Genomic DNA, 70,906 nt, shown 5'->3' on the forward strand with positions numbered 1-70,906 from the left:
ATGTTGGATATTTGACTTCTCTGATGAAACCGGCTTCTAGGAGCGCATGCACTTGCTCTTCTACTATTAGGGCTCACTCGGGGCCGAGCTTGCGTCTTCTTTGTTGCACAGGTCGGGACCCTGAGTAGATCGAGAGCTTGTGAGACATGAGTTCGGGATCTATCCCAGGCATGTCGGAGGCTTTCCAGGCGAAGAGATCTGAGTTATCTCTTAGGAGTTTAATCAACCCTTGTCTTAGGGTTTCCCCTAGGTGGGCTCCTATATGAGTGTTTTTTCCTTCCTCTTCGCCGACCTGAATCTCCTCGGTTTTTCCCCCGGGCTGTGGTCGCAGTTCTTCTTTAACCCTTGCTCCCCCGAGTTCTATTGTGTGAACTTCTTTGCCTTTTCCTCTCAGGTTTAGGCTTTCATTGTAGCACTTCCTTGCCAGCTTCTGATCTCCCCTCACCGTTGCTATCCCCGATGAGGTCGGGAACTTCATGCAGAGGTGGGGTGTCGATACCACTGCTCCGAGTCGATTAAGGGTAGCTCTGCCGATTAAAGCATTATAGGCCGATCCCACGTCGATGACTATGAAGTCTATACTCAGAGTCTTTGATTTTTCCCCTTTTCCAAAGGTGGTGTGGAGGGGCAAAAATCCTAGCGGCTTTATTGGCGTGTCACCTAATCCGTACAAGGTGTCGGGGTAGGCTCTTAACTCTTTCTCGTCTAAACCTAGTTTGTCGAAAGCGGGCTTAAAGAGGATGTCCGCCGAGCTTCCTTGGTCTACTAGTGTTCTGTGTAGATGGGCATTTGCCAGGATCATGGTGATTACCACTGGGTCGTCGTGCCCAGGGATTATTCCTCGCCCATCTTCCTTTGTGAATGAAATGGTTGGGAGGTCAGAGGACCCCTCTTCAACCTGGTAAACTCTCTTGAGGTGTCTCTTACGAGAGGATTTCGTGAGTCCCCCTCCCGCAAACCCTCCTGAGATCATATGGATATGTCTCTCCGGAGTTTGTGGTGGTGGGTCTCTTTTGTCCATATCATCTCGCTTTCTTTTTCCATGACTGTCCGACCTTTCTATGAGATATCTGTCAAGCCGACCTTCTCTAGCCAGCTTTTCTATCACATTTTTAAGGTCGTAACAGTCGTTTGTAGAGTGCCCATATATCTTATGGTACTCACAGTAATCACCGCGGCTCCCCCCTTTTTTATTTTTAATGGGTCTGGGGGGAGGCAGCCTTTCAGTATTACAAATTTCTCTGTATACGTCCACTACGGGAACTTTCAATGGAGTATAAGAGTGATATTTCCTTGGCCTGTCGAGGCCGAGCTCTTCCTTCTTCTTCGCTTCCCTCTCCCTCTCTTTTGTCGAGGGAGGGTGCCCGAGTCGCAAACTCGGGTCTCTTAGCTTAGCGTTTTCTTCCATATTGATGTACTTTTCAGCTCTTTCCTGTACATCATTTAAAGAGGCGGGGTGTCTTTTTGATATGGACTGTGAGAAGGGACCTTCTCTAAGACCATTGACTAGCCCCATGATGACTGCTTCGGTGGGCAGGTCTTGAATCTCCAAACATGCTTTGTTGAATCTTTCCATATAGGCCCGTAAGGACTCCCCGACCTCCTGTTTTATTCCCAGGAGACTTGGTGCATGCTTTACTTTATCCTTCTGGATGGAGAACCTCATCAAGAATTTTCTTGAGAGGTCTTCAAAACTGGTAATTGACCTCGGAGGGAGGCTGTCGAACCACTTCATCGCTGCTTTTGACAAGGTTGTCGGGAAAGCTTTACATCGCGTAGCGTCAGAAGCGTCGGTCAGATACATCCGACTTTTAAAGTTGCTCAGATGATGCTTGGGATCGGTAGTTCCATCGTAGAGGTCCATATCGGGGCTTCTAAAGTTCCTCGGAACTTTTGCCCTCATTATGTCCTCGCTAAACGGATCTTTCTCTCCTAAGGGAGAATGTTCTCTATCGTCGTGGGAATTCCGTCCTTTGAGGGAGGATTCTAACTTTAAGAGTTTTCTTTCTAACTCTTTTCGTCGCTCCATCTCCTCTTTTAGGTTCTTTTCAGCTTCCCTTTGTCGTTCCCGCTCCTGTTCTAGCTGCTCGAGGCGGCTATGGATTAATCCCATAAGCTCACTAGCGTGGGAGGGTTCTTCTTTTTCTGATTCGCGCCCCTCCGAGGAGTTCACCTTCGGATTTTTGATTCCGGAGGTGCCTTCCCTATGTTGATCATTGGCTTCCTGGTGGAGGGTCTGATCTGCCTCATTGTTTCCAGTGTTCAAATTCTCTTGTTCGGAATCTGTCTCCACATGACCCTCTTCAGGGGATCTTTCCGCCATCACTGGTTGATCTCTCGGGTCCCCGGCAACGGCGCCAATGTTACGGTGGGTAACCGGAGATTGATGGGCCGGATGGCGTTGGTTGGCCCAAACGTATGAAGGAGGTGGCTTTCGAGTGGATCTGTTACTCGGTGTTCCTCCGTCCGACTTGTACGTGTGAGAGAATCGGGGGTGGTACCTGCAAAGACACTCCGATGCCTAAGTTAGCAAGAGTGTGAGCAGGTTAGAGAGTCTTGGAACTTAGAGATACCTGAAGGGTGTCAGTGTATTTATAGTGGTGATCCAATAACCACCGCTGAAGTAGTGCCACCTTTTTAGGTGGATAACCGTCCCCATATCTTAGGGAGGTTAAGATATGGCTCTATGAAGTGGTTAGAGAGCTTCTAGGGGCAGTTACTCATTCGAATGAGAGTTATCTGCCAGCTAACCCTTGTGTCCGACTTCTTTGGAGCAAGTCGTGTTTAGTACCGACTTCTGGGACGAAGGCTGATGCTGGATGGAGGGCCAACCTTCTGGGTTGGGCGCCTTTGCTTGGATCCTGGGCCCTATTTATTGGGTCAGGGTATGAACAGAATTTCTTTAAATTTAACCTCAAAATTCAAAAATCAAATTGAATATTAAATTTTTGTTAGTTGAAGAACACGAAAATACAAAAAATCCTATAATGTCTCAGACCTTCGCTCTCAAGGCCTCAACAACGACAACTTTATCGATATGAATATGATCCATACGAGTGAATGAAAATATGTGGTTTTTCTAATTTCGGAACAAAGTTCTTTTTATAGTCATATTTTGAGCTTTAAGAAACAAAGAAAAATATTAAATTGCTGCACGAATTACAAGGTCCAATAGGGTATTGACCCAATACATGAAGGGCTTGAAAAATGGCATGAGCAGTGTGAGCAGAAGAAACATTACTCAAAGACTTGTTGTGTTTGCTTCACACCTCCCTTCGTCTTCGTCTTCGTCTTCCGATTCCACTTCCATGGCTTCGGAGAAACAAGCTGCTCTTGCTACCGCACCCTCCGACGCTGATGCTCCCACCATGTAAAACTTTCTCCCTTTCTCTTTTCTGATGTTTCTCCTTCACTTGAATTTCATGTTCTGATTGTCTGTTAGGGAAAAATAAATGCAATGTTCAGCTCCTGTAATATTTGATGTAAGGTTTTCGGTTTCTAATTTTCTTCTTATGCTATGAAGTTGTATGTTCGATGGAATCCATTTCTTTGTTTCAAGTTGGTGTTTGCTTGTATATGTTCTAGCTTTTGCATTTTTCTCAGTGTTCATTTTAATGTCTAAGCTGGATTTTGTCCAGCTTCATTCCCAAATTTATTTGAACAATTAATTAGAGGTTTTTCCTCCAGAATTCTGGCATTTGTCTAAGTACCTATCTTTCATGTTCTTATGGTTGTATTCTATGATTATCAGATTTGACAAGATAATCAACAAGGAGATCCCTTCAAATGTGGTTTATGAGGATGATAAGGTACTCCCTGATTTGTTTTGTGCACACATATATATGTAGTCCTGTTGTGGTGTTTATCTTTCATTATTCAGTTTCATTGGAAGAAGTCTCAGAAGTATTCTAATTGAAGGTTCTTTACCATCTAGCTTGTAATACATTAATAATGTGAATAGTAACACGGTTCAATGGATTTCAATGTAACAATAATTTTTTGATGCTAGGTTAAACTCTCTGGAAATACTGTAGTCGTGCTCAAATGTGGAAATAATGGTTACTGATTTTGTTTCATGTGTATGAGTATCCCTAAATAGATATTTCAAATTCTTTATCATGATCTTCCTCAGAGTTATGTGCTCCACTTTTATTCTCGAGTGGGTTACCCCGTGGCCATTTTCTTTTATATAAGGAGCATTCCACTGTTAATTTATACTTAAAGTTTGGAAATATTATGCTTTACAAATTTATTCTTGAGAATTAGTTATTTAGTGTAAAGGAAATCTACTTGGCTTGATTGGTCATGGCTTCTTATTTGATCTAACAACCCATAGCAATTAATCATTGGGATGCTTTTCCCCCTTTTGACAGGTCTTTGCTTTTAGGGACATAAATCCCCAAGCTCCTACTCACATTCTAATCATTCCTAAAGTAAAAGATGGGTTAACTGGTCTATCCAAGGTATTTATTCTCTCTTTGTCCATAAACACATCACAGTCGCACTATACCAACTTTCATTCAGGAACAGATCGCACAAATGAATATGCTCAGTGGAATTACTTTTTTCCTCGACCTCATTGGTATAAGTATTCATCTAACTTAGACTAGTCCTTTCTAGTATAAGAAGAGAAAGATAAAATCCACAAGGATTTAATGTTGCTGGGTAAAGATATGTTGGTCAGCTTGTCTGTCGAGCAATATTTGTATGGTGCTTCTTTAAAGTGTGTTGGCTACTTTGAAATTAAATTTTCAGACTGATTGTGGGAAGGCTGCCTTCGGTTTTGGTCTGTGGTTGATACTACATATAAGATAATTAACATGAAAATGTTACAGTGTCTTGATAATTTTTCAATGAATTATTTTGAATTCTTATTTGCTCTATACTTTTTCTTGACAATTTTTTGGAATTGGGTCTACCACCTGACCGGAGGGCTCAAAACCTTACTCAATTTATGCCGACCTTTCTTACTCTCTACCATTTCTTTCTATTACTTACCAATGCTCCAAAAAGCTTAAGATATTAGGTGGAGGCTGATCTTCACACATGAGACCTTTGAGCTTGAAGTGCGATAATGCACTCTGCCTGTCTACCTTCCACTGAATTTCAACTTTTTAATTAGATGATGGAAGACCGTAATAAACTGGTATCAATATCTATGAACTGATATAGGATTCAAATCCCACTAGTGTAGCATTACTCTCATCCTTGTGTGTAACCTTTGTGTATTTTCTGTATGAGTGAATGAAGAAAAGGCTGAGTATTACCCTTTTACCCCCTTCTTCAATAAAGGATGCCCCTACCTTCCTCTCTATAGTCTCCTATTGTCATCAGGTGTACTAGCAGTCAAGCAGGAAATTCCTCATTGCCAGGGACTCTTACAAATGCACTTATAGCTATTATGGTCAACTGTGGTTTTTGGCTATTACTAGACAAAGTTATTATCAGTCCTTGTTGGAAAATTCGAGCAGAGCATGTGACTCCATGCTGAGTTATGGATTGACTATTTGTTAGCATTTCCCCCCTATATAATAACTTATGTCTATCAAACTTATGGTCGTGAAACCCATTCAATTTGTATCACCAGTTACATGAACAGAACTTGCTGAACCCCCCTCCCCCCTTTTCTCTCTCTTTTTTCCATCTTTTCTCCTATTTAGCATTCTGGATTTACAATGTTATTCCTATGCCTGGATCTCCAATTAAGTTGCTAGTTGGTCAAGGAGAAATGAAGAAACAACGACCACCACCTACATCTTTCCTGTAATTTGCTTCATTCTTATGTTGAAGCATTATTTTTCTAGGCTGAGGAGAGGCACTTTGAAATTCTTGGCCGCCTTCTTTACACTGCGAAGTTGATTGCAAAGCAAGAAGGTCTTGATGATGGCTTCAGGGTTGTAATTAATGATGGTCCAAAGGGATGTAAGTGTTCTATCTCCATGCATGCCGACACGTTAACTTAAATATTTCATCTCTATTATTCTTGATTATTGAAAGATTATGGTGATTAGGAATAGTTAGAGGGTTATAATAGTTAGTTAGGAGAATACAGTGATTAGCTATCTTCCTCCTACTATATAAGTCAAATTGTAATCACTTTTTCTATCAACCAATGTGAGGTTGGCCTGAGTGGTTAGCGGTTCGATATCGCACAAGTAAAGTCTCGGTTCGAGACCTTGTTGTTATCTCTATTGGGAGACTCCCCCACCATATCCAGGTGGATGATGGGGCAAAGCCTCCGATACCAGGCAGGCCACCCAAAATTAAACTAGCTTTTCATTTCACTCTTCTTACATTTTCTTTGGTCCTTTTCTCTCTACAATGGATTTCAACATTGAGTGATTGTTTGAATTAATTTTTAACAGGTCAATCAGTTTACCACATTCATGTTCACCTCCTCGGCGGACGACAGATGAACTGGCCTCCTGGCTAAATTGGGACAAAGAATAGGGAGTGAGCTATGGACTTGATTTCTCCTCCATCAATATCACTTTAGTTGTGCCATCTTACGATAATGGTTTGAGAATAATTTTGTGTAGCTACACTTGTATTGAATGATGCTGCTGATTCCAAAGTCATCTCTTGTAGAACCTAATGGTTGGTATAGTTGTTAAACTTTCGAATTAACTACTAAATTGTTACAACTTTGCAATTGGGCGATGAAAAAGAGGATTAGCAGTTATTATTATTTATTTTAACTACTATTACTATTTTTTTGGGTGATTCTTATAATCTGTTTCTAGAAAGTAGTAATATGAGAGAAGCAAATATTAACTCCTACCATGAAAAGGGAAATATTAGACACCAAAATGTTTTATGTTAAGGAATAAGGCCCAACAACCGGTGTATTTCATTAGCAAGGTGCTCTAGGGGACGGAGATGAGATACATCAAGTTGGAGAAACTGGCGTACGCTTTGTTAGTCTCATCTCGGAGATAAAAGCAGTACTTCCAAGGGGACTTAATCACCTTAAGAACCGACCAAGCCATCCGCCAAATTTTGCAAAAACCCGATTTAGTGGGCCGCATGATGACTTGGGCGATAGAGTTATCTCAATACGACATACAATATGAGCCCAGACGCGCAATCAAGGCCTAGGCAATGACGGACTTTCTGGTAAAAGTGACAGGGGACTCTCTCGAAAACTCGAAAATATGGTCGAAGCTCCATGTGGACGGAGCCTCCAACCAGACGTTTGGGGGAGCAGGAGTAATCCTTGAGAGCTCGGAGGATATGATATATGGGCAGTCAATCAAGTTTGAGTTTCCGGTCTCCAACAACCAAGAAAAGTATGAAGCTTTGACAGGGGGCTTGACCTTAGCTAAAGAGATCGGAGCATCAATGGTTGAAGTCAACAGCGATTCTCAAATTGTGACTTCCCAAATCAACGAAACTTACCAGGCCAGGAACCCTTTATTGCAAAAGTACATGGAGAAAGTGAAAAAGGTGTGTGAGGGTTTTGAAGTAATGTTCCAACATGTACCCAGGGAAAGGAACGCCAGAGCCGACCTCCTATCAAAGCTAGCAAGCACAAAATCCGACACAGGAAACCGACCCCTAATTCAGGGTTTGGTAAAAGAGCCGTCGGTGACTCTTTGTGTGACCCAATTGCTGAGTCCTCCTTTATGGATGGACCCAATCAACCGTTTCTTGGAAGGTGGTGAACTCCCTGGAGACGAGAAAGAAGCTAAAGCGCTAAGAAGGGAAGGTGCTAAGTATGTGGTAGTATAGGGGCAGCTGTACAAACGGAGAATCAATCAACCTCTGTTAAAATGCATACGTCTCGACCAAACGGACTACGTCCTAAGCGAAGTCCATGAGGGATGCTGCGGCCATCACATTGGAGGAAAAGCGTTAGCAAGGTAGCTAGTGAGAGCTGGGTATTATTGGCCCTCCATGATGACGCAAGAGTTCGTGAAACAGTGTAAAAAATGTCAAAAGAATGCAGATTTTTACAAAGCCCCAGCTGAAGAGTTATGTTCAGTACTGGCCTCCCGGCCTTTCTCGCAATGGGGCTTGATCTTTTGGGCTTGTTTCCAGTAGGCCCCAGGCAAGTCAAGTACCTGATAGTGGCCATTGACTATTACACCAAACGGGTGGAGGCAGAACTGATGGCTAGCATCTCGTCAGCAAGTTGTTGGAAATTCTTGTGGAGACAAGTAATCTCAAGATTCAGAATCCCAGAAATCGTGATCTCGAACAATGGGACATAATTTGCAGATAAGAAGTTCCGAGAGTTCTTGTCCGGTTTAGGGATTAGGCAAAAGTTCTCCTCGGTAGAACACCTGCAGAGCAACGGTCAGGTAGAAGCAGTAAACAAGATCATCCTCAAGGGATTAAAGAAGCGGCTTGACTAGAAAAAGGGCTCCTAGGCTGACGAGTTGACGTCGGTCTTATGGTCTTATAGGACAACGCCACAATCCTCCACCGGAAAAACGCCTTTCAAGCTTACCTACGGGGTCGACGCGGTGATTCCCGTGGAGATCGGGGAACCAAGTCCCAGGCTGCCCCTCGGCGGCAGTGAAAAAGCAGTTGATAAGGATTTGATCGATGAGATGACGGAAAAAGCCCATTTGTTGGAAACCCCTTTGAAACAGAGAATAGCGTTGCGGTACAATGAAAAAGTGCTCGGCAGAAGTTTCAAAGAAGGTGACCTTGTACTACGACGCAACGATATCGGGTTACTGACCCCGGGAGAAGGTAAATTAGCGGCAAATTAGGAAGGTCCGTACAGAATAAGAGAAGTTCTCGAAAAGGGCGCCTACAAGTTAGAGAGGCTAGATGGGAGCGATATCCCGAGAACGTAGAACATAGAAAATCGAAGAAGGTTCTACTCTTGAGAGGTGACCTCCCGATATCGCAGTCTTCCCTTCCCATACTTCGTATTTTATTTTATTGTTCCTGTTTTTAATATCTTGTTTCCCTTACGTTTAGTTCAATTGTCATTTTCTTCTTTATTCTATCATTCCTGTTATTGAATACCTCTTTGTCCGAGCACATACGTACTGGTTCACTTACAAAATTTCTTTTGGAGAAGCCCCTTTTGGGACCCTTACCCTCGATGCCAGTTTACAGTGAAGGGTTCTAGCAAGGTCTACGCATGATAATTTTGGAAAAATCGTGACAGACCTAACGGCACCCGGGACTGATCACCCCGGAGGCCAACGATTTAGAACTAACGAGTACCCAAAGCATAACGGTCAAATTGAACAACAAATAAACAACCAACATTCCATGAATGAAAATGGTTTAAAACGGAAGGGCACCACGTTGGCCCACCAAGCAATCATTTATACAAGCAGTCATCACGCCGACAAAACGAGTAATGAAATTAAAAGTATTCAAAGTACAAAACGAGGCGCCGTATCGGCCCAACCAAAACATATACAAAGCAACAACAAAGTCAATATACAAAGGAAAAATCCAAGAACAGGCGAGGGACTTCACGGTTTTGGGATGTCCACGATCTTTCCATCCTGGCCATCTTGAAAGCCCCAACCTGCGAAGTATCAAGGTCGGGAGTGAGGATAGCGACTTGAGCTTTGATCCCCTCCTGAGTGGCCTTGACGACCTTCCGGGCATCCCTCACCAGATCTTTGTTCTTCTTCTTCAAGGAGGTGACCTCTTGCTGAGCAGCTTCAGCCAATTTCGCAGCCTCAGCTAGCTTCCCCTCTAAATCCTTAACTTTTGCCTCAGCAGAGACAACCTGCCCCTACACGGTGTTCATCTCCCTAGAAAGCGAGTGATCGCGCTCCACTAACTTGTTAATCTCCGCAGCATCTTCCTTCGCTTTCTTCTCCTTCTCGGCAAGCTGGGTCTTCAGGGACTCTTCTTGGATCTTCAAATCAGTAATGTCCTTCTGAGAAGCCCGAAGTTTCCCCTCCAAAACTTGACAGTGGGCCAGAACAGGCTCTACTTTTCCTGGCAATAGCTGCGTCCTGGAGGAGACTCGGTAAGTCCACCTCGCCTGGGCGGCAAGGTCCACCTCTCGGAAGAACTCCTTCGTGCCCAAGAGAACCTGGGAGTCGATGAAGTGCCCGACATCAAAGTTCTTCTCCATGACCGTCAAGATCTTGCTGGCAGGTCCCTTCCGCTTCTTGGGGTTGGTCACAGTGATCAGGTCGTGGTAGTCCTCGGGATCCCCCTCCTGTTCTTGAATAGGCTCATCGACAACCTAATTCACCGGAGGGTGCTCGGGCTGTGCATCACCAGAGGGATGGGACTGCCCTTGGTCCCAGCTGACGGCCCGACCACTACCCTCACCGACGACCTCAGGCCTAGGCCCCTCTGAGTGAGTCGCCGAGGAGTCATCATCGCTGTCGTCCGCAGAAAGGAAGTGAGACATCAGCTCAACCATGGTAGTCTTTCCATCAGCCATGGAAACTACAGAAGATAAACACAAGAGAAGAAATCAGGAAATCAAAAATTTGAAAGCTGAGAAAGCAAGCACCAAGAAAATGTGAGAAATACAACTTACCTACGTGGTCCCGACCAGTTTCCCGATCTTCCATTACCATATGGGGGTTAAGGTTCCTAGTGCCGAAGATCGCCAATAATATGTCGGCTATTCGGCGGTTCTCTTCGCCCAACCCCTTGTAGATCATTTTTATCATGTAATCGGAGCCAGCCTTGAAGCTCCAATAGGTCGGGATGCATCTTTCCCCTTCCAGGGTCAGCAAGAAAGGGTAATGACCCTGCACCGGCCTAACTTTAAAAAAGGTACTTTTAAAGTCATGAAAGGAGTCCTCATAAAGTTCGAAGATCCTACGGCCTTGCACGGCCCGAAAGGACATGTACCCCTTCTTTGTCTTACTCTCTCGAGAGGGGGTTTGTTAGTAAAAAAAGGTAGATGAACACGTTGACAGAGGCCGAGAGCTCCAAATATTCGTACACCAACTCGAAACAGCAGATGACGGCCCAACTATTGGGGTAAAGCTGTGAAGGGGCGACATCGCAACGATTTAACAAAGACATGACGATGGGAGAGAAGGGAAATCAGAAAGCTAGCGTGGTGAACATTGGTTTATACACCCACAGCCAGTCGACTACCCGAGGTGTCGCCATGTTTTTGTGGCAGACACGCTCCCGTTCGCGCCTGGGACGAAGACCTGGTGATTTGCTTCCTCTGGACCCCCTCTACACAGGGACTCGGAATCCCGAAGCGTTTGTAGATCTTCTCGGGTTATCCGGAACGCCGTATCTTTTACATCTGAGATGACCTAAATGTAGCGATCGACAATATTTGGCACTGCCGGTTGCTGAGCCATACCTACAGTGAGGGCACCACTAAAGTCAACTCGAGAGGTCGGAAACTTGGTGAAAATGAAAGAAGAAAATGGAACTACCATCTACGCCATTACTCTCTAATATTCGCACTAGTTTAAAGCCTAAATCCAAAATGCAAATGCCTAATGGTATCCCCCAACGATTATCTCATAGAAGCTACGCAAACATGCAAGCTACGTTAATCCAAGCAAACATGCAATGATTCACAAAGAAAGCGAGAGTAGCAGATACGAAAGACAATGAAAAATACTCACCAGGAGATGCAGGAAGTGTAGCGGAGAAGAGACAAATGGACATGTGCGCAGCTAATCTCACAAAAAACCAAGAGCGTAGAGGAAAAGGATTCAGGCAGAAATGTGGGGAAGAGAATGTTGAAGGATGAAAAGAAATGAAAAAGAGGGAGTTTTGGAAATAAAAAAGAAAGAAACGTAGAATAGTAATTGTCAGGGGGAGCGCGAAAAGGCAGGGGCATAACGGTCTTTTTCTCTGACTTTCAAATCAATCATAATGGGCAATAAATGCTCGACGCAAAAACCAAAGCGACGCTCCCAACAGCGGACGGGGGGCAACTCACGCGTTAGGGGCACGAACTCCATCAACGGATTCTCGAGCCTAGGAGGATTCGATTGAGGTGAAGGTGAGTAAATCAAACGCGCCAACCACGAGTTTCTATTCTCACGGTTGGCACGTTGGGGCACTGTTCCGGCCCAGCCCACTAAGAACCTAGGTCCGGTCACGAGCCACCGATCCGGCAGTTCCTCCGACCCGAACCAGGAGGAGACCCGTGCGTCACCTCCTTTTCCCCCAGGAACCTGGACAACTGGCCGAAGCTTCCAAGCGAGTAGGCTTGCTCACAAAGTGCCCACCCGAGTATAGAATATAAATGGGAGGGCCCAGAGGTATGTCACTATTCCTACCCTAATTAGCCGCCTATGTATGGACGCTGACTTAAGTTTCGGAGTATCCTTGCAGGTGGCTCCCCCCCCCCCCCCCGTCGGTCCTGCCGACGTCATAGCCAAACTCCATCGTCCAAACTTGCATTCAGGTCCCGACTCCCTTTCGCACCTACTCCGCAACCACCTCAACCCAACTCGTGAAGAATCCGAGCAGACGAACACTCGTCAAGTTGGGTTGTGGATCGAGGTGATCGGTTATGACAAACAGTTTATGAGGGCCACTTGTAAAGACACTCTAATGTTAAAGTAAGCGTTCGTACGAAAAGGTGATTAATTAAGGTAAGAAGATGACATACCTCGGGGAGGGGTAGGTCCCTCCCCCTTTTATACCTTGTACTTCGAGTGGGCTCTTTTTGTTTGGGTCCAAGAGGCTGGAAGCTTCCGACAGTTGTTCAGGTCATTCCCAAAAGGTAGATATGGGTCGCCCTAACTTGTTTTTGAGTCGGGAACCTGTCAGGTCGGTGATCCGCCTAATGGACCTCCGACCCTTGTTGGGCTGCGCCAGAACAAAGGTAAGATTAAAATTAAAAAGGATATGTAAATATCAAATTAAAAAAATGATAATGACATTTTTATTTTATTTTTTGTCACTTTGCACATAATATTTTGTATTATATATTTGCATAAACTTGTAAAAAAAACTTCCTAAGCATACATTCTTTATAATAAAGAGAAAAGGACAAATAGGTCTCTGACTTTTTAATTCGAAGACAAATTCGTTCCTCAGGATTGAAAAATACAAAATCATCCCTTACCTTACAAAATGCGTGATATTTAGATCCTTCTGTGTAATTACCTGGTCAAAACGTAACGGAGTGAGCTGATGTGTCGTCCATATGTCCGTTACGGTATTTATGTGGTTCGTTGTAAAAAGGTTTGCAGACAGATAAGTTCCCAAACTTCAAAACGATGTCGTTTTGCGATGAATCCTCCTCCATTGGCTTCTTCATTCTCCCCTATCTGGAGCTTTTTTAAAGCCCCTTTGCTGAAGTTTTGTTCATAAATGAAGAAATTTATATCTCAAATTTTTCCATTAAAAAACAAATTGAATCAATGAGATCTTTTCTCTATATATATCTCAATTCCCATAAAAAAAATAAATTTTCAAAGAAAAAGAAAAGGCTCAAAAATCAAATTAAATCAAATAAACCTACCCACCATCAAAATTACCAGATACATAAGAATTAATTTGATTTAAGTAGTAAGAATTGGCAATGTGATTTGCTTACATTTAAAGTTGGTGATAGGTATTGATGGAGTTAAGCTGAGAGATGGGATTCTGGTGCTTGCTTATAATATCCGAGGATGATAGTGATTCATGGCATGAGTTGTTACATTGGAGGATACTTTGGGATGGAATTCTCATATCCTGCACTTATTCAAGCTAGTGATGGGAGAGTACACGTCACCTATACATATAATAGGACACAAATTAAGGTACATCCTTCAAAATTCAAATTGCATTGCACTTTGCTTCTTTCTATGGCATTAATGCAAAACTATTATGCCATGTCCTTGTGTGTCACTTTCCTTGTTTTTTTATCTGGACAGCATGTTGTTTTTAATCCAAGATGATGCAGATTAATTTCAAATTGGATTATTGGAAACAAGAGCAACCCACCCTTTATGAGTCTAATTAGTGTTTTTTTCTCGGTCAAAGAAAAACAATGAATCTTTGATTTGATTCTATTTGATTTAATTTGATTTTTTGAAATTTTTTTTTTATGAAAATTGAGATATGGAAAAAAAAATTCTATTGATTCAAGTTGTTCTTCAATAGAGAGAGATATGAAAATTTATCATTTTCTTCATTTATGAACAAAACTTTAACGGTAAGAGAGTTTTAAAAATGCTCCACACAGGAGAGAGAAAATGAAGAAGTTAAGCGAAAAAGACTCATCGCAAAACAACATCATTTTGAAGTCTAGGATTTATCCGTCCTCAAACCTCTTTACAATGGACCACATAAGCACCGTAACGGACATTTGGATGACAAAAATGTCACGCATTTTATAAGGTGAGGAATGATTTTATATTTGTCAATCCTGAAAGACGAATTTGTCTTCAAATAAAAAAATTAGGACCTATTTATCATTTTCTCTTATAATAAATATCGTTTTCATATTAATATTTTTTTAATAATCAAAAACATTTTTTTTGTTAATTAAAAAATAATTTAAATATATAATTAGTAAAAATTATATTTTTATATAAATATTAAAAGTATTAGATGTAATGAATAATATTTTTTAAAAGAAATTATTAAAATAGACTTGATAATATTCTATTTTTTTTTAATTATTCAATTTTTGGTTAAATCATAAAATATATAAAAACTCAGATACAGTTAAATGATAATTTAATTAAATTTATCAAAATATTTAATGTCTTAATTATTAACTTTAAATGTATCTCACCTTCAAAATACAAAAAATAGTAGACTTTCACATACCAATCATTAATTAAGGAAATTTCATAAAAAAAAAAACATTAATTAAATATTTTATTGTATTTAGTCTACTAATTAAATTTAGATAATGACAAGTGACAACATAAACATGGCCGTTACTCCAGCAGCAATTCCATTAACTTCCATGGCGGTTTCTTCTTCCTTCTTCTCTTCTGTGTTCTGAGTTCCCTTCCGCCCTTTACTATGCCGATGATTCATTTACTTATCTTTGTGTTTGCACTTGCTACATTATCCCCTTCCTCTGCGTACGATTGGCTTTCGAAACCTCTTGTTGGAGATGATGGAAGAATTTATGTTTGTTCCAATAAGAAACTTTTTGCATTTGAAAGCAATGGTAGCATCTCATGGACCATGCATATAGACTATAAATGCAATGTTGCTATGGCACCTGTTCATGGAGGTTTTGGCAAGGTGAGTCACTATCCAATCCGATTTCGTGCTTGTTTCTCGATCTCTCCTCTCACTGTTGTGTTGTTATTGTTGCTGCCATTGGCCTTCCCGATTCAGTTGTGCTCTTTTCGGTTTAATTTTGCTTGTTCTACTGAATATACTGTTGCTTGTTTTCAAGACTCTAAATTGTTTTTTTTTTTTTTTTTTCTAATTTTACTGAATATTATATACCGATTGTGTTATACTGTTATAGTGTTGTGAACTACAACTACTAAATTGGTTTATTTCATAGTTTTGTTTAATCATTAAATTATTGGATTGGTTGTTCTTGAATGATTGAATTGTTTTTGTTATTGTTGTGGTTTGTCGATCTGTTCTAGTTATGGAGATTTTATCGCAAATGAACCAGATGAAGAATATGAATATATGATAATCATCCCTTAAGTGATTTACTTTAGAGTTTAGACTTCAATTGTTTATTTCTAGTAATTTGGTTTATTCAAAATTTGCATTTCTTTTTTTATAATTAAATTTTGGTGTGTTTTATTATTTTGAGCTGCTTAACCGCTAAACAACCAAGTTGGGTCTGATGGATGGTTTCTGATTAACACAGTCTAACCATCTGGTTCGATTTGCCACTCTTCATGAATATTTTCTTGAAATTATGTTTCTGCATAAATGATGAGTTGGAATTACTTGCAGTAACCTATTATCATGGAATTTATCTGAGTTTTGGATCCATGTATTTTGGTGTAAAACTATTGTCTATTGTAGCAATTGAAAAGTGTCCAACAAACTATGTTTACCATTCTGAATTAGATTTCCTATTTCCTTGAGTTTCAAGTATTTTGGCTTCCCTAATTAGCTAATTTGTTTTTAAGGCGTGGGATTCCCAGAAAGGTGTAGATTGATACCGGTATCCCACATACTAAAATAGGCATCGTTTGATAGAAAAGGGAATGCAAGCTTATTCCAAATAGGCATTCAAACATTTGAATCATGTAGACTTATGGTGGAATATGAATACAAGGAGTTTGGATCCTCTAAAATGAGAAAATTATTCCATAATAATTTAATGGAATACCGAAAAAGATGATAATTTGTTGCCTACTGTTGTTATCATTGCTTGATGGAATATGAACACAAGGAGTTTGGATCCTCAATTCAAACTTGTATACAAGCTAATATCTATTACAATCAGTTATAATGACCAGAAAAGATAGGACCACTGAGAAAATTGGAGTAAGATGACACTATTAAGGAAGATGCATACAAACTTGACTGTAATGATTTTAACACCCCCCCCCCCCCCCCCCAAAAAAAAAAATGTAAATGTTTGTATGGAAACTTGACTTTTGATGGGATGCAATTGTCATTTGGTGACAAATCAACTTTGTGAGAAAAAGGCTCTTTTCTCTCTCTTTTTGTTATTTATTAATTTTTAGTTTTCTTTATAGTCGTGGTATTTATTAGTTCCTGGCACTTGCAGATATATTTGATAGCTGATAACAGAATATTAATGGTTAAACTGGAAATCAGTGGAACGTCTGAGCCTGTAGCAGAATTATTCTTTGGTCCAGGACCTGGTCAACAGGTAGAGACTGAAATTATTGGGCTTTCGGTAAGCACATTAACCTCAACAGTGTTTATAAACATCAAGAATCGAGGACTCTTTGCATATAAGTCACATGGACGTTTACTGTGGAGTATTGGACCTCTGCTTTATAAATTTGGCTACCATCAAGGATGCCGGAAAAACATTACAGATTGTTCCTTTGCATCGGTCCCGGTGCTTGATCAATGCGAGGGTAGTATATATGTAAGGCTTACCCATCTATTATTTATTGTAACATTTATTGAAAATCATGGCTCAAGTATGATATACATAATAACAGATGGTTTTCGAAATCATTGCTATGTTGATAAGTAAAGTTTTTATGTCTGCTTAATCTTGGATATAATAGACAGTGGCCAAAAAAACTATATGTAATACTCCCACATAGACTACTCTAACTATATCTAATATTCAAACTTATTTCTATTAATTGGGTCAAACCCAATTGTATTCATTACATTGATATCCCAGGATTAATGTGACTTCTTTGAAGTGTGTATGTTTTTAATATTTGCAGATCTCAAATACAGAAGGACAGCTCTATTGCTTGTCTATTCGCGGCCGTCACTTTAGATGGATACAGGATTTTAGTTATTTAGACAGAAATTTCACCATCACCGCCGGGAACAATGGTCGTTTGTATGTAACAATTCCTGTGAGGGCTCTTTTATTGGCTCTAGATGTCTTTTCAGGTAATGTCTTATGGCAGAGAAGTATTGGCCCATTAAGCAAAGCTGATTCCGTACCCGTAGTAGATTCTAATGGTAAGTTTTAACTTTTAACCTATAAGGCTTACTGATCGAAGATACTGTTTTATTGTCAATCATGGTTAGTTTATATGTGTCTCTCAATTAGTAAAGGATCAATGTTATGCAAACATATATGAAAATGTTACTAAGAGAAGTTAGGATCATTCTAATTGAACTGATGCTTTCCAAGATCTTACTCTCTTTACAATAGTCCTTTAATTTCACTTGTATCCATCAGAACATTTTCGGCATGATAATGCAGCATCCGTCTTCCCTTGCACTCGCCCCTAGTATCTTTAAACTTTTTCAAATGATCAGAAATATCACACAACCAATTATTTGCAGTTTATCAACTTACATCATTCAAGCACATTTGTCGCGACAAGATGGGTGTCTATTGGTTCATTGGATGGATTCCTTTATTCATTTTCACCAACTGGGGATCTTAAGAAATTTTCAAGAAGAAATACAGATAATTATGTGATTCAAGTTGGTTCTTTTCTTGATTGCTCTGGATTTTCTGTCTATACTTCACAGATAGAGATGGAAGGAAAAGTTAGCCACACTGCTGGTGAATTCACCACTGTTTCAGCAATTCGACCGAAAGTTGCATTGTTAACTAAGTTAGTTCCTGCAACTGGATCAATCTATTGGTCTGAAAATAATCCTGGTATATGTCCTCTTTGTTCCTTCATCATAACCCTTGGTATTGGAAATAAATTTGCATAGACTATGTAATTTTGAGTGGTTGATTCAAATAGGTCAACTTACAACTTCATTATCCAAAAGCGATCTGAGTCAGTTTGTAGTAGATGAGGAGATTCTTCTTGCTTTCCTTGCTGCCTCAAGTAAGAGTTCCCAAGCTTAACTAATAGTTGCATCTTTTGAGATCATTGAGTGAGTGATACACTGAAACTTAACATTCAACAATCGGAGCTGCTCATATTAAGATATCTTCACTTGAAGATGATAGCTAAGGTGTGAATACATGTTAAGTAGTTTAGTCAATCATGTGAAACTATTTAATGTTCTCAGCTATCATCTTCAGATGAAGACATCTTTCAAGTTGAGCTTGTTGGGTTTCACAAAAGTTTTCATTTAAGGGAGTAACTGGGAATTTTACTTCTTGTGGCTAGTGCAATTATTTGAATGTAAATGTACTGACGGCTTGGTCCCAATATATAATGCAGAGACTGGCAACCTACTGCAATGCCGTACTACAGGTCAACATCTTTTCTACACCTTCTCTTACATAAATAAGCAGTTTATTTTATGACTAATATAAATAACTTGTTTGAAATGTTGCTTTTATGATCGATCTTTGATCCTTAAATGTCTTGTTATCAACTCGCTAAGCATGTCAGCCAATTTTTTTTCTTGATTTCTGTATTATAATGTAATCACCAACCCTGGCTTGGTAGTCATAAAGAGTAAAAGATCCCTTTGAAGTGACACAAGTTCTGATTTTGAATCTAATGTGGTACATCTTGCTAGAGAGATACACACACTGGTGATTCTAATATGCAGTTGAGTTGCAAGAAATATGAACTCTATGGTACCAAGGCACTTTCAGAAACCTAAACTATTTTGTGTCTATAGATTAACCAAACTTAAATTTTTTGTAATTGATTTCTCCATTACAATCTATTAATATTCGGCATTAGGAGGTTTTTTTCTGAGTGAAATTCAAACACATTCTGAAATTTTCAGAGTCCTAAAACTGACTGACTTCACTGAAAGATGATTCTTAGTCCCCTCGGTTAATCTGACCATTTTTTCTTGTTAAACAATGATGCAATGGTTTCTCTAAACATTTTTTTATCATTTTCCAGGTCAGAAGCTTGCATCAAGCTGTTCACAAGCAAGAACCAAGCTTGTCAGCATCTACACAGGTGATGTTCAGCTATGCAAAATTAACAAGACTCTACAAAATTGCGAAAACTGAATACAGTCTTAATCATTCTTGCAGGAAATGAAAGGGTGATAGCATTGTTTCTGCTCTTTGAATCAACTGTTTTGGCAATACTTATTGGACTAGTAAGATTCTGCTGTTCATTCTGGGCGAAAAAGAAGCTTCAAGACCAAGGCCTTGGAAGTTTCCTTGCCAAGCGAGTAAGCTTTCTATCTTTGCCTTAAATAACCTATACATCCTTGGAACTTTCCTACTCTTAAATAATTTTATTTTCTCTTTTGATAGTAGAAAATTTACAAGTTTTGGTTTTGGTCTCTGTTGTTAATTTGCTTTGTTAAAGATTAACGTAGTCGACAACTCCTCCTTCCCTTACTCTTTCTTCACCTTTCAGTGCTCTCTTCAGCTCAAAAAGAAAGCATTGGACAGGACAATTACCGAGCTTGAGCGAAAAGCCACAGAGGAAGCAGCAGACAGAGAGGTTTTAGAGAAACTGGTTGATATGTCAAAAGAAAGGGAAGGCATTCAAAGGAAGCTATCAACCACCTACAGTTTGGGGAGGGATAAAAGTGATTCACATGCAAGATCTATTCTTCTTTTACAAACAGGAAAAACAAAAAGTTACTCGTTCCAAGGGACACGGGGCAAGAACATGACAATGTTCCACACAATGAGTGACACATCTTCCAGTGAAAGCAGCTATGAAGGTGAGACCAGCATGCTTGGCTATAAGGACTACTCAACTAAGGCAAAAACAAAGACACTGATGACGGAAGATAGTTCAAGTTCAGGTTCAAGTAGTGAGAAATTTCGAAGGAGAGGCCTTAGGAGAAACTATTAGAATTTAGAACTAACACGGGCAAGGAGAGTTTATGCAGAAAGCAGAGCAGCAAGCACATGTTTGAATGGAACATAAAGCTTGTTTTGCAATAGTACCAATTCTGGTTGTTTCACTATGAAATGTAATTCTGTAGATAACTTTCTGTGTAGTAATTTGTTTTAAAAAAATAATCATATGTATATATTTCTAAAGACAGTGAAAATAAAAATATGTTTCTAAAGAATGATATTTTGATAATGAATTTAAGAGAGAGTTGAGGATTAGAAATTTTAATCTCATAAACTACATCTTACCCTTTCAGTTTCTTATACAGCAATTCAGCCTTTTAAGGTGCAACTTGCAAGTGTATATTTTGTCCTTTCTCAAATGCCTTTCAAGCATGAATGATAAGTTGTTTGAAAGGATGAAAGATGAAGTAGAATTAAATAGATTGTATAATATATTAATATGAAATGAAAAGGATGAGATAAGATGAAGAATAAGATGTGATAGAGAAGGAAAAGGAGATTTGATAAAAATCTAAATGTCTAATGTAAAAAATATTTTATAAGATAAAGAGCTAATGAAATTGTGCTAACTTGACACAACTATAAGCATTCTCAATAGTAAAATATAAGGCAAATCAAATACTGGTTTCTAAAATATATACACTATATTGCCACTATATTATTAGATTAAAATCTTCTACAGCAATTCCGTTTTATAAGGTGCAACTTGCAAGTGGATATCCTGTCATTTCTCAAATGCCTCCCAAGCATGAACAATAAGTTGTTTTAAAGGATAAGAGATGAAGAAGGATAAATATATTGGATAATATGAAATGAAAGGATGAGATGAGATGAGATGAAGAATAAGATGAGATAAAGAAGGATAAGGAGATTTGATAAAAATTTAATTATCCAACATAAAAGGTATTTTATAAGATAAGGAACCATAAATACTAGTTTCTAAAGTATATACTATGCTACTATTCAGATATTTTGATATTGAATTTAAGAGTTGAGGATTAGAAATTTTAATCTTAAAACTACACCTTACCTCACCGTTAAATTACTCTCTCATACACACTCACATACTCATTCGTTCACACACATTAAAGGTTTTATCACAATCCAACTACAGCTGGGATTTAAATATGAGATGTGGCTATTATGAGACAAATATATTGGCCATTCGTACAATATCTCTGCCACATTTACCCTGTCAATTGTCATAAAGTTATAATTAGAAATGAAAATAGGGTTACTCAATAGGAGCTCATGACTCGACTCGTTTTAAGTTCAAGTTATTTTATTAAATAGGTCCAATTTTAATTTTTTGTAAAGTCTATTAATTAAAAAAGACATGCCATAGGTTTTTAAAGCCTAAGAAAGTTGTTGGATCGCCGTCAATTTTTTTTTAAATAAATTATTTTTAGTTTAAACTTTTAATTATTTACTTATATTAAACGTAAAACAAAATTAAAAAGAATTAATAGTCAAGATTAGTTAAGACGGTAACTTTTTTGTTAAAAGAAAAAGTTTATGAATTGTAAGTACGATTATAATATGTGACTAACGATTGATATATAAATAAATTATGTTTTATAAATTATGAATTATAAATTTTAGAATGTATTTAATATCAACTTAGAATTTTTAATTTTATTGTTTTGAGTTATAATTCACGAAATAGGCTTTTTAAATAGGCTTGTGGGCTTGTCGGGCTTTGTAAGCTTGGATCATCTATTTACCACATGAGTTAGATTCCAGAAAGTTAAAACTCGCATGGACTCGACTCATTTCCACCCCTATTTCGTAATAAATTTAGCATTTAGAAATATGGGCTGGGCCTTAATCTCTATAATTTCACCGAATTTTTAATTAAGTCCCTATACTTTTTTTTTTCAATTGGATCTCTAGACGTTAAATTTTTTTTTTTCAATTTAGTCTCTGCTGTGAGAATAACGTTTAAAATAATATTCCGTTTAAAAAACAAATATTCTCATAATTGGGTTAGAATAGTTAATTGAGAGCACCTCCATTTTTCAAAATGCCAAAAGAACCCTTAGCATTTTGCCCCCAAGTTAGAGAACCCTAGCCAGTCCTAACTTGTTTTCTGACTACAGTGTGCCGTGACATTTCTCGTGGGTTAGTGTTGTCGTCTATCTCCGTTGTCGTCCGTGGCGGCGTCAGCGTCCGTCGCTTGGAGGTCGTCTCTCGCTCTGCTCTGCTGTGCGCTGTTCGTCCCTTGCTTCCCTTGCCGTCTGTCGCTGTACCTTGCCGCGTCTCGTCTTGCTGCCTAAACTCAATTTGCTAAAATAGATGACGAGTTAAAATTTTTTTCAATTATTCAAAGTTGATGAAACAAGTTTATGTTGGAATAAATTAATTTCAATATCCCAGATCATCCATATTGAATCATCAAAATATATATCCTACTCGAATGCAGAAGCGTACCTGAATTCATAAACATGAATCATACGATCGGAAGAGTTTGGATCTTGTGGTTCTTTCGATCTTCCTCAACCAAAGCCTTCTGTATTCCTAGGTGGCTGAACTGCAACTCTTTTGATGGGGAAAGAGTAACAAAGGCGGCTTTGGTATATTGGGGACCGAAACCCTGAAGGTCTATTTATATTTGAGCATGGCACCCATTAAACCCTTAAACCCAAATAAAATAGTATCTAAAGCCCAAAAGATAATATATCTAAAATCCAAATAATTATCTAAGGAACAAAAGATAATATCCGATTTTATTCTCATTTAATTCCAAATCAAAAGTAATAATGACTTATTCAATTAGCATTTAAAACAATAAATGAGATCATCATTATATAAGTCATTTAATTTGAAATAGCATAATTTGTGATTATAATTAATATATATATTGCCCACAAATAAGTTAGGAAATCAAATAATTTCCTAATAATCTCCCACTTGGGCTATACATATATTATTTCTTGACATAATCACATCTTTATAAACTTTATGCGCGCATCTGAATGCTATTTCTCTCATTACTTTAACAATCTGGTCTGTCTCATACATTAGATATGGAACTACCGCAGCTTTTATCACATTAAATGCCGTGACTAAACCACGCCAATCACCATCCTAATATACTCAACGACATAGATTAAATTTGGATGAGTAATATGAAAATTACATGCCAAGTGATCTCATGCATGTCTATTTCCAGCTGGTCCAACTTTATTAAGATCAAACACAATACAAATATTGCAAAATGAACATTTCACATAACATGAAATAAACCATCAACTTAATTCTGCAGAAAATAACTCAATATCTGTCATAGGACATATAGTATAAAATAAACTCCCACTAAACCAAAGCATCACAAATATTGACACCCATCCGAGTAGTGTGCTCTTGAAAGACTTTAGGGATCAATTCCTTGGTTAATGAGTCTGCTAGCATATACTCTGTTTCTATATGTCCTATGGAAATCTGTTTTTTTTTTCTTAAACTTTCTCCTTAACAACTAAGAACTTGATATCTGTATGCTTCGATTTTGTCAAGCACTTACTGTTATTGGAGTATAGTACTGCTGACTTATTGTCACAAAATATCCTTAATGGCATTTCAATGTCATCTACTATATGAAGCTCAGTGACAAAGTTTCGCAACCATATGCCATGAAATCAAAATCGGAATCAGAGTTCCTAATGATCTCCAAATTTTCTGATCTCCGATAAATAAGCATGTAATCCTTTGTTCGCTTTAAATAACGCATTACGCGTTTAACAGCTATCCAATGATCCATGCCCGGATTGCTCAAGTATTTACCCAACACTCCCACTATAAATGATATATCGGGATGTGTGCAGACTTGAGCATACATTAAATTCCCTAGTGCTGATGCATAAGGTTTATCATGTATTGCTGTCTTCTCAAAATCATTTTGGGGCATTGCTTGAGACTAAACTTGTCTCTTTTAGCTACGAGTGTGTCCATTGGTCTACAATTTTCCATGTCATATCTACTTAAAATCCTTTCGATGTAGTTCTTTTGTGATAATCCAAGAATACCTTGAGAGTAATCTCTCAGTATCTCGATTCCTAATACAAAAGAGGCATCACAAAGATCTTTCATTTTGAATTTGTTCGATAGAAATTTCTTAGTTTCATGCAACAAGCCTATATCGTTGCTAGCAAGTAGAATGTCATCAAACATATAAGACAAAAAAAGTATTTACTCCCACTGAACTTGTGGTATACACATTCATCTATAATATTTTCCTCAAAACCATGAGGTAATGACTTAATTAAACTTGTGATACCATTAACGGGAAGCTTGTTTGAGACCATAGATGAATTTTCTCTTTTTTTTATTGGATCTCCTTAATGACACTTCTTGAAGTTGTTGAGCTTGCTGTATGGGTTGGGGTTGATGAGGATTCTCATCATTTTCTTGTACTGTAGCAGTATCTCGAGCAACAACAATATTCTCATTGTTCTCTTGTACTGTAACTGGATCTACAGTAGGATTCTCATTTTGCTCTTGTATTATAACTGTATCTTGAACAACAATAGGCACAAGGACCTGATCATTGTCAGTTACAGAATCCTCATCAAAAGCAACATTCCTAATATTTCCTTCCCTCCCCCCCCCCCCCAAACTCAACATCCTCAAGAAATCTCGCATTTTCCGTCTCAAAAATAGACCTTGATGCAGGATTGTAAAACTTGTACCCCTGTGAACGCTCAGCGTAACCAACAAAGTAGCAACTAATTGTCCTTGAGTCCAATTTTCTTTCATGCGGCCTATAAGGTCACGCCTCAGCTGAACATCTCCAAATATGCAAATACTTTATACTGGACCTTTTTCCAGTCCAAATTTCATATGGGGTTTTGTTAACTACTTTGCTTGATACCCTATTAAGGATGTACACTGCGGTCTTTAAGACTTCTCCCCAGAGTGATTCAGGTAAGGAAGAATGACTAATCATACTTCTCACCATGTCTTTAAGAGTTCGGTTCCTTCGCTCTGCAACACCATTCATGCTAGGTTTGCCTGGTATGGTGTATTGCGAAACAATACCACACTCCTCTAGGAAAAGAGCAAAAGGCCCGGAACGTTGCTCACTTGAACCGTCATATCTTCCGTAGTATTCACCACCACGATCAGATTTGACAGCTTTAATTTTCTTTCCAAGTTGAAGTTCAACTTCAGCTTTGAAAGACTTGAAAACATCCAAGGCTTGGGACTTTTCATGAATTAAATATAGATACTCGTAACGAGAGTAATCATCTATGAACGTAATAAAGTACCGTTGTCCATTCCAAGAGACAGTAGGGAATGGGCCACATATATCGGTATGTATCAGTTCTAAGATATCTTTAGCTCTCTTGGCACCTAATTTTCTTTCGTTTGTCCTTTTCCCCTTTATGCAATCAATGCAGACTTCAAAGTCCGCCATATTTAGGAGTCCAAGAATTCCATCCAACACGAGCCTCTGAATTCTCTGTTTAGAGACATGACCTAGGCGTTTGTGCCATAATGATGCCGAATTCTCATTTAGTTTTCGTTTTGTACCCATTTGCAGTATTTCATTATTATAGGAATTTAAGTCCAGCATATATAGATTATCCACCAAATGACCAGAACAAATATTATTCGAATTATAGAAGGGACTGACTTTATTGTCTCCGAACGAACAATAATAACCTGATTTGTCCAAACGAAAAACAGAAATCAAATTCCGTCTAAATAACGGTACATAAAATGTCTCTAATAAATCCAAGTAAAATCCACTCGTGGAACATAATCTAAAGGTTCCTATAGCTTCGACTGCAACTATATTGCTGTCTGCCACATAGATGTATCTTTCAGCATCACTTGGCGGTCGGCTCCACAGGCAACCCTGCATAGTAACACTTACATGAGTAGTAGCAGCAGAATCTACCCACAAAGTATCAATAGGTGCATAACTTAAACTAGCCTCAGAACAAACGAAAGTAAGAATTATACCCTTCTTTACACGCCATGTGGCATATTTGGTACAATCCTTCTTCATGTGTCCCACCTTCTTACAGAAGAAACAAGTTGAAACATGATATTGTTTCTTAGCCTTTTTCTACTAAGAAGGCACATCCGCAGTAGTATCACACTTTCTTTTATACTGAGAAGATGAAGCCATGTGAGCACTTTCAGTCTTATCTTAGTGCAGCCTCTCTTCTTCTTGCACACAGTGAGATATAAACTCATTTAAGGACCAAGTGTCCTTCAGAGTGTTATAACTCACTTTGAATTGCCCAAAGTGTGCAAGAAGGGAAATCAAAATGAAATACACGAGTAAATCTTCAGACAACTCTAACTTTAGTGCTTTCAATTTTGAAGCAAGATGAGATATTTCCATAATGTACTCCCTTATGTTCCCTTTACCTTTATACTTCATGGAGACAAGTTTGCTCAAAAGGCTACTTGCGTCCGCCTTTTCATTCTTAGTAAAGAAATTTTCAACATCTTTCAAGAACTGTTTGGCATCTTTATCCTCAGTAATTGAGCCCCGAAATGCCTCAGGAATTGAGCGTTTTATGATCATAATGCTCATTCGATTGGATCTCTCCCACTTCTCTATTTTAACCTCATTGAGGTTTTCCGGAGTGGAAGTGGGTTTCTCCTCTCGAAGAGCTATATCTAGATCCATACAACCGAGGACAATCTCCACGATATCCTTTCAAACTTTAAAGTTTGAACCATTCAACATAGGAATACTGCTAATTTGTGCAGAAACATTAGTAGTTAAAGCCATAGTTTCTGTATTAGAACAAAAAGAATATGCAGTAATGGGTAAAAATCCATATTGAGATATCCAGCACAACATTAATTTTCAATCTTTGGATAGAAAAATTAACTGTAAGTGATACTCTCATTGCAGTAATCAAATATTGTCAAAATTCCTGTCACACATTAAGCCTTTCTTTGGACCGACTTAATGCGCACATGGAAACTTAAACTTCGCAACCTATTTATTACCGCATATATTTTCTATTAATTGGCCAAACAATAACCTTCCTTTGGGCCGATTATTGACCGCATAATTAATAGAAAATAAACAGAAGTGTGCAATGCTTATTATTTGGCCAAACAATAAACTTTCTTTGGGCCGATTATTGTTCGCATAAATAATAAGTATTACTTTATTCTTAATCAATTACCCAAATATTTATTTACCATCAATATGTGTATGTAATTCGGCCAAATGTAGACCTTCCTTTGAGCTGATCAATATTCGCATGAATTACATATCATCATATTCCTAATATTTTGAATAAATTAATTTTCACAAAAGAGGCTACTTTGACAGCATAATGTTCAATCAATTTATTTCAAAACCAAATCTTTATAAAATAGATGGGTATACTAATTTAAATTGTTACCAGTTTCCTTATGTAACAACAAAAAAAATACTTAAATCCTAAAAAAGAATTAAATCTTAATAATGTCTTTTAAGACCTTAAAAAAAATATGATTATAACTCATATGTCGAAAATTCTTGATCCATTAACATTAAAATTAATCATTATAATTCAATAATACTCTATTAATGTTTTAAAAAAAATAAAACATTTATTTATTATATAAATTAAACGCCAGTTCGGTTTCATGTATATATAGTTATACCTTAAACAATGATAATATATATAAACAATCATACATGATAACACACGTATATAAGGAATTGCAATATCACGGCACTGGCATTAACAAAAGGAAATTAATATGTGTTTGTGCAACAGTACCAGTATACGACGCACACACATCATACACATTTGTTTCTTTATACGTAATATTATCAAGTAAGGGACACAAAATATACATCAATCCATATATTGATTCAGCGAATAAAAAAAAATTGAATATTTTCGATGATTAAATTATGGACGGCTCTGATACCACTTGTTGGAATAAATTAATTTCAATATCCCAGATCATTCATATTGAATCATCAAAATATATATCATACTCGAATGCAGAAGCGTACCTGAATTCATAAACATGAATCATACGATCGGAAGAGTTTGGATTTTGTGGTTCTTTCGATCTTCCTCAACTAAAGCCTTCTGTATTCCTAGGTGGCTGAACTGCAACTCTTTTGATGGGGAAAGAGTAACAAAGGCGGCTTTGGTATATTGGGGACCGAAACCCTGAAGGTCTATTTATATTTGAGCATGGCACCCATTAAACCCTTAAGCCCAAATAAAATAGTATCTAAAGCCCAAAAGATAATATATCTAAAATCCAAAAAGATAATTATCTAAGAAACAAAAGATAATATCCGGTTTTATTCTCATTTAATTCCAAATCAAAAATAATAATGACTTATTCAATTAGCATTTAAAACAATAAATGAGATCATCATTATATAAATCATTTAATTTAAAATAGCATAATTTGTGATTATAATTAATATATATATTGCCCACAAATAAGTTAAGAAATCAAATAATTTTCTAACGGTTTAAGCATATGACCATTTTTTTTATATAATGGTTTATGAGCTGATTAGAAAAAAATATGACACTGATTAAATACCTATTTATTGAATTAATTTCTGAATTTTTTTATATAATAATTTATAGTTTATAATATAAATATATATACAGGAGTTTTGTTAATTAATGAATTGACATATAAATTGATTCTGCTAATTATAAATTTTGTTTATTGTTGAATATTATTGCTGTGATAATGTTGGTTTATTAAGATTCTATTTCTCTCTTTTTAATGTAGTGATGGGAGATTTAGAGTTTATCATAAACATACATCACGGTAAAACTACAACGACCTGTAAAATAATTAAAACAAAGAAAAACTAATAAGTTTGTGACACACCATTACACAATATATATATATATATATATAAAATAGTGAAAAACGTATATAATGAATTATATAATTTAAAAACATAATGGAAATTAACTTTTATATAAACTACATGCCAGATTGCCGAGTGATAATAGAAGTGGTAATTATCTATTAAGATGTGGCAATTTTTTAAAACTTATTGGATAACAATATGAAGTTGTTTTTATTCTGTTAATGTATACAAATTGGTACCTCCAAACTCTTTTTTTATATTTTTAATTTTTTTTTTACTTCATGATGAGTTATTTGAAAGTTATTTCTTTTCATTAATGTTTAATGCATTTAAATAAGTTTTTTGTCTTAGAATTTGTTTGAGTGCTATTTTCGAAAAAAAATTTATAAAAATAAAAGTAATTTTATATAAAAAATTTTTTATTTATTAATTATGTTTAGATAAAATAAAATAAAATTTTTTTTTATTTATGTATTATGTGAAAGATATTTTTTTAAAAAAAATCTTTTAAAAAAATGTAAATTATAATTTTTTAAAAAAGATATTTTTTTATTTTTTAGTACTTTTACTTTTATTTTTAAAAATTTACTAAATATATTAAAAATAAAAGAAGATATTTTTTATTGAAAAAATTTTATTTATCGATTTAATGAAATCCACACGAATATTTAAAATTGGACAAATATTTTTTCTTAGCTTAAGCTTTTAGCCTTTTATTAACAGGTACACTAGAAAAATAAATGGTACATTTGACATGTAAACGTAGTCATTATGATTGTGCAAAACTTGGTTACTTTTGGCAGTGAAAGAAAAGTCGTAGTAATTTACAGTGGTACAATCAACAATAAGCCCACTCCATTCATTGGTTGGCGTCCATGCACCGAACAGTTTGTTTATATCACTGCCTCCAACACGATCTGTTCTCTTTCAGTTTACACGCACGACACAAAAATAAGCATATGGTCCAAAAAGTTGTCAAAGAGAAGGTTACTGATCTATTAGTTTATTAGTTTAATCGATGAATTATTAATTAAATTAGTAGAATTGATTTTACATAATAAAAAATATAAAATAATCATAAATTTAAAATTAAATTTAAAATATATATTTTTATTAATATTTTAAAAATAATTAAATTTTAATAAATTATAATTAATAAATTATAATTTAATTATTATTAAATAAATATAATTTTTTGTATTTTTTTATAATAAATATTTTTTAATTTTATTTTTAATTAAAGTAATTATTTTTATTTTAATAACTAATTAATTAATTTATATTTATTATATTATTATATACTATATATATTTATTAAAAAATAATATTAATAAATATCATATAATTATAAAAAAAATTATATTGTAATTAATAAAAATATTTGATATTTTTTATTTATACATGTTTAATAATATTTATATTAATAATTATGAATAATAAAAATATAATCAATTTAAATACTAGTGAGTATAAAATTTAAATAATATCTAACAAAATTATTATACATTTTATTATATAATTAATAATTAGTATATAAAATAATAAAAAATAATATAGATTAATGACAAAGAAAGCTTACAATAACAAGAAAGACTTGGGTTCAAACATGCACATGACAAAAACAAATATACAATAAAATATTTTATGAGCTAAAGAGACTGAGGTTGTGACTGATTTTAGCTTTGGTATGTATATTTTCATTATAAAAAAGAAAAAAAATCAAATAAAACCAATTCAGGACCATCATGAACCAATGTATGGAAGCTATTATAAATGGCACATTTTAACCACAGTATATGTATAATGTTTGTATCATTTTCAAACCAAAAACTATGGTTCGGATATCACAAACGTGAAGAACTTTTAATTGAATGTACCAATTACCAAACACTTAAAATTTTTTATAGTTTTATATCAACGTTTTATACTTTTGTATTCAAGTTAGATACATATTTTTTTTTGTCGACTTAAATACATCTATTTAGTAAAATGTATTGTGAAGTAAAACTTAGAATACATGATTTTTGTTTATTTATTTACCCAAACACTTTTTTTTTGTTGAAATTTTCTTTAAAAAAAAAAAAATTTATATTGCATGTTGCCACCACCAGAACAGCAAGTTGCAAGAACTTTAATAGTGGTTAATGCCGTGGGATTAATCCATTAGGGTAGATATAGGGGTTTTGCCTATCTACATCTGAACCTTATCTTAAGACCCAACTTCCATATTTACCAAACAAGAAAATTACAGATACACCCAAACTACATGCACTTACCATCCAAATAATCCTTAAATTAAAGAGTGACTTCCCCGACAATAAGATGATTGAAACTTGAAATGAAATCATTCTTTAATACAGTAGTGAACTCAACTGCAAAAATGACCAAGTTCCTCAACTACAACATGATCTAAGGGTTTCATCACAAGTCACTTTCTCCTAAACCCAACTTTCACTAATCCATTGAACGATTAGCCCGAAGTCCTCATCACAAGATTAGTCTTTCTGTTGGGTCCAGATCTTCACAGTTTTGTCATTGCCAAGAGCACCGGAAGCGATCATGTTCTCCATCGGGTGACACGAGACAGATACAACAGTATCAGAATGGCCTTCCAATTTCTGCACTATTTTCCTTGTCTGCAGTTCCCACAAGTATATACAATTATCTTCTGAACCACCAACAACATACTTCCCATTTGTTATAGAAAATGTGGATGAAAGGCAATATTTTGAGTTAACATGACCAGTGTATGACTTCAGAAACTTGCCAGTAGAATAGTTCCAAAGCCTCTGCAGCGACAGAAGAATTGAATGAAGAAGCACAAAAAAGATTAATAAACTGAACATGTCAGTTTTAGCCAACTGAGCTAACATCCAAGGCACATTGGCTAGTAACTAGTCCGCAATTAAAAAGAAGAAAAATAAAGAGAAAAACTAATAAGTTTGTGGCACACCATTACACAAATATATATATATATATATATATATATATATATATTCTTAGCAACAAAGTAGAAGCCATTAGAGAAACTTATCATGATAAGCAATCCATTAGAATTTTGAAAGACTAGAGTAATGAGTGCATTCACTAGTTAAACATAAGTACTTAATATCTCATTCATCATTCCTCAAGTTCCAAAAAACTAGTTAAACTTTATATATGCTTTTTCTTCCTAAGACCAAATATGCATACTACAATTAATCAATAAGAGACACAGCATTCTAGAAAAGAAAAGCTCAGGCTGAAAATCTGACATTGAAAAAACCAATGGCATTCAAGATTAAAACTAACACTATTCTTCTACAATCAAATGACGAAAATAATAAAAGATTGAACAGAATTGAAAATTACCAGAGTGTTGTCCAAAGTGCCAACGAGGATGAACTTGCCATTAGGCGAGAACTTGACAAAGGAAACAGGAGGGTTCTCATCGTCAATGAGAGTCTTCATACAGTGGCCAGTGGAAGCATCCCAAATCCTACAGAGCCCATCGTAGCTACTAGAAACAATAAGAGAACCGTCGCGGTTGAAATCCACGGCAGTGACAGGGTCAGAATGTGCTGGAAGGACCTTAAGACACTTACCAGACTTAACATCCCAAACCCTAACGGTCTCATCGAAGGAACCAGAAACAATGATGTTTGATTGGGGGTTGAAGTTAACACAGAAGACGTAGTTGGTGTGGCCATGGAGGGTTTTGATGAGGGAGCCGGTGGGTACATCCCAGAGGCGGAGGGTCTTGTCGTCGGAGGCGGAGACCAAGAATCGAGAGTCTGAGGAGAAGGCCAGATCGGAGACGCCCTGCTCATGGCCCTCGTACTCCTGCATCGGCGACAAAGTGCGGCTGCCAGAATCAGAGTCTGAGTTGGTGAAGGCGTAAGTGCGGAGGGTCTTGTCCGCCGACGACGATGCCAGGAGACGGCCATTGGAGGAGAACTTGACGGCAGAGATGGCGCGCTTGTGACCGGTTAGGGTTTGTGACAGAGTATATGGCTTGAACGATTCTGATGGCTCTGTCATGATTTTACTCTGTATGTGTGGATTGTTCCTCTAATAAAAATGTCATCCAAATTTAAAGCACTACATGAAATATCATCAACCAAAGTTTTAACTTTTCTGGATCGGACAAAAAATAAGTGTTAAACTTCTCCAGTTATAGGTTTAAGAGCTTTGTGATACAATAAGAATATTAAGCACCAACTTGTAGCAAAATGTACTATCAAGGACACATATACTCATGATTTGCGTGTTTGTTGCCTCTTTATTTGGCTAATCAAGTTCAGTTTTAAAATATGATATCCCAAAGGTTCTAGAAGGTGATTTCTTAACCAATAATCAAATTGCATAGTGTCAAACAGTTAAATTTTAAGTCAAAAAGTGAAGCTTGTTGCCATAGTTATTAAAACCGAACCAGTAATTGACCCGGTCATACGATCGGGTCACCGAGTCACTGGTTCAACCGGTGGGTCATTAATTCACCCGGTCATAATTAAATAAAAATATAAAATTATAAAAATAAAATTAACATCAAAAGTTAAAACTTAGAATGATGTCTTCACAAACATATTAATAACAATCAAATATCAATTCTTAGATATAACTAATGATGCAAAAAGAGCTAATAAACTAATCATTAATGCAAAATACTTTCTAAATTTAAATGAACATGAGAGGACAAAAGATAACACAATCAGTAAATCAAATCCAAAAAATAATCTGAAAATCAACACCTATATCTTCATAGGACAAATTTGAAGCTTGACCGACTTTTCCTTCATTTTAATTTGATTATTTTTCACAAATCAATACCAAGAATAATTCATAATAATACAAACAGAAAGTGTGGAAACAACAATTTAACTGAATAATTTGATTCTAAGTTGCAGAGAACATGAGCCCCATTTTCAACAACAAAAGATTTAGCTCAAAAGAAGACATCAACATAAAATTTAGCCAAGTGATTATTTCACCAAGACCACAATAGCTTCAATCGTGATGATAATCAGTAACAAATTTAGCTCAGTCATGATTTTCAGTAACAAACAGATTCAAGTGAGTGATTATTACGGCAACAAACTCAACGTTCATTCAGAAACAAATTCATTCAGCAATGAATAAATAGAAGTTAATTGATTATTTCAGCAAGACAACAAATTCAACGTTCAGTCAAGAACAAATTGCAGCAACACATTCAACTTTCAGCAACAAATTTAACTTTCAGTAACAAAATCAAAATACAGTGATGAATTACAGCAACAAAATCGAAACAGAAAGAAAGGGGGAATTTGTTGGAACTCACCAAATCGGGTTGCGCCAAGGAAGCTGACGGCGAGGCTCCAAGCAAGAAGACGAACAAGACCAGCCCACTGGGACCTGCTGCCTCTGCTTCCGGCGACGACGAGCGTACGCGAAGGCGCGCGACTGGGTTCCGTGTGGTTCTGCCGCCCGCGAAGCGAGCCCAGGAAGGCGGTGACTGAGCTTGAGACGGTGAGGACACAGAGCGCGACGAGCTTGATTCCAAAACGGTGAGTGCCAGACCGAGAGAGAAGTGACACACCGGAGACGAGAGTGGCGTGAGAGAGCTTGAGGGAGCGAGTGGCGAGAAAGAGACCCAGAGGAGAGGCGTTGAGGCTTGAGGGTAGGAGTGGGTCACTGCGGATCAGATTAGGGGATTTGGGTTTCGGGGTGGGGTCGAGAGAGCAGAGAGACGAGTTTAATGAAAACCCGATTCGGTCACCGGGTTTAATGAAAACCCGTCGGGTCAATTAACTAAGAAAAAGCACCGAGGATTGCCTGAGCATCCACGGACAATAAATACAATACCCAAAATTAAGCTTTTAAAATACACCATGACCCAAAAAAAAAAAAAAAAAACTTTTAAAATACACGAACCCCACCAGTCACCACGGAGCTGCCGCACACAATCTCCATCGTCATGTTTCACTCTAAGCATCACTCTCTTACAAGAGCTCTCCTCTTCTTCCTCATCCACACTCCCCCTCTTCCATCTCCATCCATAAAATCTTACCTTCTTCTTCTGCCACAAACACGCCGCCACTCATACCTCTTCTCAACCACCTGCACTTCCGGTGACCACCACTCTTTCACTGTCTCCTACCTCACCACCAAGTGCGGCTTCTCCCATGAAGACGCTCTCAGAGCAAACAAGCGCGTTCGCTTTGACACCCCCGTCAAGCCAGATTCCGTCATCTCCTTCTTCAAAGCCCACGGTTTCTCACTCTCCCAAATCACCACCATCATATGCAGGTTTCCCGTGTTCCTCACATGCGACCCCGCCAATGCAATCTTGCCAAAGTTTCAATTTTTAGCATCCAAAGGTGCTTCTCCCTCTGACATTGTACTCATGACCACAAGGAGTTCCCGCTTCCTGCTTCGAAGCCTTGACCATATAGTATCCTTGTACGAATTGGTAAGGAGGTTCTGTCCCTCTGATCTTAAAGCCATTGCTTATATAACTGCATGGCCATCATCCATTGCTGATGATCGTGTGGCTCAAAATGTGAAATTGCTGCTTGATGAAGGGTTGACCAATGCCAACATTCACCATTTGCTTAGAACTAGGCCTTCTGTGCTGTCCTCTGCTGATTTGAAGAAAACAGTTGAGGAAGTGAAGCAATTGGGGTTTGATCCTTCACACTCTTATTTCAGTGTGGTGTTGCTGACCAAAAGGGCCATAACTAAGTCCAAATGGGAGGCTAAAGTTGATGTCCTTAAGAAATGGGGCTGGTCCGAACAAGATTTTTCGGAGGCCTTTAGGAGGCACCCTAATTTTATGCTACGTTCCGAGGACAAACTCAACGCAGTGATGAGCTTTTGGATCAGTAATCTCGGCTGGGATTCTTCGGCGCTTCGCATTAGACCGATGCTTTTTGGATGCAGTTTGGAGAAGAGGCTTATTCCTAGAGCTAAGGTTGTCAAATATCTTCTCTCCAATGGTTTGATGAAGAAGAATGCTAGCATAATCACACCATTTTCTTTGACTGAGGAGCTGTTCCTCAAGAAGTGTGTCACATGTTTTGAGGAGAAAGATCGGTCTCGCCTATTAACACTATATCAAGGAGGATGTTAGCATTTTTGAGTTAGTCAACTCTTGATGCCAAATTTTGTGTCAAGCAATCTTTTGTTTTTTCATGTCACTTTAGTCTATGATTAGATTTCTACTAATTTGATTGAACAGTCTCATTTGCTTGGCTGAAAGCTTTTTAGATTTTACTCAGATCTTACCTGAATCAGTTATACTTGATTGTTCATAAGTATAAATGGTATTGTGCTCAGAGATAACTTTGTACACCATGCTTGTTTGTTGGTTTTGTTGTGTATTCTTGTTCAAAGAAGTGGACTGGTTCATATATTGAAGGAATTATGGAATTGAATGTTGTTTGAATTCCTAACAAAATTTGCCTGTACAAAACCAGAGCAAGCAGTTTGTTTCAGCCATAGTAAATTGACATGGTCCTCACCCCCCTCAAAAAAATAAAAACATATAGGAACATATTTATAGAAATTTCAAACCTGACAGCTAAGAAATTATTGAGCGTAGGTGTTGCAATATGGTGTGTGGATATAAATAAAAAACTTCAGTCAACTCTGAGTAATTTCAAGGTGAGTGTTGTGAGTGTGTGCCTTGTCGGAGTTACTCTTCTCTTCTTTCTTCATCTTCTTCCTTCATATCAAGGTCTGTTCTTTCTCTCATGCTCCCGATCCACAATTGCATCAACCTTCCCCGATTTCTATTTTATACCAAATGGAATTTCATTGAGCAATTGCCCTCACCATTTGTTCTTTGCAGGTTTTGCTTCAAATTTGCAGCTTGCCATCTTCATCATAATGTCGGTGAGTGAGCGGAAATCATCAACCTGGAGCAGGGATGGGATTTCATGTAGGACGGCATCACCAAGCTCAAGAACATTCTAGAAGGCTTGCCTGAACCTCACTTCAGCTCCAAGGACCACATGATGCTTTACATGTAAACCATCTATTCCCTCTTCTTTATGCATATCTTTCACTTTTTTCAATTTCATCCACGGTTGATTTGGCTCTGTGTATTTATTTCAAATGGCTAATAAAAAAAAAACAAAGTAGAAAAGTGCATAGCCCTTGGACATTTAAAACAATAAAAAAGACCCTATTTTTAAACTGAAACTTTTAAAAAAATTCATAACAAAGAAGATACGTGATGTTGAAGAGCAAGTGAACCAAGATTAAATTTGTGTGTGGAAAATTATGATGAAAGCAACTTTTTTCTGTATGAGATTGAAGGTACCTTAGAAAGTTCTTTTGTCCTAAATTGAAATGATGAGTGTAGAAAACTGAGGGAAAATATAAATATAGTTGTAGAGGGAAATTAGAATTCGAAGGAGAAATTAGGATTTGGAGGGAAAATTAGGATTTAATATAAACTGAAATTATTAATTATGGTCAAGGATATTTTTGGTAAAGAAAATAATTAAAAACTTTTTTTTTTAAGATGTATCTTAACATGTTTAAAACTTAATAAAAGTACTTTGTTCAAAAAGAAAGAATAATTTTTTTTAACAAGAAAAGCTAATCCAACAAAACACTTATTTTTACCATTCTTGTATAATGATATGCGGAAACATCTACCACTTGTGCACCCAAAAGCCTCCTCATGACTATTCCCAACAACTCTATGACAAGTACAAGGAGGTATTTGAAGAGTACATCCAATCAACGGTGAGTATAACTGCATAACATTGTTATTTGAGATTGTTTCCAGTTGGTCATCATTAATTGCTTATAAGGGTTAGGTAGGTGACTAGGTGCTGTATATTGGCATTGATTGTGATCACCAGCATAATTTGAATGGTTTAGTCTCTGTCTAAACTCTAAAGCTCCAGGGACTGATGGAGAATTTGTATCATGCAGACATAGGTCTCATGGTAGTTCTAAGAGTAAGTGGTTTGGTCATTGTTATTGATTCTAGGAAGTAAACCTGGGTGACAAATGCTTTGGCCACAGCAGCGACAATACAAATCACATATTATAGTCAGATAATGGAGGGTAATAAGCTGAGAGTGAGAGGATGCCATTGGCTGGCATCTGCTCACGTATCTTGCCCAAGAACAAGTTGTAGGTAGCGGAAGTGATGCTGCAGTGGGAAAATACAGAGGATGATATATACTAGGCTAGAGAGACGAGTGAAAGCATTGCAAAGAAGGAAATACATGGAATGAAGTTAATGCTTAAATTTCATAATATTGAAAAGATATGATAGGAACCAAAGAGATGGATTGGAAAAATAATTTTTGCCTACCTCTTGTTTGGTTGATCAATGAGAGAGGAAAGGGGAATGTAAGGTCTGTAATTGGTAACTAGTTTAACCTATCAATGTAACTCATTATAAGGTAAATGCTAAGGTCTTAAAATCTAATAAACTGAACAAGAGATCGGTTTACTTATTCTTCTTGAGGCCGGTGTAAACAAAAATACCATTAGTTCATCCTCTCATCATCATGATGGGTGTGTATATTTGGTAGGGGGTGTATGAGGTAAGGATTTGAATTTGGATTAGTGTAGCTGCCTGAGCTTCCAGCTCAAAATGCACTAGTATCGATGCAATTCAGAAGGTGATATATTTTATAGTGATTTTGTTTCCTTTTGTTGTATAACCTACTATTCTTTCATCAAGATAGGTGATATATTTTATTGTGTGATTGTGTTTTCTTTTTTTGATGGATGGGGTGTAAAACCTGAGTTATCTTGTAGATTTTAACTGTAAATATGTCCACATGATTTCAGTACTTATGATGGTTGTATCTTGTATTAATATATATATATATTTTCGTGCTTCTTTTTAAATAAGTAACTTCTTTCCCCTTTGGTTCAGGTATTACCTTCTTTGAGAGAGAAGCATGATGAATTTATGTTGAGAGAACTTGTAAAGAGGTGGGCAAACCATAAAATTATGGTTAGGTGGCTTTGTTGTTTCTTTCACTATTTGGATCGCTACTTTGTTGCCCGGAGGTCACTCCCACCCCTTAATGAAGTTGGGTTAACTTGCTTCCGTGATCGGGTAATGTTACGGCGAACCTTACATAGTGTTATGTTAATTCTTTCAATTAGCTACTCTTCTCCATGTTACAAATATAGACAAGTTTTGTAATGCTACTACAGATTAGATGTTTTTCCTATTATTGTCATTCCATTTTTTCATAACGTAATAAATTTTTGCATTTATTATTTACAGGTTTACAAGGAGCTAATGGGACAGTTAGAGATGCAGTTATTTCTATTGTAGGTTTTTCTTCCTTGTTATGCTAGATTTCAGTTTTTACAAATTTAGATAACTAACCCTTATCTGTTTAAAGATTGATCAAGAACGTGAAGGAGAGCAGATTGATCGGGCTTTATTGAAGAATGTATTAGATATATTTGTTGAAATTGGGATGGGGCAAATGGATCACTATGAGAATGATTTTGAATTTGCAATGCTTAAAGACACCTCTGCTTATTACTCTCAAAAGGCTTCTAATTGGATCCTAGAAGATTCTTGTCCTGATTACACGCTCAAGGTGTGGTTTCTCCGTTGTCGTTGCAGTAACTTGGTTTCTCATTTACATTACTGCCTGACCTGTATTTGTTATGTCTTTTATAACAGGTTGAGTGCTTAAAACAGGAGAAAGATAGGGTTGCTCATTATTTGCACTCCAGTAGTGAGCCAAAATTGTTAGAGGTTTATTCTTGACCTTTTTCATGCTATTTCAGCAATGTGGTCTTCACCCATGTTGAGTGTAGTATTGCCAGGCAACTAAAAAAAAGAGCGGGGTGGTGACAAGAATAGAGTTTAATTTTGATGCAATAACAGTGTAAAATGTAGTCTTCACTTATTGTAGTTTCTGAACATTTCTCTTGGTTTTATTTTTTCCTTCTCAGAATATCGTTCTAGAAAGTTCAACATGAGCTGTTATCTGTGTGTGCAAACCAACTCCTCCAGAAAGAGCACTCTGGATGTCATGCTTTGCTTAGAGATGACAATGTACTCTTGAAATTCTTCTAACTTGTTATGGTTACGATTTTTCTTTTAATAATTTAATGTGAGTATAATGTTGTCATATTTTTCCTTGAATGTGTAGGTTGAAGATCTGTCACGGATGTTCAGGCTATTTTCTAAAATACCTGAAGGCTTAGATCCTGTTTCCAGTATATTTAAGCAGGTTGGTGGTAGTGAACCTATCACTATGCCAATCAAAATTGGGCTTTTCTTGCTAACTTGCTTATAAAACTTTTTCTTGTAACATTTTCCAGGATGTTATCACTGAAGGAATGGTATTGGTTAAGCAGGCTGAAGATGCAGCTAGTATACCAAAAGGGTCTGTTACTGAACTTGTTATATTTTGGTTTTGCTTGTTACTGGTTGAGTTTATTTTGTCTATTGCTTGTTTTCCTTATCCTGTTAAATGCAAATCTGTACAGTTGGTCTGCAGGAGCAGGTTTGACTAAAAAAAATTGAATTTATGAATATAATTGCAATTGTGGAAACTGAAGCTGGTCTGGTTGTTCAGGATTTTGTCTGGAAAATGATTGAGCTGCATGACAAGTACCTGGCATATGTGAATGACTGTTTCCAGAATCATACTATTTTCCACAAGGTATTGATCAGAGATTGTTATGGTGGATTGATATGTGCATATAAATCTGAAAGTTTATAGGCTCTGAAGGAGTCTTTTGAGGTCTTTTGCAATAAAGGGAGCTGGAGCGCTGAACTGCTTGCCACATTCTCTGATGTCAACATTCTTATAGCTAGTAGGCCTTGTTTAAAGATTGTGGAGGAAGTGGAAGTGAACCAATTAGGGTATTGGTCTTTGAGGGATGCCAAAGTCAACTCTTCCGAGCTCACCATGGAGGCCAAACTGGAATTGGCGAAGGCAGATAACCAGAAACTGAGGGATATGGTCAAGGTGGCTAAGCAGGAGAAGGAGGCCGCTCTAAAGGCCAGAGAGGAGGCCTTGACTGATGGGAGCAGGCTGGAATTGGAGGTCAAGCTCAGGGAGGAGAAACTTAAGCTTGAGAAAGTTGGTTTGGGCGCCCTTCAAGGAATTGACCAAGCGGTTGCCAACTTGAAAGCCCAAATTCATGCCCGGCTTCGACCCTGGGAAGCTCGTCATTCATGGGGATGTTGACCCCCAAGCGGACGCCCCTGCTCTGGCTCCACCTGCTTAGTTTTCTTTATTCTTGTATATTTATTTGTCAAGTACTCAGGTAAAGTATATTCTTTTTGAGAAAAGGACAAATAGGTTCCTTACCTTTTGTCCTGCAGACATTTTTGTCCCTGACCATTGAAAAATACTTTTAAGTCCCTGACCTTCACAAAACTTGGACGGATCAGTCCCTCCGTCCAAATGCTTCCATCAGGGACTGATCCGTCCAAATGCCTCAATTAGGGATTGATCCGTCCAAGTTTTGTGAATGTCAGGGACTTAAAAGTATTTTTCAATGGTCAGGGACAAAAATGTCTGCAAGACAAAAGGTCAGGGACCTATTTGTCCTTTTCTCATTCTTTTTTTTTTCTAACACTTGCGATCATTTTTCAAAAATATTCCTAACATTTGATTTTATTCAATTTTTTTCTAATGTTTTTTATTTGTGTCAACTATTTCTATACATTTTCAATGTTGTCTCTAATGTTTTAGGTTGAGTTAACGTTTACGGATAATTTTGACACGAATAAAAAATATTAGGGACAAAGATGAATGAAATTAAATGTCAGAGGTATTCTTAAAGAAAATCACAAATATTAGGAAGAAAAAACATGTTTTACCCTTTGTTTGTCGTATATCCTTAAGAATTTGGAATGATCTCAACAAGAAATTATGGGTTCCAAGTTTAGTGTGTGTTTGGATTAACGTTTGCAAATATAATAACATATATTAGTATGAATGTTGTAAAACTAATTTTAATTGACATCAGATTAATGTCAATGTGGTTTTTGTCCGGATATTTTTTGTCAAACATGATTCTGAAAACATGAATACTTTTTGGATGATGTTATACAAAATTACACTGAAATGCAAAATTACTAGAAAAGAAGTGAAAGCTCAATTAATATATCACTTTTCAATATAAATGGTTAAAATAAATATTTAACATTTTATCACTATTTCAACATAATTTTCAAGGATAGAAAAGCAAAACATTTTTACTTTCACCAAAGTACGTTTAGAGCAAAAATTTAATCGACATTGAGTTAACTAAAATTTATTCAATCATTCAGGCAAACTTAATGTATATTCGGGGATGACCGACGACAAACTAAACACACTTAATCTGTTATATGAGAAAGTGTTAATGGAATATTTACATGTGAGCTGGGTGGGATATGAAAGTTGGGCCTATTCTGTTGTTGTAGCTTAAATAGACATAATAGGCCTAACTTGTACCACATTCACTGACCCAATTGTCAAAAAGTTCGTTTATCGTGTAGAAAATTATATCGTACAAATCTAAATCTGTACAGATGTACAGATTTAAAGATATGATTACGTGGCAAAATATAAACCACACATCTTAAAGCTACACTTTTCACTTAAAACCGTAACTCTTCACAAAGAAAAGCGTCACCTAATGGAAAGAAGTAAATTAGAAGATTTAAGAGAAGAAATAATTAAGTTATCAAAATTAATAGATCAAAAATTAATGATTTTAACTAATGTTAACTGTAACGACACCGAATTCTTAAAATCAATACAAAATGACTTTTCTCAAAATCTTTATTTTACTATAAGTTTTATTGAAGGACTTCAAAAACCTGAAAAAACTTATTTTTCACACGGAATTTCTAAAAAATGTTATCATGGAAATGATTCTCCACATCTTTATCATACTTTTAACCCACAATTAAATTCTATAGTAGATATGCTTGAAGAAATATTAGTATCCATAAAATTTCAAAGAAATAAGGAAAAAGAGAATCCCAAAGAAGAAAAATGTCAAAATATAATCAACATAACAGATTTAAAAGTAAAACCACCATTGAAATTATGAATATTGAAGAAAAATTAGAAGAAGTCACAATGCTTTTTAAACAATTAAAAATGGCTCAAGAAAATAATATTATGGAACATGGTTTTCAAATAGAAGAAGAATTAGTAAATTCTGAAAATATAGAAAATGAAGAACACATTCTAGATTATTCAAGTGACGAGGAACCAGCAATTCCAATACAAGTGAAAAATGAAACTGGAACATCAAATGATAATCAATCTCAATTTAAATGGAAACAGGTTTTGATAATTATGCTTTTAAAAAAGGGTTTACAAATAAAGATTCAAAATATACAAAAATACCATCAAAATACGTTCCTAAAATCCAGGAAATGGAAGGAGAAAGAATGCTAAATTTAGATTGTAAAAAGAACGAAAAAGAAATTTTCGAAAATTGGTTGAATTCCTTTTTATTAGAAGCCTTTACTAATCCAAAACTTAGTGAATTGTCTGGAAGAGATATTTGGAACTACATAGGGTTTCATACTAAAGGAACTATAAGAGATTATATGACATCAATAGAAAACCAAATAATAGAAGAATTAGCAACAAAAACTACAGCTTATGATAAGATATTATATGTAATGATGATTCTATATAAAGAATTTTTTGGAAAAAATATTATAGATCATAGACAAGAAGTTTATAATAAAGAATATCAAGAAGCAAAAAACCATTTAGCTAATATTCAGATATATGATCTATGTAATGTGGAGTCTTATATATGTGAATATAGAATACATTATTACAAATTAAAAGAAGAAGATAAAAATCATTATCTTAGTATGTATATAACAAAACTTCCATATCCTGCTAATGAATTTATAATGGGAAGATTTATAAGAGAAATAAATAGAGGAACAATTGAAAATAACTTTGGTGGAGCAACCTCTGCAATAAGAGAGAAAATAAAAGAACGTTGTATGCAAGAAGCAACTCAAAAAAGATTTGCAAATATAATTAGAATTTGCTGTCAAGATAATGAAGAGATACCTCAAAAATATGGCCTTAATAAAAATTTCCAAAGAAAAAGAAAATATCAATTTAGAAAAAGAAAATACTATCCAAACTGGAGAAAAAAGAGATATTTTAGAAAGGAACATAATAATAAAAATAAAAGACAAAGAAATAACTATTGCCCGAATAAAAAAGAAAATTGTAAATGTTGGTATTGTCAAGAAAAAGGACACTATGCAAATGAATGTCCGAAAAAGAAGGATAAAAAGGATCTTACTAAACAAATAGAAATTGCTAAGTCTTGTTTCATGGAACCTTTAGAGGAATCTGATGATAACTTAGACTATATTTTTGAATATGTCTCGGAAACAGACTCAGAGACTGAGTAATAATGCTACATTTATTACTATAAAAATAACAGAAAAGTTTATAAATGCTTTCATAGATTCTGGAGCAACACAATGCTTTGCTAGTTCAAATATAAAACTTGATTGGAAAAAATTAAAGAAACCATTAAGAGTTAGAATAGCTGACAAATCAATACATAAAATTGACCAAAAAGCAGAGATGGTTGAAATTTTTATTCAAAATTATAGGTTCATTGTTCCATCTATATATATGTTAGATTCTGGAATGGATTTTATCATAGAAAATAACTTTTTAAAGCTATATCATCCATTCATTCAAGAATTAACATATATAGTTTTAAAATCCCCACACGATTCTTCAATAAATCAAAAATCAAAACGTATAAAAATACCGACTACTACTATAGATAAGATCTTAAAATTTAAAATATTTTCTATATTAGAGACATGTTATTTAAATTTATACTTTCAGATAAATATCCCAAAAAATAATCTTGAAATAAAGATAGAAGAACTTTTGGATGAAGTTTGTGCTGAAAATCCTTTAGATATTAAAAATACAAATAACGAATTAGTAAGTATTAAATTAAAAGATCCTACAAAAGAGATAAATGTTCCAAATAAAATTCCTTATTCCGCAAGAGATAGAGAAGAGTTTTCACTAGAATGTAGAGATCTTTTGGAAAAAGGAATTATAAGATTAAGTAAAAGTCCTATTGCGGCTCCAGCCTTTTATGTCGAAAACAATAATGAAATTAAAAGGGGAAAACGAAGAATGGTTATTAACTATAAGAAGATGAATGAAGCAACTATTGGTGATGCTCATAAACTTCCAAGAAAAGATTCTATTTTAGAAAAAATCAAAGGAGCAACTTGGTTTTCATCTCTTGATGCAAAATCAGGATATTGGCAACTTCGTTTAGACGAAGAAACAAAGAAATTAACTGCCTTTACTTGCCCAACAAAAGAATCAACAAGTGTGTTACTCTATGAATGGAATGTATTACCATTCGGATTAAAACAAGCCCCAGGTATTTATCAAAGATTTATGGAAGAAAATCTAAAGAGTTAAATGAATTTGTTTTAGTGTATATTGATGATATACTAATTTTTATAAAACAGGATAGAGAAGATCATCTTCAAAAATTATTAATAGTTTTAGAAAGATGTAAAGAAAAAGGATTAGTTCTTAGCAAAAAGAAAGCAAGAATAGCAAAACAAGAAATAGAGTTTCTTGGATTAATTCTATCCACTCAAGGAAAGCTAAAACTTCAGCCAAATGTCCTAGAAAAGGTAAATTTATTTCCTAATAAAATAGAAGATAGAAAACAATTACAAAGATTTTTAGGGTGTATAAATTATATTTCTGATCAAGGATTTTTAAAGAATATAACAGAATACACTAAAAGCTTATTTCCAAAAATAAGTACTAAAAAAGAATGGAAATGGGATGAAAAAGATAATATGCAAATTCAAAGGATTAAAGAATTATGTGAAAAACTTCCAGAACTTTATATTCCAAAAGAAAATGACTACTTAATAGTAGAAACAGATACTTCAGACATAACCTGGTCAGGATGTCTAAAAGCTAAGAAAGTTATAAAAAGTTTGGAACAAGAAAAAGAATCACTAGATTCTAAAGGTTCCCCAAAGGAATTACTTTGCAGGTATATTTCAGGGACTTTTACTCCAACAGAACAGAGATATACCACGCATGAAAAGGAAACTCTAGCAGCAATTAAATCTCTTAAGAAATGAAAAATTGATTTACTACCTAGAGAATTTACATTAAGGACAGATTCAAGTTACCTAACAGGTTTCATACGATATAATTTAAAAGTTGATTATAATCATGGACGATTGGTAAGATGGCAATTATTTTTGTTACAATATCCAATAAAAATTGAATATATTAAGGGTGACAAAAATGTTATTGCAGATACATTAACAAGAGAATGGAGTTCGTCTACAACGCGTTAGATCAAGAAATTCAAAAATATGAGCAAGAACTCGAAAAATGCAAGCATTGTCAGCAAATAAGGACACAGATCCAATCTCTCAAGAAGGCCATCGAAGCAATGAAATCAACACAACAAACAAAACCATCAGAGTTCAGCCAGCTAAGCGTGGTGGACAAATCAGGTGAAGAAAAAATTTCAGAAAATAAAACAATTGCTGAAATCATTAAAAAATCCACCCAAGATAAAAAATATTATGTAATTTATAATGGCCCCATGAAAGGAGTATATGATGCCTGGGAAAAAGCAGCACCATTCACACATCAATCAAGGATAATTCATAAAGGAGGGTTTCTAACACTGGAAGAGGCAAAGGAATCCTTCAGGGAATATGAAGCTCTCCATCCAGAGCAAACTCTAAAAAGAGCAGATAAAGCTCCAATTCAAACCCAAAGAACAGGGATAATAAGAAACATTCCTACAAGGGCTGAAATCAAGGAAAAGAAAAGGGTCTGTAGATCTAATCTCAGAGAAACCCTTAACATAGTCCTAAATTGGACTGAAGAAAAAAGGGCAATTTTGGGATATTATCCTATTGCCAAAGAACAGCTAACAAAGCTGGTTATATTTCCAGATGCTTCCCCATCTGACACCTATCAGTTTTTCCAGTATGGATTAATTGATACAATTTTAATTTTTAATGATCTAAAAATTATTAGTGAGTTTCCTGCAGGATTCGTTGATGCAGTAAAGAGATTTAAAAATATGATTGACAATGTAAATCCAAGGGATATATCCCTAAAATTTACAAATAGTCAACCTATTTTTAATGAAGAAGAAGAATGCTTGGTTCCAGCACACCAAGTAATATTCATGTCCGTCTTCCCAGAAAATTTTCAACCAATTGATCAGATTCAAGACTTAACAATTTACAGTCATGAAGGAAGGCTAGCCAGCACCTTAGCAAGGGTCTTTGAAAGAACTCAAAAAATAACGAAGGAATCTCACACAAGGATTAATTATAAAAGCAGAAACACTCTGCTTGTGTCTAGTAAAAGAAATGAAATTGAAGAAAGAGAGATGAGACTCTTGGTGGAATTTGAATCAGCATTCTACAACTTATCCGGACTTTTAGAAAAGCTCCCTGAAGGGATAAAGAGGAATCTCTGCTATTTGATAAAAAACAGAGAAGACCACAAGTGCCAGCTATGTGCCTCAGAGTTATCTGAAGAAAGCAATAATGAAACGGAATCAACTCACATGAAAGAAGAGGACAATGCATCTGAGGGTCACATGATAAAAGAGGAGGATAGTGCATCTGAAGCATCACTTAACATTATTGCATAGTGACGTAAGCGCTTAGGTCATAGAGCACTAACAATGTAGCTGGTGCAAAAGAACAAACAATGACGTAAGCAATGACGTCATAAGAAGGGTAAGGATGGGAATTGTCCATCAAACCCAACTATTATAAATAGGCTGCTTAGGCAATTGTAGAATCATCAGAAAATAGAAAGCAGGAGGCAAAGAGTACTCACATGCTAGGAGAGCAAGGAGGAAGCTGCCGAGGCGATTCTATGGTCTGAGGAAGAATTCCTTTAGGAAAAATAGTTCTAAACTTCCCTCTGGAGTTAGTATTTACAATCTCCCATCTGGAGATAAAAATACTTTATGTAAAATATACTAAATAAAGGAAGTTTTTCTCCAGAAAGGTACATCTTCATCCTACTCTTTCAATTATGAATTATTTAGAAAGTTTAGAATTAACAGAAGAATCTGATTATTATAGATTAACTGCTTTATTAGATAATGAAAAACATGTTGTTCTAAAAACAGAATTGAATCTCAAATCAAATGAAAATTTTAATAAACAGAACCTTTTAAAAGAAGTTTTTAATAGAAAAAATATAATATACTATGGAAAAATTCAACTTGAAGCCCCTATAAAGATAAAATCCGCCAATGGAGAACTTGAAATAGCTTTGATAAATGATGAAGAATTAAGTAAACAGATTGAGAAAATTAAGGATCAACAAAAAAGATCTAAAATTGGATGGATTCATATTAGTACTATACAAGTCTTAATCAAATCTACATATATGAAAGGAATTAATTCACCAATAAGCTTAGCAATCTGTGACAAAAGAATTACTGATGACCCAATAGATCAAATAATTGGAATTGTTCATGGAAACTTGGCAAACGTAAATGTTAAATTCAATGCCCATCTTGGATATGCTATACCTTTATCAACTGAAAATCTTGGAAGATCTATAAGTTTGGCTTATAAATTTCACAGAAAGAATCTAATGGAACAAGATGATGAACCATTTTCAATTACATATGCAATAAATTATGCTTTAACAAATAGCCATCATAGTATAATATTTAAAAACAGAGAAAGAATTTATGTCGATGAATTATTTCAGAAAATTGTAAAAACAGAAATACCAAAATATAAAGCTATTGAAAACCCAGTTCTATTATTAAAAGAACCATCAGGAAAATTATTTTCATCGAATTTTCAAATAAGAGAATCTAAAATTAATAGCCCTTTAAGTTTATCTAGGTTAAAGATTAAAGAAGAAAATTCTGAAATAAAAGAATTAACAAAAAAGGTCGAAAAATTAAATGAAACCCTAAACACTAAATTATAACAATAAATAAAGAAGAAATATATGTAACTTATCAAGACAAGAAACAAGAGCTCTTTGAAAGAGAAAATCGTTTGAATTATTTACAGTTTTCTGAAATAAATCAAAGAGCATTTGAAGCTCTAAAAATAATCTATGACAAGTTAAAAAGAAAAGTTGAAGAGCTAGAAAAATTAATAGAATCTCTAGAAAATAGTGATGAATCGATGATAGAGTTTGCAGAAATTTTAAAATAAATAATGAAGCATAAAAAGATTGAATAACCAGAAAATAAAATAAAAAGAAAAAAGGCGAAAAAATTAAAAAGTAAAATAAAAGAGTATAAAAGGGAATTAAATAACCTTCAGATCGAAATTGATGACCTTATAATAAAAAAGATAGAAATAAGAATAAATATAAACAAGTTGGAATTAAATTTAAAAAATTTATAAATGCCTGGAAAACCATATTATGACTTAAAAGGAATTAAAGCTATTGAAAGAAAAAATAGAGAATGAAGTCGAAAAATTAAGAAGGTATTTAGAAACAACAGAAAGTGTAGAAATAAAAGAAGTTTTTGAGGATTTGAGAAATTATATTAAAGAAAAAGACAAACAGATAAAAGATTTTATATACAATAATCCATGCAAAAAAGAATATTATAAACTAAAACAAGATTGAAAACTATAAAAATGAAATTACAATATACATCAAGGACTAGTAAAAAATTGGTATCATATAGTAGAAATGGTAAAAATTGGTATCAGAGCCAAGTTAACGATTAAGGGTAACACTTTCTCTTTAAGCAACACTTTTAGCGATACGCTTTCAAATCAAAATCTGTAAATCTGTACAAGAAGGCATCTTTACAGTAGATGGACCCTTATCGTGTTCGTGTAATAATATTGTCCTCAAAAGGTAAAACTACTTCTTTGACTCATATTCCATAATTCACTTTTTACTATTATGTCGAAAGTGAGTCAAGTCAACTCATGAGTTAGTTTGAATTCGATTCGTTAATAGCTCGATAAGCTGAGCTTATGAGCTGATGAGCCGAGTTTGAACTTCGAATTGAACTTATAAATTAAATGGATAAACTTAAGCTCGGGTCATTAGCTCATGAGCCAGCTCGATTATATATATATATATATATATAATTTTACATATATTAATGTTTTTATTTTAAATTTTATAATTATTTTTTATATAATTTTAATATAGGACATAAATAAAAAATTCATAATTAATAGATACACCATATATAAAATTAATATTTTTTAATATATATATATAAATTATAATTTATTGATATAAAATTATAGATTATGTTATTATTTAAGCCAGTCCGTGAGCTCGAGTTAATTCATGAATTTTTGATGAGCCAAACTTGAGCTTAAGAAATAGATTCTATTATTAATGAACTGAACCATGAGCCAAACTCAATTTTCATGAGTACTTACGACTCTTTCTAATGAATTGTGGGATTATATGTGATTCATCTTGTCCGAAGTGTGGTGAAATTAAGACTGGTCTTCATGTTATTCGAAATTGTGCAGATATAACTCCTATGATTATTCTCTAAACTCAAATAGTAATATCCCTTTTGATTGGATTTGTGTCTCATTATCTAATGAGAATCATACTGCTTCCTTGCTTGTCTTTGGTGGACATGGAGATGGCATTTGAACATAATTTTTAGTAAGAGTTAAGTACGATTTAAAAGAAAAAAAAAACGAGTTAAAGCCTGGGGAATAGGGAAAGGGTTAATCATGCTAGGAGAGGTGGGTTTTTAATGGAAGAAGCGGGGGAAGGGAAGGTGGGGAAGGGAATCCGCTGCCGTTGGTCCTCGCTGCCGCCGTTGCTTCTCGCCGCCGCCGTTGCTCTTCGTCGTTTGGTCGCTGGTCTCGCCGCTGCTCCCCGACGTCGATGCCAGCAGATCCGGGAGGGTGGACGTCGTACGCCGCTCGCCGTTTTTGCTTCTCCTCCTCGCTCGGTCGCCAGTCGTCGCTGCTCCTCGCCAGTCGCCACTGCTTCCAATCGGGTTTGCTGTCTTCTTGCTCCACTTGGCAACCATTCTTATCACTGGAACTGGAATTAACCCAGCTTGGAGCCTTGGTGCTGCCATCATCTTCAACAGAGACCCTGCATGGAATGATCAGGTATGTCTTCTTCGGTTCTAGCTTTTTTTTTCTCACTCATTTCTTTATGAATTTCATATCTCCTTTTCTTCATTGCAGTGGATTTTCTGGGTTGGGCCTTTCATTAGAGCTGCTCTTGCTGCCGTGTACCACCAGATAGTCATCCTATTTTGATTCTGTTTATGCTTCTGATTACATTGGGCCTTTCTTTGTGTATTTGCTTCTGTTTATGCTTTTGTTTCACTCTGATTCTGATTCTGTTTATGCTTCTGATTACATTAATTTTGTTTTTGATTTTATTATTGTTACTGCTGGTGTTGTTGTTGTTCTTCTACTTCTGGTTGTTGCTTCATTGTTGTTGTTGCTTTGTTTTTAGTTGAACTTGGAGAAGAAGGAGAAGGGAATTCTGGTTGATTTTGGGGAAGAAGGGGAAAGGAGAAGGGTATTTTAGTCCGAATGACAATTTTAAAACTAAATTAAATCTTTGAGACCATTTTTAGCGAAGAAAAAAGACTGGAGACGAAATAAATTTTCAGCCCATACCTTAAGGACCAAAATCGTACTTAACTCTTTCAGTAATGATAAATTGAATTTTTTTTATATGAGACAGATGATATTACAATCATGTCATGATTTTATGCTTGCTCAGAAATCTCCCCTATGGAAAGGTAAGCTTTATTTAGGTATACTTTTTCACTCATCAATAATCCTCCTCTTAATGATATGTCTTCTCTATTGATTAGTGATTATACTATTTTGTGTTAGGTTGTAATTTTCATTGTCTACTAAAAAAGCTCATAAATAGGGTAGTTTCTTCCAAACCCGTCAGAACTGTAAGGGATATTTACCTTTGACTATGTGTCACTATCACAACCATTAATCAAGTAAAATTGTCAAAAGTTCATTAATTGATTCATTAAATGATCTTATACTATATTGTATTCTATGTTATTTGCATTATACTATCTAACGAATATGTATTCCAATATGAATGGGTGACTTGATTTTTACCAAATGTTGCACAAGTGAAAAACAAAAGGGTAATTCCTCGAAAACCATATTGTAGTCCCTCTCTGGGCAATATCCGGTGACCGACTGCAAAACCCTATCCCGTTACTCTTCTCAGGCCTACTGCTACTTCTTCTAGTTCCTGCGGTGGTCTTTTTCGGTGACTCACTTGGTCAAACAATTTTTTTTCGAAAAACCATTGACTATAGTTGAGGCAGCTCAAAAGATTGGACTCTGTCAGACATCGTTGGCTTTTCCAGCAAATAATCACTACCTGTGTTATCGATTTCCCTGTTAGGGATTTGTTGGATTCATCCCTAGTCGGGTAATTTCTCCAATTTTCACTTCCAATTTTGCTTAATTTTTTGTGTTACTCACATACTGTAATCGCTATTTGTGGAGGAAGATTATTTCAATTTAGAATGCAAAAATATAAGTTTTTTTTGTCCTTCTTGTTATTCTCAGTTCTCAATTGTTCTTTTTGTAACGGTAGCGGAGTGAATTGTTTTTTAATAGCTTATTCAATGAATTTCTAGGTTGTTGCAGGCTTTACTATACAAAGGTTATGCTCGGTTTTTTCGATCCATCCCTAGTCGGGTAATTTCTCCAATTTCACTTTCCTTTTTGCTTTATTTGTTCTATTACTCATTGTAATCGGTCTTTGTGAAAGACGATTATTTCAATTTAGAATGCAAAATGTAAGTTTTCTTTTGTTCTTGTTATGAATTGTTCTTTTTGTAACGGTAGCTGAGTGAATTATTTTTTCATAACTTGGTCAATGAATTTTTGGGTGGTTGTAGGCTTTACTATACCAAGGTTAGGTTGGGTTCCTTGGATCCATCCTTAATTGGGTAATTTCTTCAATTTCACGTCCAATTTTGCTTTATTAGTTCTGTTACTCATTGTAATCGCTATTTGTGGAAGAAGATTATTTCAAATTAGAATGAAAAATGTAAGTTTTTTTGTCCTTGCTGTTATTGTCATTTCTCAATTGTTATTTTTGTAACTGTAGCGGAGTGAGTTATCTTTTTATAGTTTATTCCATGAATTTCTGGATTGTTGCACGCTTTACTATACAAAGGTTAGGTTGGGTTCTCCTCCAAGGGTGTTGTGGTTTCTACAATGGTTTCCGTGAGACAAGTGACCTTCATGTAAGTTCAGTTTTTACTCATTTTATGTATTTAGTTAAATGTCGGTATATATGTTATCTTTTTTGGTCGAATTTTGTTGCATATTAAGGTCAATTATTTCGACCCTGTGAGTTCATTGACATTATCATTGATATCTTATTTGGAACAAAGGTGTAAGAGAGGAGAGGAGTCATTGGATACGAGCAGTTCTATTCAGAGCAACCAATGCACTTACACAATCTAGTATGGCAATTGTTGTGGGACTTCAGGCTATTATGTATCAGAGTTGATTCTTTGTGCAAGATTTTTGGAGGCATCGCTGTCAAAACATTCTTCAACTCCTATAGTTTTTGGGTCAGAAATCAAAAGCCTCGAATAGTTGAAAGCGATATTCCCTAATTTATCCCCCAGTGTTTGTTAGTTTAGTCAAGCAAATAATTAGTCTGTGCGCTTTTGATTTTTGGTGTGGGAGAGAGAAAGGTGTATAACAATATGGTGTGAGCAGAGGGGTGTTTTATTTGGCTATGGGATGTCACAAATCGGAGGCACCGATTTGTTTGCATTGTTTTGTTTTTTAAACAAACAATCACAAAGTCCGATTTGTGATTTCGAAAATAAAAAAAAAATTTAATGTTAAAATTGGACCGTCCGATTTTTATTTTAACAAATAAAAAAAATAAAAAATACAAATTGTACCATCCGATTTGGAGTTTAATTTTTTCTTCAAGCAAATCGGACCCTCCGAGTTGTAATTTATTTTTTTCATCAAACAAATCGGACCGTCCAATTTGAATAAAATACCATATAAAAAAAACACCTAATTTTCCAATAACAATGTATTACACATATATTTAACCAATATTAAAAAAAATTAGCCTTAGTCTGTATGTTGTGATTGCGATTAGGCCCCGTGAACTAACCTAAAAAAAATTTCATTTTTGTTGGTGAGATCACCGTACCAGTAAAGTGGGCTAGATCCAAAAAATAATCTTCATGACCAGTTTTTTTAGTTAGTGGCCTAAATCCTATTACGCTGTACTTCATTTGGCAATTTAGCTCAAGCATGTACTAAAATTCTTCTTACCCTTGGAGTCAATGTCACCCTTGTTTCATGTAATTATTTCATCAATTTATGGATATCTCTGATAAATGCAGCAATTGTCCCTATTAAGTGTCTGTTAGAATTACAGTTTATAATCGAGAGTTTGTGTAAAAATTATTTTGCAAAGTTGATTTTGATAACAAATAAGTTAGTTTTAAGGTGATATATTTTTGATAATCTATAGATCAAAACGAATTATAATAAAATAAAGATGGTTTGGATAACACTAATCGAAATTACTTTTAGATGAAAAATACTACAAGAGACCAAAAAATTAGATTAAATTAAGTTTTTATGTTATCGTATGATGTTAATTTAGATATTTGAATTGATGTTGTATATTAATATTATAATAAGCATAATATTTAATTAATAAATGAAGAATGACATATAAAGATTGGCAAAATATAGTTGATATTAAGTTTAAAAAAGATATAAAAAAATGAATAGTTTAATATAGTAATGTAAACAAATATTTAAGTTTTAAGATAAAACACCAATGTACATAAACAATAAGTCAAATAAAAATAAGTTAAAATCAAATGAACAAATTGAAATAAAAAAAAGTTAAAAAAATAGAAATAAAGAAGAGCATAAATTATTGAAAAAGCAATAAAAACTCTAAAAAACAATGACATATATGGACAATCAGAACACTTAATTTAGATGTTCAACAAAGTTCCATAATACATTAACTCGATAGATTTGATTGTCTAATTTCTACACCGAAAACATCCCTTGAAAATAACTGTTATAGAATGTGGCGTTTCTTGGGTAGGTCAGACTCTCCTCACCAATAGATTCCTAGTGCCATGCTCAATGTTATATTCTGCTAAAACAAGCTCTCTGTACTTAGAATTGAGGAGTAATTCTCTTTCCTTTGAATTGTTAACCAACAAAATTAAGTTATGATCCATAAATAGTATTAGATTTTCTCTTATGTTTCGGCTTCCAAACCTATAGTATTGTTCGAATCTTTTGTTTCCACCAACGTCCTCATTCAAGTGCCAAATTGATGCGACATAACCAAATTCATTGTGTGTATGAGCGTGGAGTGCAAGTTTGTTGTTGTGGACCAGTAAATTGTGAATGGTATATATTGCTCCTATTGTAATAGACACCTCACTAAAAGATTCATGTTCAACACTGTAACATAAAACAGATTTGGGAGTAGCATAACTATCTCCTGTACTAGTTATCCAATATGCAGAACCATTTTTAAAAAATAGAATTAAGGTCAATTTTTTCAGCTCCAGGCAGACAATTAACAAAGTGAAACCATGTAGAACGCCTTGAACAATATCTAGAAAAAAACGTAGGGATAAAAGATATTCCTTTTGCACATATGTATGATGTTGTATGCATCTGTATTTGGGATATAATCGAAACCATAAGTTGGAAAATATGATCTACCATGCTTTTATGTGGGGGTCAGAAATTTCTCTAGAGCGTCTTCTTGTTGGGTTCCATACTAGAAGTCTTGTTTCATTTGGTCCCGGGAGAACTTGAAACGTATGTTTCCGTTTGTCACTCCCACTATTCGAAACCATCCAAAAGAGTCAACTCCGAAAGGTTGCTAAACATGAACTGGTTCTCCAAAAAAGGCATCCACTATAACTAGTGAATATAAACCCATTAATAGTATTGAATATCCAACATAAAACAAAACATGTTGATCTAACATAATTTGTCTTTGCATGTGCTGCATGCATCTGTTTGGTTGGTGTAGGCGTTAGAGCCAGAATTTATTCGAGCACATACATCTTCCTACTACTTTTGCACTGCTTCGTAAGAAAATGTTATGCAATAGTTCATTCGGAATAACCAACGACAGAAGGTAATTTAGTTGAAAGTGACTCATTTCTTCTCTAATGTTGCCATTTGAAATTTCGTTTCTATGATTAGTTTTATGCTTGAAATTCATGGTTTCCAGTTTTATAAGGTATGAAATGAAATAAAGTTAAATTTGTCAAAGCAATTAATTTTGTGAGATGTTGTATCTAATTAAAATTGGGTTAGAAGAATATTGTATTACCAGTGTTATTTTTGTGAATTGAAAAACTTGTTCTTGTCGAAAAAATTTTTTTCTTCTTCCAACATTTTTCCATTTCTTATGCCAACACAAAAATTTTGTGGAAGTTCCAACAATGTAGATAAATTGGTTTCTGATTATAAACTTTCTTTTTTTACATAGACAACTTCTTTATACTCCTCGTAAGATTTTATTAATAAAGTTTTCACTCAGTTAGTAGGAGCTTAATTTTGGTCCAAACTTGTTCAAAGAATTAAAAAGTTACAACATTAAGCAAAATACATTTTACATGAAGGAAATAGATAACAATTAGAGCATGTCTCTTTTGATATTCACCAATTTTTCTTTCTTTTTATACATCTCAAATTGAACTGGTTCATAATGATGTACAGGACCATACGCAACCTTCTCATTTCGTTAACCTGGAAAAAAATTGCAAAACTAAGTCCTTATAAATAATGTCTTTACCCTTTTTACATCTTATTAGTTTAATAACTTAAGTCCATATTCCCTACAAACGACGTCCTTAATTCCTACACATAATCTTAATTCAGTCGACAGAATTTTGGATTGAGTTTATTTTGGATTTGAATACCCCCAAATGTTGGAATTCAATTTTGTGGCTAAAGTGTTATCTATTACCCTTTATTGTTGAGTTTGGAGCAATAGAAAATACAAAGAAAATATTTTACACACAGCACAATTTACCCCAGTATATTGAAAATTCGAAATTTACCTATTCCGTGTGTTATTCTGTGTTGGGTTTAGGAATAAAATGTAGTATTTAAGTTCACAAGAAATATTAACAATGTGTTTTGACGTAATTTACAGTATGATGAATTACAGTATTTTAAGACAAAACACACTAACATTACATGACACCATTATAATGTTGCACACCTAACGTGTAATAGGTGCAAACCAATCGAAAAACTTATCAATTATTAGAATTTTATAATTTGACCATAATTACTCGCGATGCACTATCTAGGATAAAACAATCTAATTGTCCGTGCTGATGGGTAAAAAAAAAATCGCTCAGAATTCTCTAGGGGAGGAAAGCACACTCTCTCTTCCGGATTAGGGGCCTCTAACTCATAGTTCCTCTCATCCTCCTTACTCTCACATATACTATGATGTCTATGGAACTCCTCACAATACTCCCTATCAATCACAGGGACACAACAAAGACAATAGTATCTATCTAAGCTCGCATGCTAAGAGGAACTTTAATTGACATACTCGTAAGTACATTGCGTGACATAAAAGTTATACCTACAGAAGTAAAATATTGAAAATTGTTACAAAAAGAAGTCGGACCTAGTTCAAAAGAGGTCAGGTAAAATCAAATAAAGCCAAACGAAGCCACTTTTTTCAATTTTTTTTTATACAGAAGACGGAAATGGCATCCTCCCATGCAACATTGTCACATCAAAAGCGACACCATTAGGGGCAACACAATGCATAAACAAAAGGGTAACCGCTACAGTAATGCAAAAAAAGAGTCTTTTAGAAACTTTTCATTGTTAAACGTTTTTAAATGTTTCAAGCATCAAATTCGCAAGAAAGACAAAACAGATTTTTCCTTTATTCCAAGGAAAAACTGCCACGCAACGTTCGCCCATCACTAAAGAAACAAACATTCAAAAATTTTAAATATGTCGGGTAACCCGACTTATCAACGGTGGTAGGACCGACGTCAACAACAGAAGCCACGAGATGCTTGAACCCGACCCATAAAAGGAATTCGGACTCAAGCGGAGGCACTATTCATCCCCTGCCCCAATAAATAAAAGCCAGGCCCAATAGAGATAAAAGACCCATAAAGAAAGGTGGCCTTCTCGATGTACCCAACCTTTTTAAAAAGGTCGGACATTGGTAAAAAGGGGTAAAGCTTTACCTGCTCAAAGCAGGTAACTACTCATAGGAATCTCGATTGGAATCTTTATCTTCTTTGATAAGATAAGTCCTAACAAACTTCCAAGATAAAGGGAACAGTTATCCATCAGAAAAGATGGAACTACTCAAGGTTGTTATTGACTGTATTATAAATACACTGACACCCCTCAGGTATATACACGTTCTAATATACTAAAAACCTGCTTAATACCCTTGCTAACTTAAGCATTGGACTTTCTTGTAGGTACCATCCCACACTTCCTCACGAGGAACTCGGACAGGCGGTACCTCAGCACCAAAGAGTTCGGACGCTGCCATACTAAGGGATCTGAACTTCATGTTCAAGCCCAAATCAATGTTTTAGGTAACTCTCGGTACAGAAACATTGTGCTTTATTATCTAATATTTTATTTTACTTTTGAAGACTAAATTTCAGCTTCATCGATAAAATATTTAATGTGAAAATATTTGGTAGTAAAAAAAATTAATAAAAAATAGTCTAAAATTATTTTATTTAATATTTATTAATTGTTACTAAAATTAATAAATAATAAATAAAATAAATTTAGACTATTTACCTGGATGTTATTACTATTCACTTACTACAAAAGGAATTCGGTAACTTTTACAATTCCTAAATGATGCATGTCTTGATATTCCAAGAGTTAGTGCTTTTATTTGTTTATTTATATTTATTTACCATTATTAATTAAATTATGATTCTCATTTAATTTTATCTATTTCATTTTGTATCCTCAAATTTAATTGTACAAATAATAAATTACAAAATAAAATTTACACGGCTTGATTACTCACACACGCACATTAACTATTGTCTATTGGTGATATTTTTATGTTAGTTTATTGAATTATTGCTAATATTAGGTCAACTAAAATTTTATTTAACTATTTAGATATAACCTATATTTATCTTATTATATAATATATATAAATTTTCTTTTTAAAAAAAATGGGTAATAATTATTTTTGTTTTTCAACTTAATTATTTATTATTCAAATTAATTAATTTAAATTAACAATTCTCAATTTTCGCACTTTTAAATTTTCACATAAAGAATAAATATTAAAAGTAATATAATTTATATGAAAGTTACGAGGCATTTGGTGAAAGCATAAAAAATTTAGAAAAAGGATTGCACCACTTAAAGAGTAAAAAAAATATTACGGTTTGTCTATATTCAAAGGCTTTAATACAAGAGAAAGATTATCCAGAATAATATTGTTAACCCTCGTTAAAATTAAACTACTCGTCTTATATGTAAATTTGACAAAATCTGTAAATTATTTATTCTTCTTTCGCTAGTACTCTTGGTTACTATTCTAAGATTCTAACTCCCGAACAAATGAAATTCTCAGCGAACATAGAAAACTATAGATAAATACAAAATATAAGTAACAAATTAAAACAACAAAATTGCAGGTTTGAACAAGTAAAATTGGACCATTAATTTGCCTCTTATGCTCTCTGTACTTCATTCATAGGAAACACTTTACTAGCAGTCACCAAAGTCCATTTCACCTTCACTCAGCAATAATTTGGAGACAGCATGGAAGCTACCAACATCTAATTACAATTTACCAAGAAAGTCAGCCTTAATAAACACACTATGATTTATTTCAAACTTCCAAAATAAGTAATGCGTCCATAAGAAATTGGTTCATATATTTTTCTTGTAGAATGCATCAATTGCATCATGGTGGAACTAAAAGGCAGTGGTATAAAAGTATAAAACAGTAAAGAAAAAAAATCTAGAGAGAGAGAGAGAGAGAGACCTGAGAATTCATGTTACTGTCATTTAAGCAGCAGTTTGATTTTTGAACTTACTACCCAAGCCTTTGGAGTTCCAATGGTTAAAATATATGAATTGAATTAAAATCTAAAACTGATATTAAGGTTAACAAATTTATGCAATGCTCATTTTTTAGAATGACTAAAGAGGACTCTAAGACATTGTTTTACTTGTATCTTCTTCCATCTTATTTTTTCTGGAATTTCGGACGTCATAACATTACATTCCATAATATGTATGATTAGACTTCTACCTCAGTGGCTATAACAAAATTTCCCAAAAGAAAAAAATTAATCATATAATGAATTGTTTTCATATCCAGTGTAACAATACTCTATTTACCAATATACATTTGAGTGGACAAGCAATCTCATCATTGTTAAATGACATTTTTGCTTGCGGTTTAGCATTTTAAAATTAATGCTACTATTTGTATCCCAAGTTGATATCGAAATCAATTTTGTTAGAAAACCAACTTTGCTTTTAAAAAATAATTGACTAATAAAACAGTAAACGGACAAAAGTTAAGGATTTGAATTGTTATTATAGATAAGAAAAAAAGTGAAAAGAAATGTTAGCTGGATATTAGTTGAAAAAAAAGTTAATTCTCAATTGTTTTTCACATACTTAATATTTAATAAGTCAGTTAGTTGTACCATCCTAAATTAAGCTTTTCTCTTCTGATCCTTAATACATAAAAAGGATACAAAAAAATCAAGAAGGACACATCCTCCTGATTCTACTACCCATGGCAGATTTGGCCTGATTTGTGACCAATCCAAGCTTCTCACAAGGATGCTGCACAAAAAATATGTACAAGTTCTTTCAGATATATACAACTACTGAGGTTTAGAACTTATATATATTCAAAAAATTCAGATACCAACAAAAAATAACCCAAAAAAAAAAAAAACAAAAGACCTTCCAAAGATTTATAAAGTAAAAGTAATCAATTGTCAATTAATTTTGTTTCTATTTATTAACCCTATTGATCACTTTTGTCAAATCATAATAATAATAATAATAATAATAATAATAATAATAATAATAATAATAATAATAATAATAATCTGTATATGGTTAGATTTTTTCCCTTCCACTCTCATATAAGCCCATCTTTTCTCACTGTATATCTATAGTGTCAGCATACCTTGCTACATAGGCAGAATTCCCAACCAAAGCAAAGAGAAACATCAAAGGATTGACGCCCTACATATCATAAAAGAGACCTTTATTCCCGTAAACAAGTATCTTTATTGCAAATTGCGATGATAACTTGACAAGGGGGAGACATCAGACATGTCTCTACCATACCACTAACTCAAAAAAGTTTCCCGTTAAAAAATAATAAAGAAGAATAAAAACGAGTTTAATTTTGATGCACTGACGGTGTAAAAATATTTTACACAGTCATGCAATCACAACCGTTCTCTTGGATGACCATTCACGTAGTCAATATAAACGGTAGTTATTTTTGCTAATATGGCGTTATGTAATTGGATGCATAAAATGATTTTACACTGATAGTACATCAAAATTAAATTCTAAAAACAAATAAATAACTAGTTTTAAGGGTTGGAGTCTCTAACCTGAGTGTGACCCCTTTTCATCTGCAAAATTGATAAGCATCAAAAGGTCAATATAAACATAAGGGAAACCTCATTATATGATCTACTAGTAATTCAATGAAGCTTTCTAAAAATTGAAATTAACATAATAGACAGCATAACTTTCCAAGTACTCATGTAACTTTATTACCATTGCAATTATAAAATTTCTTGCCCCTATGTAACTTTTCTCTAACACAATGAGAAAACTTTGGACCAAAAAATACAACTCACGTTTAAACAAATTTGAGGAAATCTTCCACCCATGTATATAAATGCCATTGCCCAACCAAGTAAGGTCCCAATACTACTGTGTTCTACAGGATGCTCTGCTTGCTGATCACCACTAACCTGAAATTGTTGTAACATGAAAAGAACTGGGATTTTGTTTCATTCTATAAAACATTTGAAAATCAATATAAGCTTCAATTTTGTTAAAATAGAATCTTTTCCAGTGTCAGGATTTACCTAGCAATCAAAAGATATAACCAAACAGTTCCACATTTAAAATATCAGATTCATAAGTTACTGACTAGTTCTAATGGTATTATAATCAGTGTGAATAGAAGTAAGGAAATTATCTAGGTTCCAGCTGGAATTAGTTGGTTAGAGCAGAAGTTAGTTAGTTAGTTAGTTATGATGTTATTTCTAGTAGACGAGTGTTTGAGAATAAGTTCAAATGTTCAATTAACACTCGCAAGACTACAGAATGAGCTATATAAGATCAAACAAGAAAATATGCAAATAAATGTGTCATCGCTATTTAATTATTTATAGGGAGTTTTAGCGATGCAAAGATAAATTTCAGTAAAAAAATGCTATCTAGAACTAGGATTGATGAGTTGTCGAATTCTTATAGGCTTTCTTAACTCTTGGGGTCCTCCTTTTCTATTATTTCTCTATTATTTAACTTACATTATTATTATTATTTATCAATCTGAAATATTAGCTTTAAAACAATGTGTTAGTTAGAGGGGAATCCTATCCTTCACTCTTTTAAAGTGCAACATTCACTCCATAGGAGTGAAGGTCAGCATTTCCCATATATATATATATACTCTCTTCATTTTCATTCAATACATGGTTGTCTATGACGGATGTTACCACCAATAATGTAAACCAAACAAATAACCAAAATGAAAAAAAAAATTCAGCTAATAAATTGGGTTATTCATTCTCTTATAGTATACAGTGCCTAGTATAAATAATTAAGATGGAAATTCAACCAAGGCAGATAGTAACCAAGTTGTATCTTACATTACCTGAAAAAGCTTACGTCCGACGTAGATCACAAATTCTTGACTTGGTTTTTGGACCATTCCTCTATCTGATGATTGAAGCAGATTGAAGACACCAAGCAAAGTTAATGATGAAACCTGAGCAAAATCATAGATGTGAATAGGCTGCAATGCAGTGATAGTTAAATATGTAAATTTGAAGTCGAAAAGTTTACCAAACACAGAGTAGTTTTGATCTTTGAAACTGGATCAGATTGTGTAGCAGCAGAGGAGTGAAGCAAGGGCTCTTCTACTGGATCCTGGGCTAAGACGGATTCCGCTGTCAGAGATGGATACGTTGGTGACCTAATGAATTGAAAACAAGGACTTATAAGAATCTTCAACATCAAAATTCAGTTAAATTTCAACATTGAAATCAAGAAAACACTTAAAATGAAAAGCAACAAAATGAACATGTTGGATATATTCTGAAGAGATTAATCCAAAGAAACAATACAATTTGGAGCTCATTGTAGTTAATCATAAGGAACATGATATGAAAAATATAAACTATGCCTTAAATGTGATTAGTCTATTACTTTCATAACCCCACAACCGTTATAGTTTTGTCACGTCTTTATTTCACTCTTATAACCAAGTCATCATATTCAAGAATTACTTTTTTCCTTTAAACAGAAAAGGTCTTTAGAAGCTTGAGTACAACAGTATATGAAAGTAGCACTGCCTGATTTTATTATCATAAATGGATACTGAACCATTGATTAAAATAACCACCAATTTTTGTACTCAATTTGTTTTTTTCTAATCTTATCCAGTGATGTTGCAAAGGGCTGCCACTTCTTGATAAAACAAATCGACTTTCATTACTTTAATTGCCTGTAAAGTCCCTGGCCACCTCAATTTCTTTATCATTCATTAAGTTCAAATGTATTTGCATTTTAAGATTTCTATGTCACACTCAATAGAATTTTCAAAAAAAATAACCAAGACAAAGGCAGAACAACACATAAGAGATAGATAATTACTGGTGGCATATTTCCCTTCCATCAGAACTTCTTTTAGTAATGATCAGAACAGGAATTGTAGAACTCAAAGCATTGTGTGTAATATAGTCATCAAACTCCTTACTTTGATCAGCATCACTTCCATTATTCATTCCACTGTGGTTTTGTTCCAAATTTGTTGGTGTCTCAATTTTCCCATCATTGGCGATCTAGAACACAGATAGATACAGTATATTAGGCAATTAGAGATTACTATAAAGGTTGTGTTTGAACTTTATCTTTGAGATAGAAATACAAAGATCGAGAGACATAGACGAGGCTTTTTTATTTAAATAAATATTAAAAATACATTAATTTCCAAAATGCGCATCTGGTAAAAGCTTTCCAGGAGTAAGCTTCAGCAATTTCACATGGGACACTCGCAAAATGGGCTTCAGGTCCATTTCACTTGCAGCACTCGTGAAATGGACCAGCCCAATTCATGCGAACTAGAAGTTAATTGGCCATTTCAGGGGTGCCCTGAATGAAATGGAAAAAACGTATTCCTAGATTACCATGTGCGTATTTTGGAAATTAAGGTATTTTCAATATTTATTTAAGGATGGAGATGGATATTTTCTGTTCCTAATATTTGGAAGTCCAGAAAATATTTGTCTCCAAGATAGAAATATTTTGTGCCTCCATCTATTTCCATAACCAAACAAATTTCTTTCTCCACTGTCTCTATATTTCTATCTTAAAGAGAGTATCCAACACAACCTAAGTATCTCAACTTTGATAGAGTAGCTTATATTTTACAGTTTTTACACACTTTAGAATATAATTTTAGTAGAGAAATAGTATATAGTGAATCTTTTTCTCTCCAGCTAAAGTCTAATATGATAATATAGTCCAACAACAACAACAAAGCCTTGTCCCACTAGGTGGGGTCGGCAATATGATAATATAGTCCAAATAGGTAAAAGAAAATTGCCTCTAGAGTATGGAGATATATATAATGTGATTGTGTTACATCATATTTTTAATACGCTATAACTTTAGCAAGAAAACAATGGATGAAAGTATATTATGAATAACACTAACTCTTTCTCGATCATGCAATTTGATCAAGCACTCTTCAAGATATTCTGATATAAATATTGTTTCCAATTCAACCATGAGCTATTTCTGTGAATTAAATGAGGATATTAAAAACATTTTTATTTGTAGAAAATGAAAAGTATACAATTGATAAGAGCAAAAATGTTGAGTTTGTGTGAATTATCATCACCAAGATGTTATGCAAATCATTTCACATAGAATAAATTATACCTCCTCCGCAATTGATTCTCTATTTACATTCAGAGTCCTCATGAAATCTCAATCTCAATTGTCAAAGGAGGCAAAGAACATCAACAAAACAATAGCATGTCTGTGACCGTTTCAGAATTTAATCAATTTATAAAGTATGAAATTGCACCTTGAGCTGTTTATGATACTTCATAGGAGAATATATGTGTCCATAGTATATTGCTTGTAAACAAAGTGAAACAGTTATGATGAAATACAGCTGCAAATCAACACAACAGGTGAAAAAATCAGATTAAGAAAAAATAACTTAGTAGGTATAAGAATATATCAGTTACTAACTAGAATCCTTACCACTGCTGTATATAATTGTGTTGAAAGCTGCATAAACAAGAAACAAAATCATTAGCATACCCTTATTAAATTAAGATTCATCACAAAATCTGTGATTTTAAATGTATACCGAGCTAATTGTTATATAATGTGCGTGAATTATATTATGTTCTTGACTTCTTGTGTGTTATGAATAAATATTGGACTGAACATGTGTGTGCACACCAGGAATGAGCATTATCTCCATAAAAAGTATAGAAACCTTAAATCTTGATAATGAAATATTCATAAGAAAATTGATTTTCTGAATGAGTAGGATCCAAGAGAATATTGAGCATAAACATGTTTCCACTGCTCGGAATATAGTAACGCAGTATGTGTTATAAGTTTGTTATTCATATATCCTTTTGCCAGAGATTTAATTTGTGGCAAAGAGACAATTCGGAATAACTAGATAGGGTCATAGAGGAGTAGCCAGAATAATGTTCATGGCTTTTTAGCAATTTCCTTTCTTCAAAATCAAAGGTTAACAAAGAAAAGCATCACTTAGGAGACTTTGAATAAATTTCGCTTTCTCCAATATATAAAGTTTATAACTATTAAAATATTTAGTGTTTGTTGCAAACTTTTTTACTTAGCCTGATACCAAGCCTGTTAAAAGTGGAGAGTCATGTTAGGCTCTGGAAAAACCAACATAAAAATCTTTTGGGTATTTCTTTGGATTTGATTCAACAATCATCATTCATGTTGATATGAATGTTAACATAGGAGAAAGCAATGGCAAATTTTAAGATTGATCCTAAAAGGCATGCTTCTAAATATCTCAGACACAAGAAACACTCACGGTAGCTGGTTCCAGCAAGCATCCAAAGACGTTGAATATATCTCTGCAAAATTAAAAAAAGAAATAAAAAATTGTATGGAACTATTATACAGGTGGTGGGAACTTCATGCAGATATAATCAAAGAAACAGAAAAACTGAAATGAGAAGACTTGAAAATGTTACAAATTTGAGGACACAAAACAATCAATGCCATTGGTCTCTTTTCAAACCAAAATTTCAACATAAGTACTATTTAAAATGAGGTCTTTTACAATGTATTTTTTTTTTCAAGTTTTTCTTTGGTCTTTGTAGATTATTCAAACACACTCCACAAATCACATACGTATATAGTGATCTCAAAGTTGAAGGGATCATTCCCATCAAGTATAAAGTAGTGTTAAAGATTAAAATCTTCAACTAAAACCACAGAACAGATAAACAAAACTAACAATGAACAAATAATTAATACCTCTGGTTTTTAATATTTGTCACTCTAGTACAATATATTTAAGATTCTCACATTTCAGTGCAATATTTATTAAGCATCTTTCACCTAAACCCTCCAAGCAAAAGTCAATAAAATATTTATACTATAAAATAGTAGTTAAAAAAGGAGTATTTTAATAAACAACTTTGGTATCAATATATAAATGGCCAAAGTGACAGATATTGTGAACTAAAGGTAACAATTAGGAGCAAACAAATCACATCATATCATATCATATTATCATATATTAGGAATAAATAAGAACAATGCAACAACCCTCATCAATTACCCTATGATCCATGTAATCAAGAAAGTAGCAGAGAGACCCTCGGTTGATTTTTCTCTGTAGTTTGTGATTATTTGAGGTATCTCAGCAATGACCCATACAATGAAACCGATTGCGCCTAATGCCTTTGAAGTTTTTTCTCTCACATTACTCATCATATGCTTTTTGGCCAATTCAACACAATGATGATTTCCAAGACACAATGAGGTGGTGGAGCTTCCCAACATCCCCATTGCATCAAAACAAAGCTGCAATGTGAATTACCACCAACAAATTAAAGAAAAAAAAGTTAAATAAATAAATCATTGACAATGCAGACGCATAATACTGGAACACAAACCTTTTGGTTCAAGTATCATTTTACACTGTACTATACAATAAGAGATTCAGAAACACAGCATAAAAAGTTAAAGATATAAATAAAATAATATATCCATATAATAATAACATTGAAAAAGAAGTAATAGAACATGAACGGAATGTCGAGCTGTCCAGTTGTCGTATTATGAATTCATTATTCATATTGATATATTGGCACATTTCTAATTGACGTTGGTTGTTATTGTGTTGCAGTGTGAACCTAAAAAGAAAACTTTGAATCGTTCTAGCTAGGGTGTCTAAGCCAATTAAGAAACGGAGAAAGAAAGAACCATCAAAAAATTTATGGATAAAAGAAAAACTGAATCAACATTTGTAAAAATAAGCGGATTAGTCGAAAGAAACGAGTTAGGTCGGTGCATGCAAAAGAAGATATATAGAACATGTGTACCTGCAAACAAAACGGAGCAAACTGTTAAAGAAGCTGCTTTCTGTTGTAACAACGAGGGTTCTTTTCAAGCCAGAAAAGAGAGAGATAAAAAGAAAGTGAATGTGTGTGTGTAAATCTCTGTTATAAGAGTTTGAGAATGAATGAAAGAAAGAAAGAATGAGAGCACTCAGCGTAGTGTTCTAAGTATATATAAGTATATGATACTACTTCGTGTTTCATGTAAATTGGGTTCCGATTCCAATGGGATTTGATGGAGTAATATTGGATCTTGATTCTTGAAGGTCTTTGTTGACTAGAAAGTTTAAAAGTTAAAAAAAATTCTAAACAGCCTCACAATTATTTTAAAAGATATCGACGTTTTTAACAAAAAAAAATATTTAATTTAATTTTTGACCTTTATTTTTATGGAATTTATTAGCTTTTATGTTACATTTTTTTTATTTTTTTTTTATAAAAACTAATCAGTCTCATCAAAATAAAAATCAGAGACAGAATTATATATTTTTTTGTTTGGAGTCCTTATAATCTTTTTGAGATAATTGTCAAGGGTCAAATTGAGTATTCACTCTTAAAAGTTTATTAAAATTACGGTTTCATCCTTTAGAATTTCATTACAAAATGAAATTGTAATGCCATTTTTATCTTTATATTTATTACTTTCTTCTTTCATCGAATAAAATAGACTAGAGTGACAATTAGGTCTCTAAAGATTTTGATTTTAGATTAATTAATTTCTAAAGAAAAAAAAGTACTAATTTAATTTTTTACAATAGTAAACAACTTTATATCTTATTAATTCATCACGTAAAACTTAATGATAATACTCATATGTACAATTAACTTCTGTGATATCTATTTATGAAATTTGAAATATCATTATGTAGATAACAATTTTTAGAATAAAATATCACCTGTTTTAATGGAATTCGTGATAAATAGAAAGTAACTAATAAAAATTATATAAAAACTTAATAAAAAATAAATATTTTACGGTCTAAAATTACGTAATTTTTATGCTCATATAACAGTAATATGATACATATCATTGTAAATAATAAAATATATAAATAATTTTATTTTCGTTTCATACTATCCATCAAAATAAAAACATACATATTTATCATTTTTTATCAAAAATAATTAGTCTAAAGTCAAAATTATCGATAATCTAATTCTTACTTTAGTCAATAAAATATCATCGAATGATTTAAATGTGAGAAAAAATACTCTTAAAAAATTAAAACGAAAAAAAAAAAAAAAGCAAACATTGTTTAGCTCGCATGCATATCAAATTTATACATATTATATCATGGTCAACATTCAAAAGCAGTCAACTCCTAACTTCCACATGTGGTGTGCGATATGTCATTTTAGAAATAACTTCATTTTTTAGATCAATTTCTTCAAAGTATCAAGGGTAAAAGAACTCAATGTTCATGCCCTTCGGTTTAAAATCATCATATGAATTATTATAGGACAACATGTGGATTAATCCAAACAAAATTTATTCTATTATATAAAAATTGGATGTCTGTACTTAATAATGAAACTGACGTGACATACTTTGAAGAGTGTTTTCCGATTTAATTATTTTAACTCATTCAATACAATTTATTGCACTGACTTAATTATATCAACTAATTAATTTGATTAGATATTTAAATATTAATATAATTAATATAATTTATTATAATTTATTAAACTTAATTAATTATATTACATTAATTATAATTCGTTATATTGGTGAATTAGTCTTTTCATTTATAAAGTCTAAAATAAAATAAATAAATTGTTATTTATTCTAATTAAATTTATTTATATACTATATATGAATTATCGTTAAGTTATAAAACATAGAACTTGTAGATTGTGATAAAAACGCAAATCAGAAAAAAAAAAACGCATACAATTATAGAAGAATTAAATCTATTCTCTTTATTTATTTTTAACCATCGTTTTAGATTTTAATTTTTTTTAAAAACCAGTGATAGTGGAATTTTATTGATGCTAGATAAAATTATAGAAGAATCAAATCATAATTTGCATTTATTGATGCTAGGTAAAATTATAAATTATTGCTCTTTCAATCAAATCATACCACATACAAAAATAAATTAAATTAAATAAATCGAATTTGCATCTCTATATAAATCGAATTGAATAAATTCGATTTAGGCAAATACGTAGTAAATTAAATTCATTAGGTTCGAATTATATGCAACTTCTGAATAATTATAATGTTATGGGTTTTTATATAAAAATTAATACAAAAATAATTTAAATTTCGTACAATATTTTTTTTGTATTTATGAGCTATTAAAAATGAACGAAAAAATATTGTATGAAATTTAAATTTTTTTTGTATGGGTTGTTGTATAAAATACTAATATCATTATAATTATTTATTTTGAAACAGAGTACAACTAAGATTTTATTAACAATTTTAAATAAAATATTTTTATAAAATTTTGAAATTTTTTATTATGAACACTTTTTGTAATTATTATAAATAATTTTATAAAATTTAAAAATGACTTAACAGATGTTATGAGTAAATCGTTTGACAAAAAAACTCATTACAAAACCGGTCGTATATGTGATTAATCGGTGAACCGTTAGAACTGGTTAGTTTTTTTAAAGGGTTTTCGGTTTGTTAATAACTCCTCCAAACGGTGCCATTTTGACTTTTTAAAAAAAAACTGAATCCCCAACGGCTTAAGCCCGTAACCCATTCCCACTCCCACACTTCTCTCCTCTCCTCTCTGAAATTGACGTGAAAATGAAAGGCCAAATCTATAACAGTTGAGATTCCTGATGAAAATAAAAGGCCAAATCTACATGGAGCTATTCAAAATTACATGGTATATGGTCCATGTGGTCCGTACAACAAGAATTCACCTTGCATAAAGAATGAATCATGTTCAAAGTTCTATCCTAAAGAGTTTAGATAGTGAACACTCATTGATGAGACC

The 70,906-nt window shown here is 34.2% G+C and overlaps 5 protein-coding genes and 1 pseudogene across 9 annotated transcripts; 4 read left to right on the forward strand and 2 right to left on the reverse strand.

Annotated features, from left to right (window-relative positions):
• Positions 1–2,935: 2,935 nt before the first annotated feature.
• On the forward strand, positions 2,936–6,709 carry LOC107610067 (14 kDa zinc-binding protein). The gene is made up of 5 exons (XM_016312139.3): positions 2,936–3,370; positions 3,752–3,809; positions 4,374–4,463; positions 5,805–5,922; positions 6,366–6,709. Exons 1-5 carry the CDS (start codon positions 3,192–3,194, stop codon positions 6,431–6,433), a joined length of 513 nt encoding a protein of 170 aa, XP_016167625.2. The 5' UTR covers positions 2,936–3,191; the 3' UTR covers positions 6,434–6,709.
• An 8,090-nt stretch (positions 6,710–14,799) lies between these two features.
• Positions 14,800–20,483, forward strand: LOC107610068 (protein GAMETE EXPRESSED 3-like). The gene is made up of 9 exons (XM_088492618.1): positions 14,800–15,123; positions 16,592–16,921; positions 17,235–17,485; positions 17,853–18,136; positions 18,228–18,314; positions 18,603–18,689; positions 19,299–19,358; positions 19,436–19,578; positions 19,770–20,483. The coding sequence occupies exons 1-9, from the start codon at positions 14,896–14,898 to the stop codon at positions 20,214–20,216; spliced, it is 1,917 nt and encodes a 638-aa protein (XP_088348744.1). The 5' UTR covers positions 14,800–14,895; the 3' UTR covers positions 20,217–20,483.
• Positions 20,484–31,249: 10,766 nt separating this feature from the next.
• Positions 31,250–34,849, reverse strand: LOC107610069 (COMPASS-like H3K4 histone methylase component WDR5A). 4 transcript variants are annotated; one of them, XM_088492955.1, is made up of 3 exons: positions 34,342–34,849; positions 32,394–33,071; positions 31,250–31,831 (listed from the first exon to the last, which is right to left on the reverse strand). In XM_088492955.1, the coding sequence occupies exons 2-3, from the start codon at positions 33,060–33,062 to the stop codon at positions 31,538–31,540; spliced, it is 963 nt and encodes a 320-aa protein (XP_088349081.1). In that variant the 5' UTR covers positions 33,063–33,071; positions 34,342–34,849; the 3' UTR covers positions 31,250–31,537. The 4 variants fall into 4 exon arrangements, with proteins under 4 accessions (XP_088349081.1, XP_088349080.1, XP_088349078.1 ...); XM_088492954.1 differs by having other exon boundaries at positions 32,394–33,092; positions 34,342–34,846; XM_088492952.1 differs by having other exon boundaries at positions 32,394–33,122; positions 34,342–34,846.
• A 33-nt stretch (positions 34,850–34,882) lies between these two features.
• Positions 34,883–36,459, forward strand: LOC107610070 (uncharacterized). The gene has a single exon (XM_016312142.3). It carries the CDS (start codon positions 34,978–34,980, stop codon positions 36,130–36,132), a length of 1,155 nt encoding a protein of 384 aa, XP_016167628.3. The 5' UTR covers positions 34,883–34,977; the 3' UTR covers positions 36,133–36,459.
• Positions 36,460–36,662: 203 nt separating this feature from the next.
• On the forward strand, positions 36,663–40,660 carry LOC107607568 (cullin-1-like; annotated as a pseudogene). The gene is made up of 8 exons (XR_015892086.1): positions 36,663–37,757; positions 38,911–39,096; positions 39,271–39,317; positions 39,392–39,595; positions 39,682–39,756; positions 39,970–40,059; positions 40,157–40,237; positions 40,329–40,660. The product of XR_015892086.1 is annotated as a cullin-1-like (transcript).
• A 19,445-nt stretch (positions 40,661–60,105) lies between these two features.
• LOC107608407 (uncharacterized) lies at positions 60,106–68,049 on the reverse strand. Its single transcript, XM_016310202.3, has 13 exons — positions 67,935–68,049; positions 67,169–67,413; positions 66,413–66,455; positions 65,590–65,616; positions 65,408–65,497; positions 63,970–64,157; positions 63,160–63,289; positions 62,969–63,082; positions 61,941–62,057; positions 61,689–61,709; positions 61,250–61,308; positions 60,807–60,897; positions 60,106–60,186 (listed from the first exon to the last, which is right to left on the reverse strand). Exons 2-13 carry the CDS (start codon positions 67,396–67,398, stop codon positions 60,106–60,108), a joined length of 1,191 nt encoding a protein of 396 aa, XP_016165688.1. The 5' UTR covers positions 67,399–67,413; positions 67,935–68,049.
• Between the last annotated feature and the right edge of the window lie 2,857 nt (positions 68,050–70,906).

The sequence above is a fragment of the Arachis ipaensis genome, chromosome B7, assembly GCF_059453495.1.
Source record: "Arachis ipaensis isolate K30076 ecotype BB chromosome B7, ASM5945349v1, whole genome shotgun sequence".
NCBI lineage: Eukaryota > Viridiplantae > Streptophyta > Magnoliopsida > Fabales > Fabaceae > Arachis > Arachis ipaensis.

Bases quoted from the DNA above. Each gene is read 5' to 3' on its own strand.
- LOC107608407 (XM_016310202.3), bottom strand. From the start codon at position 67,398: ATGGGGATGTTGGGAAGCTCCACCACCTCATTGTGTCTTGGAAATCAT. The intron at 63,083-63,159 runs GTAAACTTTTCG...GATTTTGCTCAG, and splicing joins TCAAAACTACTCTGTGTTTG to GTTTCATCATTAACTTTGCT. The intron at 60,898-61,249 runs GTATGCTGACAC...TTTTTTGTGCAG, and splicing joins AATTCTGCCTATGTAGCAAG to CATCCTTGTGAGAAGCTTGG.
- LOC107610067 (XM_016312139.3), top strand. From the start codon at position 3,192: ATGAAGGGCTTGAAAAATGGCATGAGCAGTGTGAGCAGAAGAAACATT. The intron at 3,810-4,373 runs GTACTCCCTGAT...CCCTTTTGACAG, and splicing joins TGGTTTATGAGGATGATAAG to GTCTTTGCTTTTAGGGACAT. The intron at 4,464-5,804 runs GTATTTATTCTC...TTATTTTTCTAG, and splicing joins GGTTAACTGGTCTATCCAAG to GCTGAGGAGAGGCACTTTGA.
- LOC107610070 (XM_016312142.3), top strand. From the start codon at position 34,978: ATGTTTCACTCTAAGCATCACTCTCTTACAAGAGCTCTCCTCTTCTTC.
- LOC107610068 (XM_088492618.1), top strand. From the start codon at position 14,896: ATGCCGATGATTCATTTACTTATCTTTGTGTTTGCACTTGCTACATTA. The intron at 17,486-17,852 runs GTTTTAACTTTT...TGTCGCGACAAG, and splicing joins GTAGTAGATTCTAATGGTAA to ATGGGTGTCTATTGGTTCAT. The intron at 18,137-18,227 runs GTATATGTCCTC...TGATTCAAATAG, and splicing joins TTGGTCTGAAAATAATCCTG to GTCAACTTACAACTTCATTA.
- LOC107610069 (XM_088492955.1), bottom strand. From the start codon at position 33,062: ATGACAGAGCCATCAGAATCGTTCAAGCCATATACTCTGTCACAAACC. The intron at 31,832-32,393 runs GTAATTTTCAAT...CTGTCGCTGCAG, and splicing joins GCACTTTGGACAACACTCTG to AGGCTTTGGAACTATTCTAC.